Raw genomic sequence first — 72,089 nt, 5'->3', positions numbered from 1 at the left:
AACTGTTTGCTGACAGGGGCGTGCCTGCAAACATTGATGGCAGTTAATGGTGCCAGTGATGCCTGATTGACTGCCTGGTCACCAGGTTAAATTGGAGTGCAAGGATCAGGTGCACTAGAGAGCCGGGACCTGGCTGCACAAAGCACCTGATCCTGGGTGCTGAAATGTAGTATTGATGCCAGGGAGATCTATAGCAACTGAAAAAAAATTAGAAGTCAACCCTGGGTCCCCACCCCTTTCCCCTCCTGCACGCCCTTTGAGCTACTGTATCCCCAAATCCTCTATAATGGTACCTACCACAGCAAATGTAACATGCTCAAGCATCAGTATTAGTGCCAGGCATCTTAATGCCCCATCACCACCAGGGTGAACACTCACTTTTTGGATCTATATCAACTGTCAATGTGACTCTCGTATCACTATGTGTCTATATATAGCACAAATGTATTATTTCCATTGTATTAGTCTAATCTACTGCACTTTGTATTGTATTTTAAAAAAATAAAAACTTTTGTAAAAAAAATAAAGAAATGGGTAACACCTGTCAGTACCGATCGAGGTGTTACAGGAAACATCCCATGAGGAATTCCCAGTAGCCTCTGCAGTCAATTGACATATTACTATAATAAAGTTTTTTTTACAAATTAAGTCAGGTTCCATGATTGTTGAAATTACAGATTAGGGTATAGGGAAGCAGAAGGAATTTACTATTAGATCTACTGTACTTCTGATGATAGATTCCTTATGGTAGGTTTCCTTTAAAGAGCGGACCTATCTTGAAGGACATCTACAATCAGAATGAAGGATTGTAAACCAAGCACACTGTCAGGATCTGCTTTTCTTTAAGCTTTTCTTTATGGAAACATCTGCAATGTGTTCTTCACACATATTGGGGCAAATTTACTTACCCGGTCCATTCGCGTTCCAGCGGCGGCTTCTCTGAAGAGCGTTCGGGTCTTCCGGCGATTCATCAAGGCCCTGCGCCCGATGTCCACCAGGTGGCGCTGCTTCGCCGATGTCCGCCGAGATGCCCGGGAGTTCATCGTCTTCATCGTGGTGCATGTGAGTATGGGCCGTGCGACCATTTTTTTTTTTTAAATGCGCCGGTTTTTCCGAATCCGTCGGGTTACCGTTCGGCCACGCCCCCGATTTCCGTCGCGTGCATGCCAGCACCGATGCGCCACAATCCGATCTCGTGTGGGCAATTCAGGGAAAATCGGCGCAAATCGGAAATATTCGGGTAACACGTCGGGAAAACGTGAATCGGGCCCTTAGTAAATGACCCCCATTGTTCTTCACATACTATTGAAGTGTCTTCGGATAAGTTAGCAGATGTAAGGAACATCTGCAATGTGTTCTTCACTGTATTCTTTCAATGTGTTCTTTCAGTGAAAACATCTGCAAACATCTGCAATGTGTTATTCACTGTGTTCTTTCAATGTGTTCTTTCAGTGAAAACATCTGCAAACATCTGCAATGTGTTCTTCACTGTGTTCTTTCAATGTGTTCTTTCAATGAAAACATCTGCAATGTGTTCTTCACTGTGTTCTTTCAATGTGTTCTTTCAGTGAAAACATCTGCAAACATCTGCAATGTGTTCTTCACTGTGTTCTTTCAATGTGTTCTTTCAGTGAAAACATCTGCAAACATCTGCAATGTGTTCTTCACTGTGTTCTTTCAATGTGTTCCTTCAATGAAAACATCTGCAATGTGTTCTTCACTGTTCTTTCAATGTGTTCTTTCAATGAAAAATGCTCGAGTCTCCCATTGACTTCAATGGGGTTCGTTATTCGATACGAGCACTCGAGCATCGGGAAAAGTTCGACTCGAGTAATGAGCACTCGAGCATTTTAGTGCTTGCTCATCTCTAGTTTTGAGACTTTTCACTGCTAAAAAGAATCACAAGACTATATACACCCATTTTTTCAGGGATTCCTAGTGAGCCCCTCCTGCATATTGGTAAAGCTGTATGAGTTACCCTCTAGATAGAACATCCACAATGATCCTAGCTCCTATGATGCTCTTATACTGCATCCATTTTTGTTTCACACTACGTCGGTAAAAATACAGGCAGGAAATGTCTTTTTTGTTTGTCGTACATTACTTTATTTTAATTGGTATTCAATAAAATGTTATGCTCAAATACGGCTTTGCTTGTTTTGAGTTTTGTTGATGATTTCTCTAGCTGTAGAATTTTTTAAAAAGATTGAGATACATTTACTTTAATATCCCTTTTTGTATTACGATCAGGCCTTAGAAGTATGATATAGCATTTGGGGGAGAATATAAAAAACAGTAATGCTGCATTAGATGCCAAAATAGCAAATATCTCCACAGCCACCATATATTTTCCCTTGGTTGAGAGATATGTTGGAATAAAAGATATCCAGACACTGCAGAACACCAGCATACTGAATGTAATGTATTGAGCCTCATTGAATGTGTCTGGAAGCTTCCTAGATATAAAAGCAATAATAAAGCTAAAAATTGCTAAAATCCCAATGTATGAGACTGCGACATAGAAAGCCATGATGGAGCCTTCATTACATTGTACTATCAGTACCCCAGGAATTGTCTTACTATCAAGTTCTACATATGGCGGAGCAAATATCATCCATGCTACACATATTATAAACTCCCCCAAAGAACACAGAATGACAAGTCCGGTGGAAATCCTGGATCCTACAACTTTTTTGAATGTGCTTCCAGGTTTCGTGGCATTGAATGCAAAGAGAACTGTCACTGTCTTTCCAAGAATCGAAGAAATAGCAACAGCGTAAATAATCCCAAAGGTGGTTTGTCTCATGAGGCAGGTCAGTTCCTCAGGACGTCCAATAAATAAGAATGATAGAAGGAAACAAAGCATCAAAGACACCAGGAGAACATAGCTCAGGTTACAGTTGTTAGCCCTGACCAGAGGAGTGTTCCGGTTTTTAATAAAAACCCAGAGTACCAATGAAGTAACCCCAAACAAGATGGTGGCAATGGCCGCCAGTGACAGTCCTAAGTCCTCCTCATAGGATAGGAAATGTAGAGGACGTGTAATACATTTATCTCTAGTCGGATTGGACCACTGGTCTTCGCGACAACTTTCACAGGATTCCATGGCTGAAAAGAAACAAATATTTAATGAAATATATTTCAAGACCTTACTTTTATCATTCTACACTGTTATCTCCTGCCATCATTCTACACTCATTTCCTTAATTTCATGTTCAATTACGAACCATTGTAACACATTGGGGCTCCTTTACTAAGGGTCCGAATCGCACGATTCTGTCGGGTATCCCGATGATTTCCGGTTTCCGCAGGATTTTGGTGCACACGATCGGATTTTGGCGCAATCACGCTGGGTTGCATGTGACAGAAATGGGGGGCGTGGCCTATATGGTGTAAACTAAAAAAGAGATATCAGGGACTGGAGAAAAGCATCTTCTCACTTGGGGTCCTTGGCTAGACTTTAAAGGGAACCTACCACCATAATTCTACCTATAAAGGTAGAGCGGGGGGTAGGTGGATGAATGGGATGTAAGGATAGCCCTTTTTGGGCTAATCCTTATGTCCCGGCTATCCTTTTGTAAACTTTAATGTCTTTATATGCTAATTTTTTTAAGCGGCTACTGGGACGTGAAGTAGCCGGACATGAGGCTACTAGTCACGGCTACTCCACGCCCCAGTAGCCTCGTTCCTCCGCCTACCAGGTAATCTCGTCCGAGTACCCGTCATTCTGCGCATGCGAGGTAGCGGCGGCCTCGGAGCTATGGCTGCGCACCCGTAGGCATGCGTTCTGCATGAGGGCGCGCAGCTACGAGGAGCTGCGCGCCGAAGGTTACCTGTTAGACAGAGGAACGAGGCTACTGGGGCGTGGAGTAGCCACTTATAAAAATTAGCATATAAAGCCATTAAAGTTTACAAAAGGATAGCCGGGACGTAAGGATTAGCCCAAAAAGGGCTATCCTTACATCCCATTCATCCACGTACCACCCGTTCTACCTTTAGAGGTAGAATCATGGTGGTAGGTCCCCTTTAAGAATTCAGTAGAGTATTCTACTTTCCAGTGAATCTATGACTCAATCTAATAAGTGCACAATCTGCCCACGACCCTTAGGAGTATTTCCCCTTGCCTTCCTCCTAATTCTGGCTACTTTATGTTTAGTCACACCTTTTTGATGGATAGACATCTACTTAGCCCGAATCATCTGTACTTGCCTCTTGAGTCAAATGGTCAAGGCACACATACACAGGTCCATGCAACACGAATAAGCACATCACCATAGGTGAACCGAGGAGATGATTATCTGCTTAATATGTGTTCTGTATTTTACTTTAAATCTTTGTTCATTCACCGTTTCATTATTGTTTGTATACTGATATATCAAGAACATTTTCTTGCCTGTGTCCATATCTATGATGACATTTCCAACACTAACTTGCCTGCATGCAAGTCTATGATACCACGTTTCATTGTTCTTATTATGCTGTTCAATAGCCTCATAAAGGAATACAGTTAAAAAAAACTCAAATCACCCCCCTTTCTCTAAAAATGATATAAAGATAAATAAACAGTAAAAATCATAAATATGTTAGGTATTACTGTGTCCCAAAATGTATAATCTTTTAAAATATGATAGCAGTTATTCCCAGAATTTTACCCTGTAATGAAAAATAGCAGCCAAAGTGAAAAATGCCACTTCTTTGCCACGTTGCAACAGATAAAAATGTTATAAAAAGTGATAAAAAGGCCTTACTATCCTCAAAAAGCATTGAAAATGTCATCTAATCTCACAAAAAATGACACCACACACAGCTTCATACACTGAAGTATGAAAAAGTTATTAGCACCAGAAGATGGCGAAGCAAACAGTTTTTTTTTGTACAGGAGGTTTTAATGTTTGTAATTGTATGAAAACATCATAAAATCCATATAAATTTGGCATCACTGTGATTGTACCAACTCAAAGATTATGCATTTGGACTTTTTTTCCTGCTTCCCAGTACACGGGATGGAATATTAAATACAGTCATGATGAAGTGCAGACAACAAGCCCTCACACAGCTCTTTGCATACAAAAATAAAAAAGTTTTCGATTTTTGAAGGTGGGAAGTAAAAGATGAAAACGCAAAAACAAAAAAGGGACTGGCATTAAGGGGTCAATTCAGGTCCTTTTAGCATAGTTCTGTAAAGCAGTAATACATGCCTATAAAGATGGACCTAGTCACCCACCAAGCTTAGGGTCCCACCATTGGGTTCACCAACGGGCCAGTCTGAGCAAAACAACTACTACTGACCATTCCTAGAATATGTAATTAATAGCCATACGGCCAAAATTTCCTCTTAAAACAGATGATACATTGTATATTGTACATACCTGGGCCACTTGTTATCTCTCCATCACTACATGGTACGCAGTCAAAGCAGCAGGTTAGTTTGCCATTCTTGAGAGACTTTCTGTATCCCAGAGAACAAGGCTGGCTGCACAACGACTGAGGAGTCTAGAGGAAAAAAAAGTGAATGTTATTTCCTCCATATCTCAACTTCATGCCAAATTCTAACACAATATTATTTTTATCAACAGATAAAGATAACATTCCATGGCAAACCTGATTTTACATTAATCCGTTACGGACCAGACCCTATTCTGCTTTTGATTTTCCATTTTTTTACTTAAAGCACTCCAAAAGCTGCCTTTGACTTTTTTATTTTCACATTACAGAGCCATACAAGGGCTTGTTATCTGATAACAGATTGTAACACATTGGGGCACATTTACTTAGAAAGTTGGAAACTCCACTAAAAGTGCTATTTCTGTCTATAATGTTGGGTGTGGCCGATTCATTAAGATCGCGTGCCAGAAATCATGAATCTGGCGCTTCCCTGCACCCGTCTGACCGAGTGTTCACCATCTTTTTTTGTGGTGCACCTTTACCATGGTTAAACACGGTGCTTGGTCCGTATCAGTCAGACCGACTGACGGCATGCTCCCTAATTTGTGCTGCATGGAGGCCTGCGCAGCTTCTTTCATATTCATGCAAGCGGTTTAAGCCTACAAGAATGTGCAAATTCCAACAAAAGTGAGACGCAAAGTAAATCTGTTTTTGGTATTCAATTTTGGGAACTACAGAAATAGAGAAAATAATTTCACTATGACCGGAGCTCCAAATATTCTTCTTCTCCCTCATTATTCTATCTTAAAACATCGATGAACAGCACCAATCTTCAGTTTCTCCTGCTGAAAGTATGTCACCAAGACTAGCACCATCACACTCTCATTCTCCTCCTTTAATTATATTTGTAGCTGGAAGACAGGATCCGCGGATAGAAAGCTAGCATCCCGTTATGTGAATTTGTGATATGCGCATTTTTAATGGACTCTTGTGAGTATGATGAACTGAAATAAATTTTAACTTTATTGGAACGTACCACACCATCTGCCTGCATTTTTTCTTCCAGCTACAAATATAATGAAAGGAGGAGAATGAGAGTGCGATGGTGCTAGTCTGAATGGTGACATACTTTCAGCAGGAGAAACTGAGGATTGGTGCTGTTCATCGATGTTTTAAGATAGAATAACGAGGGAGAAGAAGAATATTGGGAGCTCCGGTCATTGTGAAATTATTTTCTCTATTTCTGTGGACTTTTTCAAAGACTGTGTGGACCGGTCTTATACCGTGAGTAGCTCCTTAAGGGGCAAACTGTGCACCATGAACAACTGTGCTTCTGTGCAATTTTGGGAACTGTTCAACCTTTCTATAACTTCTGTATTTTATGCGTTTAAAATTCAAAGACTCCTAAAGGGTCATTTATCTTAGTTTTTTCTCTTATATTTGCAAGTCGTATTTAGTCGTATTTCCACTATAGAGCAGGCATAGGAACATTATTTAGAAGAGATTGCCTAAGAATTGACCAGACTTAGATTTCTCACCCTCCAAGATAAATAAATCAACCCAACGCCCCCCACCCCTCATAAATAAATGACCCTCCCCTCGAGTGTGCAATCATTTTGGCTGCGGCAACTAATCATTACCCACCAATGATGTGGCCATGTTGACAGTTTATTTGCACCACGGTTGGGCTTAAGTGTGGCCCTAGAACATTTCCCACACCAATCCAAGTTGTTAACGGTAGGACAATACATACAAGTTTAAAGCTGAACTGCCCCCAGATATGTGTGTTAAAGGACAATCAATTTTTCAAAAGTAAAAACGCAGTTGTCTTTTCCTAATGTAAATGTGTGACTATGAATGTGAGCACCAGAAAAACTTTAATGGCGGCCTTAAACCTTTCTATTCCAATCTATTATTTTATTATTGTTATCAATGTCAAATAAAAGGTTTTTCTTTTGTACATGGTTAGACAGGTGCACCAAAAAAACAAACAATAGCAAGATTATAGTGATAAATAGAGATGAGCGAGCACTAAAATGCTCGGGTACTCGTTATTCGAGACAAACTTTTCCCGATGCTCGAGTGCTCGTCTCGAATAACGAGCCCCATTGAAGTCAATGGGAGACTCGAGCATTTTTCAAGGGGACCAAGGCTCTGCACAGGGAAGCTTGGCCAAACACCTGGAAACCTCAGAAAAGGATGGAAACACCACGGAAATGGACAGGAAACAGCAGGGGCAGCATGCATGGATGCCTCTGAGGCTGCTTAAACGCACCATTATGCCAAAATTATGGGCAACAGCATGGCCATGACAGAGTGACAGAATGAAGCTAGATAGCATCCAAAACATCCAATAATTGACCCTGACACTATAGGGGACGGCATGCAGAGGCAGCGGCAGCAGCGGCAGGCTAGAGAGTGGCATGGCGACATACCCTAAATGGACTCAGGCTTCAAACCAATGGGTGGCAGAGAGGAACCAAAGGAAGTGAGCAAGAAGAAGAAATTATTTCCTCTGTGAACAAAAGGTTGACGGTATATTTAGTCGATAACACAGCATGGTGGCGACATAGTGACCAAGTTCCATAACGTATCTGGTGAAACACCTGAAAAATGAGCCTGACACAGCTCGTTTGATAAGGGGACGACATTTGGAGGCAGCCATGGAGAGGACTTCCATGATTAAGAGCGACAGTATGGGGCATCCATATTGCGCTTCTATGATTGCAACTGCAGGTCTCCAGCATGGCGGCGACAGACACGCCGAGTTTCCCTATGTATCTGGTGAAACACCTGAAAATTCTGCCTGACACAGCTCGTTTGATAAGGGGACCATGTATGGAGGCAGTGAACTAGTAGTAGATTAAAGGTGCTGCAGTTAAAACTATGTTAGTTGGATCTTGGGATGGAGCTGGCGCTCCGCTGCCAGGCGAGCTTTCGCCAATCCAAGCCCCTGTCTCTAGGCTACTCCCCAAACAGCACTTCTAAGAACCTTTTGTATAAGATCAAGTGTAGTAGCGTTCTTATAAGTTTGGGATATGGCGGGTGAGGGGAATGTAAACAAATGCGCAAGAAGCGCTGAAATAATATCGGTAAATGATAAAAGTTTGCCAGTATATTTTGTGGATTACACAGCAGGGTGGCGACAAAGTTAACAAGTTTGATGTGGAATGCCCTGTAATAGCTCTTGGGCGGTGTGCCTTTTATCGCCTAGGCTCAGCAGTTTGAGCATCGCCTGCTGTCGCTTAGCGACGGCACTGCTGCTGTGCCTAGAGCTACCGACTGATGGCGCCATGCCCACGGATGGTAATTCGGAGGAGGAGGAGGTGGAGGAGGGGTGGGAGGAGGAGGAGGTATAGTAGGCCTTTGAGACCTGGACCGAGGTAGGCCCCGCAATCCTCGGCGTCGGCAGTATATGACCAGCCCCAGGGTCAGACTCGGTCCCAGCCTCCACCAAGTTAAGTGTAGTAGCGTTCTTATAAGTTTGGGATATGGCGGGTGAGGGGAATGTAAACAGATGCGCAAGAAGCGCTGAAATAATATCCGTAAATGGTAAAAGTTTGGCAGTATATTTTGTGGATTACACAGCATTGTAATCAACAGATGCGCAAGAAGCGCTGATATAATATCGGTTAATCATAAAAGTTTGCCAGTATATTTTGTGGATAACACAGCAGGGTGGCAACAAAGTTAACAACTTTGATGTGGAATCTATGAAAACAACCCAAATTTCTGCCTCACACACCTCGTTTGATAAGGGGACGATGTATGGAGGCAGCTATATGGACAACTTTTGGAGGTAACAATGGAGACAACGTGTGGAGGCTGCTATGGAGACAAATTAATTTGGATAGTGCCTGTATGTGGCAGTCCAAAAAAGTTTTCAAACCAGAGAAGCTGGTAGGTGGCCCTCCAGAAAAATGAAATAGATTGAGTGCCTGTATGTGGCAGTCCAAAAAAGTTTTCAAACCAGAGGAGCAGGTAGGTGGCCCTCCAGAAAAATTGAATAGATTGAGTGCCTGTATGTGGCAGTCCCAAAAATTGTTTAAAACAGAGGACCGGGTAGGTGGCCCTCCAGAAAAATTAAATGCATAGAGTACTATAGCTAGAGCCAGTGGGCCCTGTCAAAAAATAGCCAGTTTCCTCTGCTTTAGTGTACAAAGAGGAGGAGAAGGAGGAAAATGAGGAGGAGCAGTGCATAAATTATTCAGGTTGAGCTTCCTTCACCTGGTGGAGATTGGAAATTATGAGAAATCCAGGCTTTATTCATCTTAATAAGCGTCAGCCTGTCAGCGCTGTCAGTCGACAGGCGTGTACGTTTATCGGTGATGATGCCACCAGCTGCACTGAAAACCCGCTCGGACAACACGCTAGCGGCAGGGCAGGAAAGAACCTCCAAGGCGTACAGCGCCAGTTCGTGCCACATGTCCAGCTTTGAAACCCAGTAGTTGTAGGGAGCTGTGTGATCATTTAGGACGATGGTATAGTATGGTCAGCTACGTACTCCCTCACCATCTTTCTGTAAAGATCAGCCCTACTCTGCCGAGACTGGGGACAGGTGACAGTGTCTTTCTGGGGTGACATAAAGCTGGCAAAAGCCTTGTAAAGCGTACCCTTGCCAGTGCTGGACAAGCTGCCTGCTTGCCTACTCTCTCTCGCTACTTGTCCCGCAGAACTACGCACTCTGCCGCTAGCGCTGTCAGAAGGGAAATACTGTTTCAGCTTGTGCACCAGGGCCTGCTGGTATTCATGCATTCTCACACTCCTTTCCTCTCCAGGGATGAGAGTGGAAAGATTTTGCTTGTACCGTGGGTCCAGGAGAGTGAATACCCAGTAATTGGTGCTGGAATAAATTCTTTGAACGCGAGGGTCACGGGATAGGTAGCCTAGCATGAAATCTGCCATATGCGCCAGAGTACCAACGCGCAAGAATTCACTCCCCTCACTGGCCTGAATGTCCATTTCCGCCTCCTCCAACTCCTCCAACTCCTCTTCTTCTGCCCATACATGCTGAACAGTGAAGGACTGAACAATGGTCCCCTCTTGTGTCTCGCCAACATTCTCCTCCTCTTCCTCCTCATCCTCCTCCACCTCCTCCGATATGCGCTGAGAAACAGACCTGAGGGTGCTTTGGCTATCAACAAGGGAATCTTCTTCCCCCGTCTCTTGTGACGCGCGCAAAGCTTCCGACTTCATGCTGATCAGAGAGTTTTTCAACAGGCCAAGCAGCGGGATGGTGAGGCTGATGATGGCGGCATCGCCACTGACCATCTGTGTTGACTCCTCGAAGTTACTCAGCACCTGACAGATATCAGACATCCAGGTCCACTCCTCATTGTAGACTTGAGGAAGCTGACTGACCTGACTACCAGTTCTGGTGGAAGTTGACATCTGGCAGTCTACAATCGCTCTGCGCTGCTGGTAAACTCTGGATAACATGGTTAATGTTGAATTCCACCTCGTGGGCACGTCGCACAACAGTCGGTGAGCGGGCAGTTGGAGGTGGCGCTGCGCTGCCCTGAGAGTGGCAGCATCTGTGCTGGACTTCCTGAAATGCGCACAGATGCGGCGCACCTTCGTGAGCAAATCAGACAGATTGGGGTATGTCTTGAGGAAACGCTGAACTATGAGATTTAACACATGGGCCAGGCATGGCACATGTGTCAGTCTGCCGAGTTGCAGAGCCGCCACCAGGTTACGGCCGTTGTCACACACAACCATGCCTGGCTTCAGGTTCAGCGGTGCCAGCCACAGATCAGTCTGCGCCGTGATGCCCTGTAATAGTTCTTGGGCGGTGTGCCTTTTATCGCCTAGGCTCAGCAGTTTGAGCACCGCCTGCTGTCGCCTAGCGACGGCACTGCTGCTGTGCCTAGAGCTAGCGACTGATGGCGCCATGCCCACGGATGGTAGTTCGGAGGAGGAGGTGGAGGAGGGGTGGGAGGAGGAGGAGGCATAGTAGGCCTGAAAGACCTGGACCGAGGTAGGCCCCGCAATCCTCGGCGTCGGCAGTATATGACCAGCCGCAGGGTCAGAATCGGTCCCAGCCTCCACCAAGTTAACCCAATGTGCCGTCAGCGATATATAGTGGCCCTGCCCGGTAGCACTCGTCCACGTGTCCGTGGTCAGGTGGGCCTTGTCAGAAACGGCCTTGGTCAGGGCACGGATGATGTTGTCTGACACGTGCTGGTGCAGGGCTGGGACGGCACATCGGGAAAAGTAGTGGCGGCTGGGGGCGAGGGGCGGCCGCCGCCATGAGGTTGCGAAAGGCCTCGGTCTCTACCAGCCTGTAAGGCAGCAATCTGGAGGCTAAGCAATCTGGAGATGTGGACATTAAGGGCTTGGGCGTGCGGGTGGGTTGCATTATATTTCCTTTTCCGCTCCAGCGTCTGGGGTATGGAGAGCTGAACGCTGGTGGATGCTGTGGAGGTTCGTGGATGCGACGATGGGGTTTTTGGGCAAGGGTCCTGGGCAGGGGGCTGACTATCAGCTGACACAGGGGAAGGAGCAGTGGTGTGCACGGCCGGAGGTGAACGGGCTTGGTGCCACTAAGTGGGGTGTTTAGCATTCATATGCCTGCGCATACTGGTGGTAGTTAAGCTAGTAGTGGTGGAACCCCTGCTGATCCTGGTTTGGCAAAGGTTGCACACCACAGTCCGTCGGTCATCCGGTGTTTCCTTAAAGAACCTCCACACTTCTGAAAATCTAGCCCTCGCCGCGGGAACCCTCGCCACGGGAGCTTCACTACGTGACACATTTGGCGCTGATGCACCAGCTCTGGCCCTGCCTCTCCGTCTGGCCCCACCACTGCCTCTTCCAACCTGTTCTGGTCGAGGACTCTCCTCCGTCTCAGAAGCACTGTGTTCACCCCGCCTCTCAACCCAGCTTGGGTCTGTCACCTCATCATCCTCCGATCCCTCAGTCTGCTCCCCCCTCGGACTTCCTGCCCTGACAACAACTTTACCACTGTCTGACAACCGTGTCTCCTCATCGGACACCTCTTTACACACTTCTTCCACTACGTCAAGAAGGTCATCATCACCCACAGACTGCGACTGGTGGAAAACCTGGGCATCGGAAAATTGCTCAGCAGCAACCGGACAAGTGGTTTGTGACTGTGGGAAGGGTCCAGAAAACAGTTCCTCAGAGTATGCCGGTTCAAATGCCAAATTTTCCTTGGAGGGGGCAGACTGGGGGGGAGGAGGCTGAGGTGCAGGAGCTGGAGGAGTGCCGATTTCGGTGACAGGGGTGGACTGCGTGGAAGACTGACTGGTGGACAAATTGCTCGAAGCATTGTCGGCAATCCACGACATCACCTGTTCGCACTGTTCTGGCCTCAACAGTGCTCTACCACGAGTCCCAGTAACTTCAGACATGAACCTAGGGAGTGTAGCTCTGCGGCGTCCCCCTCATCAGTAGGTGGTGTCTCACCCCGCCCAGGACCACGACCTCTGACCCCTGCAGTAGTTGGACGCCCACGTCCCCGCCCTCGTCCTCTACCCCTAGCCCTCGGGTTAAACATTTTGAAAATGAAAGTTATAACTTAAAGGTTTTTTTTACTTTTTTTTTGTGTTTTTTTTTGTGTTTTTTTTGTGTTTTTTAGTTTTTAAAACCAAACGATGCTATCCTATTGCTATGGCTATTTTCTAGCCAAGTATGAAAGCACACTGCTATGCCAGATGAGATGACGCTGAGTTATGAAAAAATAAACGTAAAATAAAAAGTAAATGGCAGACTGTGCCTAATTGAAATCCAACCCCTAATAAATTGTCCCACTTCGGTCTTTGCGATGGATATGTGCGTCACTAAGCGCTAAACACAACGGTCGCAAGTCTCACTGCAAATTCCTCACAATATGGTAGTAGATGCACTACAGCAAGGCCAGCCACCAGCAGATCAACCAGAAATAAAATATATAACGCTATTGTAGGCCTAAGTAAGCCGTTTGGATTCTCCTATGGCTATTTTCTAGCCAAGTATGAAAGCACACTGCAATGCCAGATGAGATGACGCTGAGTTATCAAAAAATAAACGTAAAATAAAAAGAAACTGGCAGACTGTGCCTAATTGAAATCAAACCCCTAATAAATTGTCCCACTTTGGTGTTTGAGGTGGATATGTGTGTCACTAAGAGCTAAACACAACGGTAGCAAGTCCCCCTGCAAATTCCTCACAATATGGTACTAGCTGCAAATAAAAAAAAAAAAATGTATAACGTTATTGTAGCCCTAAGAAGGGCTGTTGGGTTCTTGTTGAATCACTCCTGCCTAACACTATTCTAATAGAACAGCCTAACGCTTTCCCTGACCAGCAGCAGCTCGCTCCCTAGCGGCATCCAGACACAGAATGATCCGAGCAGCGCAGGCAGGGCCTAGTCTATTCCAGGATCACCTGATCTGGCCAGCCAACCACTGCTATCGACGTGTAAGGGTACCACATCATGCTGGGTGGAGTGCAGAGTCTCCTGGCTTGTGATTGGCTCTGTTTCTGGCCGCCAAAAAGCAAAACGGCGGGAGATGCCATTTTCTCGAGCGGGCGAAGTATTCGTCCGAGCAACGAGCAGTTTCGAGTACGCTAATGCTCGAACGAGCATCAAGCTCGGACGAGTATGTTCGCTCATCTCTAGTGATAAACTGTTTTCCCAAGTGTTCCCAAGCGTTTCTCTCAGAAGCCTGCAGCCAAGAGGAACTTTAAATGCCTTATATGTAGAGAAAAACAATAAAAAATTACATTGAATAATTACTACCTTATTGAAACTTGGATTCCAGATTATTGCACTATTGTTCATCCTGATTTGATTAGAAGATGATACTGACCAGCTGCCAACAATGGGTTTCCTTATTGTTTTATTGGAGTCTGCCACAAAGTTCCGAATATTGAAATTTCCCTCAACTAATTCTCCATTGTTTAGGAAAAATTCTCCACCAGATGCGGTTATATGTTTTAGGTAATAATTCAGCTGAAGAGGAAGAAAATAATAAAAAATAAGAGGTAAAACACATCACAACGGTTATCACTCAATGGGGCAGATTTACTTACCCGGTCCGTTCGCGATCCAGCGGCGCGTTCTCTGCGCTGGATTCGGGTCCGGCCGGGATTCACTAAGGTAGTTCCTTTGCCGTCCACCAGGTGGCGCTGCTGCGCTGAGGTTCCCCGGAGGCGCGCTGGAATGCCCTGAAATTCACCGGCCTATACCTGGTGAAGGTAAGTGTAATTTTCGCTACACATTTTTTGTCTGAAATGCGGCGGTTTTTCCGAATCCGTCGGGTTTTCGTTCGGCCACGCCCCCCGATTTCCGTCACGGGCATGCCAGCGCCCGTCACGTGCATGCACCACAATCCGATTGCGTGCGCCAAAATCCCGGGGCAATTCAGGTAAAATCGGCACAAATCGGAAATATTCGGGTAATACGTCGAGAAAACGCGAATCGGGCCCTTAGTAAATGACCCCCATTATTCTGTTAAAAAGGCAAAAATTAGAGGACACATCATTTACATAGTTTTTGTTGTGGTCTTTTGTTTATGGAATGAACCAATAATAAAATATGATATTATGGCTCTGTTTTTATCTATTTCTTCTATATCAAGTTGATGACTTCCTTGTAATACAATGAAATATCAGACACAGAATGAGACTGGTTATAAATTCCCCAGACAGCATAAACTGTTGAAAAAAACTTTCTTATGGCTCGTCCACATCCGCCTCTCCTACAGAAAGATCTAGGAGACATCCCGCACTCCATTAGGTTATCGGTTATGTACGATTCTGGCATTAAGAGGCTGCCTAGACATAAGTGACAAAACAGATCCTTAAACTAACAGATTTTTCAATATTTAATAAATAGATCCTGCCTGGAAAACTATGTTGCATTGAAGAATTTTTGTGTCTGAAGCGAAAGGCGGGAGATTTCAGGTCTGGAGGTCCTTCTGTTACCTGTAAGGCACAGTTTCAATCTTGGTACTTGGTTTAGGTGACCATGAGCTCCCAGTCGCTTTGGGCCCCAGACTGCTGCCCAAACCACCTATATTATAATCCTCTATTGATGGAATAATCATTGATCATTTATATAATAATCCAAATCAAGGAAGCCCTTCAAATAATTGTGAAAAAGGGTGATCTTTATTGATACTTGTCAGAGTTCTGGGTCTGTGGACCCTCTGGACCACCACGGGAGATGGTGCTAGCCGACACCTGGGATCAATGTCTAAGTGGCACCTGGTCTTCACCAGAGCCCGCCTCAAAACATGACTTTAAACCTTTGAGTACCGCCGCATGTGCACCCTAGGGAGCGGGATGCAGGCAGGGCCTAGGCTGAATGGGAGCGGGAGCTGGGGTAGCGCCACAGAGAGGGGCACGGGTGTGCCCGGGATCCGTGACATGGATTGCGGGGGCACCCGTGACAATACTGAGGTTAAATAAAGATCACTCTTTTTCACAGTTTTTGGAGTGCTGCCATCTTTTGGATTATTGTTTTGGATTATTATTGAATTATTATAGTATTGGATTAACTGGACTATTGGGTAACAGTATTTAGGACAACACCCTTTCCTTACTCATCTGAACGGTGCTGCCTATTTATGTTTTATATTGAGTGATGAACAGACCCACTGAAAATCGGGTTCAGATGAACCAGGTACAGCTGGCATTTATACTGCTGTGAAACCGCACACGACAGCAGTAGCCTGTGCTCTGCACTGTACCATTTTGGAAACCGTGTAGCTCCTGCTGATATAATTGGCGAACGACAATCCTCCAAAATGGTGGCTATCAGTTTAGTGCCAGTGTGCGACCACAACCATTTGAACTGCAACTTTGCCAGCACAATTTAAAGAGTTAACACCTGTCATATACCACAAGGGTAAATTTAGCCAAACCGAGCCCCAGTCCAAAACCTTCTAATAAAAATAAAAATAAGATGAATGACCCCCATCTTACTTTGAGCTTTAATAATTGAATTTGATTTTCGGTTAGTTGTCCATCAAGGTGTTTCTGTAATTTCATGTGATTTAATGCCTTTGAGATTAAATTAATGATGTTGTAAATTGCGTAAGGAAAACTATATATATCTTCATCATCACGTGACACAAGATTTTTCCACAATGTATTATTAGCACAGCTCTCTTGAATGCTTAGAATACCATGAAAATCTATACATCCAATACCGAAACTCCAAAAATTAATTATAAATTTATTATCTGGCATGTTTTGAATTGTAGCCTGATGCAAGAAGTCATGAAATCCTGTTATTTTTCCTTTCTGAATTGTTATTAGTAAGGAACCATTAAATTTGTTAGCAAAATGAGAATGTTTTTGATCAACATAGCTATCCATTTCTGCTGATGCTATCCAGACTTTCCCAGTAATTCCAACTGACCCAGTTCCAAGAAAGCCAAAAAGGTAAACCTCCATACAGAGTAAAATAATGACATTGGCAGAAGAGGTTTTGATTATTTTTGTGACCTCTTGGTCTCTTTTTGGAAAAGCTTGTGGATCTATAGAAATTGCTGTTAAGAAGTCAACACAAATTCCATGTTTTTCCATTTCCTTTTTAAGTCTTACACTTGCCAATTGATTGCTGTCATCATCCGTTGCAATTATCCCGACCCATGTCCAACCAAAGTGGACCAGGAGTTGAATAATGGCCTGAAATTGAGATAATTCACTCGGTAGAGAACGATGAAGCAATGGAAACTTCTCCCGGTTATTAATATATGGATGATATGCCCCATAACTTATCTGTATGATACAAATATTATGAAGTTGGACAAATAGATTGTAAAATTAATCCACTGTTGAAAACTTCCTTAGCCCGAACAAAGCCCCCCACAAATATCAGATACAAATCAGCAAACTATATCTATTTTAGTGAGTTAGACGAATGATCTTATGTGTATGCGGCCTTCTGACTTAATGATGGATATAATCAGTTGGAAAGTTGGGCTTGAACTTCAGCACCCTTCTGTTCGGTTTCATAGATAATCCACAAAGGTGAAAGTAACTGACAGTTGTGTCCTGTGTATGGACTGTTGAGTAACATATTTAATGCAGCCAGCATTGTATATATGTATAACACACAATCATGAATTACCGTATATACTCGAGTATAAGCCGACCCGAGTATAAGCCGAGGCCCCTAATTTTACCACAAAATACTGGGAAAACCTATTGACTCGAGTATAAGCCGAGGGTGGGAAATGCATTGGTCACAGCCTCCCCAGTATATAGCCTGCCAGACCCTACCCCAGTGTATATAGCCTGCCAGCCCCTGCCCCAGTGTATATAGCTTGCCAGCCCCTGCCCCAGTGTATATAGCCTGCCAGATCCTGCCCCAGTGTATATAGCCTGCCAGCCCCTGCCCCAGTGTATATAGCCTGCTGCTGCTGCTGGACAGATCGCACAGAAGATATACAGGGGTCGCCGGAAAGGTGAGTTTAGATATATTTATTTTTTTGACTCGAGAATAAGCCGAGTTTGGGGTTTTCAGCACATTTTTTGTGCTGAAAAACTAGGCTTATACTCGAGTATATAAGGTATTGAATAATCTACTATATGCTACATATGCAACATTAACCCATTACTGTGCCGAGGAATGCCTTCTCTGGACAGAAGATTCCTAATTTTGCATCAGATTCAAGGCACAGTGGAGGATCCTTTAGATCTCTGGAAGGCTAGTCTAACTTTACAGTAATTTATTTTGTTTTGTTTTAAAACTCTTTTTTAAATTTATGTTGCATAAAACATAAAGGAGATATCACATGATAGACAGGGTATAATCATAAACAATTTTTCAGTGCGGGGACACAGCCCAAAATACAGTCCTAAACATTATTATCTTGGGTGGTGTAATTGTAGCTATCTCCAGTAGTTACATGGCTGCTGTTTATCCAGGCTTGTCCAGTGTTTCACAACACCAGTCTTTCTAACTTTGCACTGATTCGCTACCCACATCAGTAGATGTTTGATGTAGACCAGTGGTGCCCAACCTTTTGTATATGGGGACTGCCAGCACCCAAAAAACTTTGCTGGTGTGCCAGCAAACACCCCATATATAACCCCAATCCATATAATGTGTCATTTGTTGCAGTCCCAATTTTAAATTCCCCCTTTACTGTAGCCCCCCCTTTATAATTCTCTCTTTTATAAAACCCCCTCTCGTTACTTTAGCCCCCATTATCATGCCCCTTTTTTTGTGGCCCCATCCCTTTTCAAAAATACACAGCCCCCAATAGTAATGTCCTCAGTGCAGAGCCCATAATATTGTCTCCTTCCCAGCAACCATAGTAATGTCCCCTGAAATGCCCCCATGGTAATGTCCCCTATTCAGCTACTATAGTATTGTCCCACTACCAGCCCCCATTGTAATGTCTGCTGCAATGCACCCTTAAAAAAAAAAACCTCTATTCTCACCTCTGACGTTCCTCTTCTCCCCGTGGCTCCTGGCAGACTGAGAATAGAGTTTTTCACTTTAATGTCTTTTGGCCGTGGCCTAGGACCGGGTGTTCCACAGCCCAGTTTTGTGCCGCTGCCCAGTGGTTGAAGGCCACTGATGTAAATTATACCAGGTTGTTATTCCCACGGCATCCTTCAGGTATTCCACATAGCTTAGAATAAATCAATAGCTAAACATACATTAAGGGGGTATTCCCACAAAGACAAGTTTCTTATATGTACTCAGGATAACAAAATAATTAACTCTAATTAACTGTTAATAACAAAAATACTGCATTTCACAGATATAAGTCCAACCTGTCTCTATCAGTCTTGGTGTGCATAATTTTAGTTGCCCCAAGACATGACCCTGTAACTTCTGACTTTAGGATCGGGCGCCATCTTGGATTTTGCCATGCTGGCTGAGTTTCTGTGTCTTTCTGCTCTGAGCCTGTAGTCACGCCGGGTGCATAGAGCTCAGAGACACTCACTAATTCACTCTTGCTAGCATATTGTGAGCAGAGATGCTGCAGGCTACCAACTATAAAGAAGTAAGGGATCTGGGGGGCGAGAGATTTTAGCTCTCGGTTAAACCTGCATGTTATAATATACATTTAGAGAATTGCATGTTATGGGAGGATTAGAGACCACCCCAGGGGGAAGGGGGAAATAGGGAAAAGAGGGTGGGCTTGGGCTGCCATACTGAGAGGCGGTACCCAGCGCTATGTCACTGCCACATTTTGCAGTTTAGTTTCTGTTTCATATGCACTATCCATTTATCCCATATCTTGAGAAATCTACATCTGGATCATTGACTCCAATGAAATAGTTCCTCAGATTTGGTTTGTTTGGTCTAAAAGTACTTGATGGGCGCCATAGTAGTAGCATCCAGGGATCTTTTCAGAGACAGACTGCACATATCTTATCAAATTTGGAGACAATTTTATTCCAAAATGGTTCAATAAGTGGGGAAATCTACCAAATGTGGAGCAGTGAGCTGTCCGCCTCTCCACACTTCCAGCATGTTGACGGGATGTTAGAGTTAATAGAATTCATGAAGAAAGGCATTTTATATCGGCATGTAAGAAGTTTGAAGAAAATCTCCTGGGTTATAGTACATCAAAGAGCCCATTAAATTTTGAAAAAATATACTTGCCTCCCTCTCCGACAGCTCCTCTCCAAAATTCTTCTCCCAACTGAGCAGGTATTTAGGTTTATAGTCATCAGGAACCGTGTTAAGCGAAAATATGAGAAATTCCTCGTTTCGGGATTGAGCCGTCTGTGTACACCTGTATTCTGTGTAGAGCTGGAAAGGCTGATACCTGTATAGCACTTTAGCATAAGTAGTTTGAGGGCATGTTGTTGCAGGAAGTCTGAAATGTTGCACTTGTTACAAAGTTAAGCTACTATATCCTCAATTGGATTGTCTACATAGAAAACATCTATAATCTTGTTGTCCCCTAGTTTGTCCCAAAACAAACTGGTGGGGATTCTATGTGTGTCCACTATGTATGGGAGAAAGCTGGCTGGCCTACGGGGGATGGGTGGTACTTAAATTTCTAGTTTTCTGCACCGTGTCTTTAACTGAGATAATTGCTTGGAGGAAAACTGACTGTGGACCTCTACCAGCATATTTACCCTTCACCCTCCATAGAAGTAGTTTGTTCTGTGTGCTGAGTAGGGATCTCTCCATCTCTAGGTATAAATTGCTACACGTATTGGTGAGTAGCTCGGCCCTCCTATTTAGCTGGAGAGTCTGGTAGTAAAGCATGGGATTGGGGAGATTTATGTCTCCTTGTAATTTCCTCAACAAAAGTGTTTGATATTTGATTTGGGGTGTCCCACATAAATCTAGTAAAAAGCCTCTGAAATAGTATCATAGTTTATACGGTTGAAAAAAGACACTTGTCCATCAAGTTCAACCAAGGACGGGAAGGGATTGCATGAAGAAGGAATTTAGGGGAAACAATTCTATATAACATAACCATCAATGTTATTTAAGTTTAAAAAGGCATCTAGGCCCTTTTTGATGTTCTCTGCTGTCCCTGCTGTGACCAGCGCCTGAGGCAGACTATTCCACACATTGATAGTTCTCATAGTAAAAAAGCCCTGTCACATCTGGTGATTAAACCTTGATTTCTCCAAACGGAGACAGTGCCCCCTCTTCTTTTGATTTGATTTAATCTGAAACTTACCACCATATTTTTGTATGGACCATTCATATATTTAAATAAATTAATCATGTCCCCTCGTAGTCGTCTCTTTTCCAGACTAAATAAATCTAGTTGTTTTAATCTTTCCTCATAACTAAGACCCTCCATACTGTATGCTATAAAATATGACAGGGGCAACTTAATAGGGACAAGTTGCAGTAAGTCTGCAATTTGTGGCATAATATATGTTTGGATTAGGTTTTTTCTTCCGCTACATAACAAAAATGGTACTTTAATTTGTCCTAGCTGCCTTTCAATGTGGCAGAGAAGCGGCTTGTAGTTTAGCTTATGGAAGTGTGCCGAGTTTGGGGGCAGTTGCATACGCAAGAATTAATGGACTTTTTGGCCACTGCCATCTAGATTGTTGTTTTAAGGCTTCCAGTTGGGAGGGAGGTATGGTAATATTGAGTATCTCTGATTTCTTCAGGTTCACATTAAAATATGACAGTTTCCCAAACTCAAAGAGCTTGGTCAAAACCAATAGAGAGGTTTGAAGCCTGGCCCCCTACTTAGCCAGAGTTCCTCTGCAGCCTTTGTAGTGTTAGATAACACTTTATCTAGCTCCATTATGCTAATTGGGATGAGGCTAGAGGGAAGTCTGGGTCTGGTATGCTGAAAACTGGGATGGGGTTTGGTCCCCGGGGTCCATGTGATGGACTGCCAGTGGGTTCCTCCTGGATTAGTTGCTGAGCAATTCCCGGAAGGGGTGAAGGGTTGCCCACAGCTGGGACATTTGGTCCGTCTGAACCTGCTAGCAAGCCTTTACATCCCCCATGGATTCCTCTGCCCAAACCGGACAGGGTACCATTACTTGTGGGTCACTGGGCCACACCTCTAGTGTAACCTGCTGAATCTTCCCCACGGGAGACTCTACCACCTGTTTCTCCTGGACTTTCCGACAAGCCTCATCATTTAATGCTGCCGGAAACCCCTGGCTGGACGTTTCAAGAATTGGTTTGACTTCCAAATCTTCTACTGGCTTTCCAAGATCTCCTGGCCTCTGTCTGATTTTGCAGCCAATTATTCGAAAGGGAGGAAGTCAGTAGACTCTGGAGGGTCCTCAACGCTACGACTGAATGTCACCTTGGCAATGGTTGCTTTGACCAAAGATAGCATCTGCTTCCTCTCAACGCCCGAATCGCCCACCAGCTAAATAAATCGTGCCTGTCTCTTTAAGACACAGGCGCGAATTATATGCGGAGCAGCCGGAAAGGCACTGCGTTGCTCCGTTCTAAGCAGTGACACAGGCGTCATGACGTCACGGCGCCTGTGTCATTGTGCGGAGCCGCAGCCGAGGGAGCAGCTGCCTGCAGGTGAGTATATATATTTTATTATTTTTCATGTACTTTAATTAAATGTGGGGAGGTTTCATGTTATACTGGGAGGGGGGGTACTATATGGGGCTAGAATACTTTTAATACTGGGGGGGGGATGCTATAGATATCATATGGGGGCCATAATTATTTTATACTAGGGGGGGTGCTATATATATTATTTGGGGCCATAATTATTTTATACTAGGGGGGGGGGGAATGCTATATATATTATTTGGGGCCATAATTATTTTATACCAGGGGGGGGGGGACGCTATATATATCATATGGGGGCCATAATTATTTTATTCTGGGGGGGATGCTATATATATCATATGGGGCCATAATTATTTTATACTGGGGGGGGGTGCTATATATATCATATGGGGCCATAATTATTTTATACTGGGGGGGGGGGGATGATGGAATGCTATGTATTTTATTTGGGGCTATAATTATTTTATACTGGGGGGATGCTATATATATATATATTATTTGGGGCTATACCGTAATTATTTTATACAAGGGGGGGTGCTGTATATATTATATGGGGCCATAATTATTTTATACTAGGGGGGGTTCTGTATATTTTATTTGGGGATTTGGGGCTATAATTATTTTATACTGGAGGGATGCTATATATATTATTTGGGGCTATAATTATTTTATACTGGGGGGGGGGATTCAGTATATATTATATGGGGCCATAATTATTTTATACTGGGGAAGGATTCAGTATATATTATATGGGGCCATAATTATTTTATACTGGGGGGGTGCTATATATTATATATCACTATATCACTAAGCTGGGGGGATGTATATGGGATACAGTATATTACTAAGCTGGGGGGTATGTATATGGAATACAGTATATCACTAAGCTGAGGGGATGTATATGGGATACAGTATATTACTAAGCTGGGGGGATGTATATGGGATACAGTATATTACTAAGCTGGGGGATGTATATGGGATACAGTATATTACTAAGCTGGGGGATGTATATGGGATACAGTATATTACTAAGCTGGGGGATGTATATGGGATACAGTATATTACTAAGCTGGGGGAATGTATATGGGATACAGTATATTACTAAGCTGGGAGGGGGCTGTATATGGGATACAATATATTACTAAGCTGGGGGGATGTATATGGGATACAGTATATTACTAAGCTGGGGGGCTGTATATCGGGTACAGTATATTACTAGGCTTGGGAGGCTGTATATCAGGTACAGTATATTACTTAGCTGCAGGGGCTGTATATGGGATACAGTATATTACTAAGCTGGGGGGATGTATATGGGATACAGTATATTACTAAGCTGGGGGGATGTATATGGGATACAGTATATTACTAAGCTGGGGGGATGTATATGGAATACAGTATATTACTAAGCTGGGGGGCTGTATATGGGATACAGTATATTACTAAGCTGGGAGGCTGTATACGGGATACAGTATATTACTAAGCTGGGGGGCTGTATATGGGGTACAGTATATTACTAAGCTGGGGGGATGTATATGGGATACAGTATATTACTAAGCTGGGGGGATGTATATGGGATACAGTATATTACTAAGCTGGGGGGCTGTATATGGGATACAGTATATTACTAAGCTGGGGAGCTGTATATAGGATACAGTATATTACTAAGCTAGGGGGATGTATATGGGATACAGTATATTACTAAGCTGGGGGGGCTGTATATGGGATACAGTATATTACTAAGCGGGGGGGCTGTATATGGGGTACAGTATATTACTAAGCTGGGGGGATGTATATGGGATACAGTATATTACTAAGCGGGGGGGCTGTATATGGGGTACAGTATATTACTAAGCTGGGGGGATGTATATGGAATACAGTATATTACTAAGCTGGGAGGATGTATATGGGATACAGTATATTACTAAGCTGGAGGGCTGTATATGGGATACAGTATATTACTAAGCTGGGGGGATGTATATGGGATACAGTATATTACTAAGCTGGGAGGGCTGTACATGGGGTACAGTATATTACTAAGCTGGGGGGATGTATATAAGATACAGTATATTACTAAGCTGGGGGGCTGTATATGGGGTACAGTATATTACTAAGCTGGGGGGATGTATACGGGATACAGTATATTACTAAGCTGGGAGGGCTGTATATGGGGTACAGTATATTACTAAGCTGGGGGGGCTGTATATCGGGTACAGTATATTACTAAGCTGGGAGGGCTGTATATGGGGTACAGTATATTACTAAGCTGGGGGGGCTGTATATCGGGTACAGTATATTACTTAGCTGCAGGGGCTGTATATGGGATACAGTATATTACTAAGCTGGGAGGGGACTGTATATGTGGGGCAAGATTTTATTTAAGCTGTAGGGGATCCGTATATGGGAGCTGTATATAATTTAATTGGGGGGTGAATAACAAGACCTTTAAATATATGAGAGCAGGGATATATAAAAATAAATTTATATATATATATATATATTCATTAGGGGGTGCTATATATTTATTAGTTATAGGATACAGATTACTTTGCATCATGTAAACCAAATGTTGGGCGGGGGGTCTGTATTAATAAATTGGGGGTGTTGTATATTGATTGGTGCTTAGCATGCTATAATTCCAGTATTCCTAATATATATATATATATATATATATATATATATATATATATATATATATATATAATGAAGGGATGTTTTGTATGCGGGGAGAGTGCGGTCAGTTGTGTTGTGAGGGGTATATATTATTTAGGAGCACAGTGTTGTTATCCAGGAGACTTCAAACTGTAAGTGACTGTGGTATTTTTAGGGACGCCGGGTGGAGGTGCTGCACGGAGCTGAAGATATCCGGACGTGAATTCAGCAGTGATACATCATGGATTGGAGAACCCAGAATAAAGTTCTACTGATGGAAGAGATTGTCATCTATAAGGTACTAGATGCCACTAATGCCTCTCAGATACTGTAGTCAGTCACACAGTGTCAGGGAGCTGTCTATAGGGTTGTAAATTGTTAGTAAAGTTTAAGGATTTACTTAACAAGTGGGGGGGGGGCAGCATTTTAATATTCGCCTCAGGCAGCAAATATGCTAGAATCGGCCCTGATCTCGATCCCACGCTTGCCATCAATGTGAAGAAAACTGCAAGGTCACATGAATATCTTTTATAAACTTTCCCAGTATGCATGGGTTCTGAGAGGTGCAGGAAGTGATTTAAAGTTGTCCACACAACTTCTGGATATGGCACAAATATAAATCCCTACTCTGAATGGCTATAAGACCCCTTTCACAAGCCTTGTCAACCCAATTAAGCTGCCATCAGTTCTCTTTAACATAAGCCCACTCTGAAACGGGATTATATAGTGTGAGGAACCTACCTGGTAGCATATATATATAACCAAGAAATGTGCATTATGGGTTCGTAGATTGAGAAAATTGAGCTATACAGGTTAAATTTTATATTTTATTGCCTTAAGGGCAGACTAGACAAACAGTACACACAATACATATATACGTATAAGTATTATTTAGAGAGATTGGCCAGTGGCTCCCACACAGAGTTGGGCTCTTTCCCTCTTTGTGAATAATCTATATGCGTGCCTCCAAGGCGTGTGGTGGCAGATGCCCCCTTGCATAATTTAGTTACATACAAACATAAAGTGGGGGAGCGTCATCCCGCTCATCTGTTTATAATATATAATAGGTAATCCATCTGGGCCCAGGCATTTGCCTGTAGGAATAGAGAGAGAAGAGTTTTCTCCAATTCCTGGGGGCTAAAGGGTTTTTACAGAGCAGGTCTGTCCTCTTTGAAGAGGCCGGGCAAGTTGAGGTCCATCAGGAATTTGTTTATTTCCTCTACCTGGGGAACCAATAGTTTGGAGGATAAGTTATATGAATCCTGATAAAACTTTTGGAAAATGTTAGCCATCTTTTTAGTTGTCTTTTTAGTGTCTCAATTTCTGCAATGTATGTCTTTTCATTTTGTTTTTCCTTATGCAAAACACTTAGGGTCTTGAGAAATAGTCTGTTCAAAAGAACATCTTCAGTCTCCAGCAGGGATTAATGGATATGACAATGCTACAAGTCACTGGGGCATGGTCCAACAAAATGATGCTACCCAAGTAATTTCTTTTGTCACACATTTTAGAAATTAACAATTTGCCATTTTTTACACAATCACTTTATAATTTTTGTAATCACTTTGCTTTCCAATGGCCCTTCCCACTTGTCTTAGCATATTCTAGGCAATACGGGAAAACCCAGAAGACAACCCCTTTCTGCACCAAAGTGTGAAAGTGAAATATGACAAACAAACAAAGAACACAAGGGAAGTCAGCAATCCAAATCAAAACAGAGATTTCAAACAGGCACAAAATCGCAGATATAATGAATAGTCAAAAATGAGAGCCAAATATCGGAAACCAGAAGTACAGAAGTAGCAAAACAGTAGCGTGGATGATAGATCTAGCAAAGAAGCTTTAACTAGCAATAAAGATAGTATACACCACAGTATAATTGAATAGGAAATTTGATCCAGGTGAGAGTAGAAGATCATTTTAACCCCTTACTTTATGATTTTACTCAATGTTATTGCTGTTTTATCTCCTATCTCTCTTTAGGCTGCTCATTGTAAGATTCTATCGTTCTCTATGCAAACATTTTCTGACCCATCTAGTTCTGTGGGGTGACAATATGGTTATATTATCATGGTACAGGTGTAGACACACTAACATGTGGCTTCTGTACTAACACACTGACACATAGAGAGAGAGATGAGACAGTTCAGAGATGCCTGAGGTTCATGATGCCTATTACACAGAGGCTGACAGACTGTTACACTGTGAGCTCTGCTACATCTCATAGACATGTGCCTGCCTCCCCTTTCCCCCGAAATCTTATCTCCTTTTAGCCTTTAGTTTGCAGACTCCCTCTCTGCTCTCAGCTCTGTCCTGGCAGGAAGTAATCAGTGAGTGTCTCTGAGATCTATGCAGGGGGCGTGGCTACAGACACATAGCATAGACAGGCAGAAATCTCATCTCATCACCCCCCTTTCCCTAAAACTGATATAAATAAAAAAAAAATGTAAAATAAATATATATATTAATTATAAATATTAAAAAACAGTAAAAATCCTAAACACATTACATATTGCCACGTCCAAAAATACCCGATCAATCAAAATATAATAATGTTTTTTCACTGTGCTTAACCCCGTAATGGAAAATATGCCCAAATTCGAAAATGGCACTTTTTTGCCATTTTGAAAAATATAAAAAATCAATAAAAAGTGATCAAAAGGTTGCACAGTCCTAAAAAATGATAGCAATGAAAACACCATCAGAAGTCCCAAAACATTACACCACCCACAGCTCCGTACACCATAGTATGAAAAAGTTATTGGCACCAGGAGATTAAAAAAAAAATATTTTGTACAGGAGGTTTTAATTTTTTTAAATGTATGAAAACATAAAACCTATACAAATTTTGTATCCCCCGTAATTGTACCGACCCAAAGAATAAAGTAGACATGTCATTTGTGGTGCAAAGTGAAAGCTGTAAAATCCAAGCCCACAACAAAATGGTGCAAATGCGTTTTTTCACCAACACTCACTGCATTTGGAATTTTTTTCCCGCTTCCCACTAAACGGCATGGTAAATATTAAATACCGTCACTATGAACTACAGTTTGTTACGCAGAAAATAAGCCATCACACAGCTCTTTTCATGTAAAAGGAGTTAAGGGCAAAGCTTACAGAAAGTCGAGTGTGGTAATTTCAATCAGCAGTCCAGCCTCTAGAGAAAAGTTTTGACTGCTGATTGAATTGAACCAAATTGAACTCAGTTTCTTCTCAGCCTATCAGTATGAACTGAAGTAGACTCCACAACATGTATAACATATTTATAATATTATTATTTATATATTATTATATTTAAATGAATGAAAAAATCTTACCTGAGGATATCCAAAGATCTGAGTGAGGCGAGCTATAGTACAGGTAGTAGATGAGAAGAAATGTCCTACTACAGCAACCGTCTTATGACTCTTTTGACATATGTAGTTGAGTGCTGGATGTTGAGTCTCTGAAATTATATTTAGGGTACTTCTTACAGCTAGATTCTCACTGGTACAAGAATCATAGATCTGGTATCCTAATGTAATATTGGGAAGAACATCAGTGCTATTATTCATCACGTTGATGGCAAACAAAAACGCCAAGTAATGTTTCAGATAGTCATATGATGCCCTGTAAGTACAAACTATCACAGTAATCATTTATTGTTATTCCTACATACGAAAAACACCATTCATAACAATTAGAAACAAAACTTATTAATTGAATTAAGGAAAAGAGTTGAAGAAGGCCATAGAAAATCAAGACACTAGTGGAAATCTATCAATAATAATGAGCAAATTTAAAAAAATTTAAAAATATTATCAACTGGTGCAGCCTACAAAAGGGAGTTTTATTGCCAAGGTGCTACAAAGGAAGTATCTTGTGATGGGTTATGAACCCTTATTGTCGCAAAACATAGTGATGGTAAGGGTAACAAGGATTTCTAAACTACTGAAAGATCCAGTAGTTAAGGGACCACAATCCAAAAAAGGCCCTAAACCAATTGCTTCCTGAACAATTTCAGAAAGAAGTCAAAAGACTCATCAGAAAAGTGAAAAGTCATCAGCAGAGAGCTACTGAAAGACTACCGAAAACTTGGAGAATATACTCTGGTAAAATGAGACCAAAACTTATCTCTTTGGATGCATTAATATACACCATGCTTGGGGGCTCGAATGGCCGGGTCGATGAAAGAGCAATTGTCCATGGCCACCCGAATCACCCACCAGGAGTAAGGACATGCCACTGGCAAGTCTGTACTTTCCAACAAATATATATACAGCACTTTTGTCAGACACAGATGCCATTGATATGCAGAGTGGTGAAGACAAAACCTATTTGACATCAACACACGCTACCATAGAGCCTCGACCCTGTAGAAGATCTGGGAGAAGAGGAGACAGCATGGGAATTATTAGTATAAGTAAGTATTAGTTTTATTATTTTATTATTTAACACAAACTGACTGTGAAAGGGGTCTGTATATACACTTGTATGGACTGTGTATAAATACACTGTGGGGCTCATTTACTTTCTCGGTCCAATTGCGACCCGGGGCAATTCAGGGCAAAACGGAAATCGTCGAGAAACCCGACGAGAGTGCGCGGTTCAGACATGATTAAATGAGCCCCTGTAAGTTGGCTGTATATAGGCTGTGTTGGCTGTATACAGGCTGAAAGGGGGCTGCATACAGACTGTTGGGGGGGTGTATATACACTGGGAGGGACTTTTATAAATAGAGAGGAGGCTGCATGTAGAGAAGGGGATATATATACACTATGGGTGCATTTACAGATTTTAGGGGGCTATATATAGACTATTATGGCTTACATGATGCATTTCTATTGCATTGTAAAATGCATTGAAAGAAATGGATCATTAAACTAAGAACAGTGCGGTCTGCACAATATGAAGTTTGCCTGTGCATAGTGCAGGGTGCGCCAGATTCTGAATTTCTGCTGCCCATTCTTCATGAATCCGGCGCCTCCTGACAGAGTGCAACACTTTTTTTTGGCTCACCTTTAACATGGGCCGTATTACACAGTTCTGTCGGACTTTGCGCACGATCACACTGAGCCTTAAAACTCCCATTTCAGTGCAGAAATTTTTGTTGTGTGAAGAATAGTACAGCCTCACGTGTGACACAAATGTGGCAGAGGCACTTCATAAATACCTGTGCAAGCAGGACCTTAGTAAATATGAACCAAAGCATATATATCAATAATAATAATTGGCGATGTTGTATGTAAGTGCTGTGTTATCCAGGTGACATTATACTGTAATTGACTGTGGTATTTTTACAGGCGCAGTGTGGAGAACAAAACAGAAGACATTATAGACAATATTTAGACTATTAAGACATCCAGCACTGATAAGTCATGGCCAGGAGAAGTGGTTATAAAGGCCTCTTCCTACAACATGTGTAGTGTCAGTCATTAGTAAAGTTGCCAGCATTTTCTGATCAGGGTGTGATCAGCCTGTGAATTCAGTGGACAAATATAGCAGAGGATCAGCAGTAGGGTGGTGGGGGTTTTGGGCTGCTGACTGTCTGTCCTTCTGGTTATCTATATATCTCCTATCTTCCTATATATCTCACAATAATCTACAATGTATTTCATATATATTCATCTATCTAAAAAAATCTTATTCTAGTTAGTGGCAAATTAAGACAACCATGGACCCTAACTCTTATCTTATATACACTTCACTTAAATCACATATAGCCCACTAATTTATCACCTGTAATTTATAGCACCACCCAAATTAATGAAAATTCACAGCACCACAATTTTATTTATTTTTATATTTCCCCCCTCTCTATATTATATAGTCCTCAAAGTTCCTTATACATAGCCACATACATACAGTTCCTGCAGATATCTATCTATCTATCTATCTATCTAGAAAAATTAAAACAATTCAGCTGTACCAGTTAAGAAAAAATCGGGTGCTCATCCTTCAGGTTTATTAAATCCTTTCACATATAAAAATCAAAAAATGGCGGCACTCCAAGTTCTTGTGAAAAAGCAATTCTTTTATTCCAAAAGTGCTACGTTTCAGCTCTGGAGCCTTTCTCAAGCCCACATTCCAGATGTTTGCGCACATCTAACTTATCGGAAGACATACGCGAACACCTGCAATGTGAAGAATAATGTTCTTTCAATGTGTTCTTACAAGGAATACATCTGTAAACATCTGTAATTTGTTGTTCTTCACTGTTCTTTCGTTAACTAAATGCTCGTTATCGAGCAGGGGAAATACTCGTCCAAGCAACGAGCCGTTCCGAGTATGCTAATACTCGACCGAGCATCAAGCTCGGACGAGTATACTCGCTCATCTCTACTAATAATTCATGGATACCCATGGTCTGATTTCCTTTACTTTGTGGATTGGATGGGTTGTTACCGGCATCTGGTGAGAATTTCATGACAATATCACCTTTAAAAGTAAATTTAATTAGAAAATTGGAGATATGGTAAATACACCTGTCACCCAATGTATGATGTATGCAGCAGTAATGCAGTTGTCCAGGTTTTAGGCTATGTCATCCCATAATACATGATTCTACTGTACATATAATAAGCATATAGTAAGCAACATGTGAGATGTCAGCTGCCTGCCCATAGATATATATGTGTATATATTTATGCATACAAACTGTATATAGTGGGTGATGAGGGAAGGGGCACCATATGACTTATTGCCTTGGGCAGTAGAATAGCTTGGTGCGGCTCTGTACCTACCCCACGCAGCTTAAACCTGTGGGAATCTGTGAAAAAACTTCTGTTTCTTGGTTATGTGTAAGAAGAATTCGTAAAATGCCTCCTATGATGATGTCTCCATCTTTAGAAGAGCCCAGAAGTGATTCATTGTCAGGAATATGAAGCTCACAACCCAAGTGATACAAAGAAACCGGTCGAAAATACATGAATATTACAAAGAGCAATGATATAGACTTGAGAAGAACACGAAGAGGGAATATTTCAGAACAGGTTCTCTTCATCTCAGATTTCTGGCTGTGATCTCTGTAGTCCTCTATTGTAGGGATGACATGACACGTGATGTGTGAGACGTGTAGCCTGGCTGGGATATAACCTGCACATAGCTCTCTATCTCACTCTTATAAAGCCGTGATATTCCCTTGGTGTTTTTCTTACACATTATATTTAGTTTTATAACTTTTTACTCTTACTATTTTATAGTTTTCTCTGATTATTGTCATCAGTCAGCGAGGCTAATTGTGTAAATGTAAAGGGATAAGAGTGAAATATGGCTACAGCTCTGTGTATTACTACAACTAGCAGTGGTGGATATAGACATCAAGGGGCCCATAGTTAAAGTAAGGAATTTAGATACAAGGTTCCCTTGTATTTATAAACTCTACATTGGGCCAGATGTATCACTTGTTTTTTTCTGTTGTTTTTGCGCCTTTTCATATTGTTGCTGTATTTTTGCACCAGTTTTGCGACCAAACACCAAACTAGCCACGCTTCAAAAATAACCATGTTTTCCTCATTTATCCCACCAATCCAGATGTTTTGCTGCACCTAATAATCATTCATCATTAGCAACTTGTACATTTAGGTGCAATTTAGGCGCAAAAACACTCCAGCTGAAGGTTGAGTAAACTGAGAAGCAAAACTGAGCTCTCGTGGAGAGCAGCTTATCCCTATCAGCAGAGCTCAGCAGTCACTACAGTCACTACGTGCAGCTTCTGTTTACAGTTCATTACTTTTTTTTTACAAACAAACTGCAAAATCAGCAGCTCAGGGCAGGAGAGAAGAGATGTTTGCAGATAGGACAGAGAATTGTCCCCGTCTAGCAGGATGACCACACTGGTGTCTGAGGAGGATACTGTCCAGAATTACATGGGGGAAGATCAACACGGGAGGATCCCCTCCAGGAGAAGCCACTGCTGAGGAGATCACTGGGTGCAGGGTGTCACAGGGTGTCACTGTGAGGGTTATTCTCATGCTGGGGCGTGAGAGAAGCAAAGAGGAGCTTGTAGGAGAATCACATGTTATAGATTGAATCTAAAATTGCACATATATGGCGCCTAAATTGTGCCTAAAGTAAAGTAATTAATAAGAGGCAGGAATCCAACTTATCACCGATGGTTGTAGAATGTGATAATTCTGGCACAACAATGCGCCAGGATTAAGGCACAACAACTACACTTCAGGGCAGAACAGTGATACATCTGGCCTGGCCCATTGTTTTTTACCATTAGCTTTTGGACAAAACCTATGAGACTTATAGGCCCATTGGCATGTGTGTAGTGTTTCTTCATTAGAGACATGTTATTGACTACTACCATCCATGGGCTATACAGAAATTATAATAATGAGAACTGGTGAGCAGCTGTTAATACTTTCCGGTGTGTCTCCTTACTCAGTGTGCCTAAAAAATGGCCTTTTCAATGCATCCATCACAAAATATCCTATAGAACCTGATCACCTCAGTGTGCCATCTGCTGTCTATATCTGGTATTGCACCTGCCTGGGAAGGAATGTTTACATGTTGACCAATGATATGTAATGTTTGATTACTATGAATTTATTAGTAACAAGGTCCCTGGTTGGATTATAGAACCGTATATCAAAATCCTCATGGCTAGAAAGTTCCAGACCTGAGATTGAGTCCAGATGGAGTGAGAAGCAGATGTGTACATGAGTGCTGAGGAATAGCACAGATCCAGACACACGGTTTGCAGAAACCAGGCCTACTGCAGCATCTCTGATCCCAAACAGAGCATGCTTCATATGATTGCTAAAGCAGATCCTGACCTCTCCTGCCTAAAGCTACAGAAATGAGCATCCTTTTCCAGACACAATCCAACCAGCTACTTTGGACCTGGACCAGTTGACTTGTTATCTTGGCTTGTTGCCTTTGCTGTCTTCGTATTCTGGAATAAAGGAACCATGAGTTGATGTTTTACATCCCTTGCATAAGTGTGATCCCTGGCTGCCACATAACATCAAGGGCCTCCTTTCTACCATCTAGTCGCTGATCCTCACACAGGCATGCATCGGAAGTGCCTTAGGAAGAACTATTTCCAACCATCCCAGGCATTTTCCTTTCTTGCAATCCACCTCTCAGACACCTGCCCTGAGTGGACGAGGCCTGTTCCTACTGGATTAAGCAACCGTGACAGTCAAGCGCTAAGCTGTGCTAAAGCCCGTCACACAGGTACCAAGAGAATCCAGCTGCCCCTAAGCCAGAAGGTCCTCGATGGGGGTTGTGGCACATGGTCATTGACATAATTTCTCCTCCTCTCCATGCCTCCACTTTACAGTATATGAAGTTACATCCCTAGTTCATACCTGCTGGCATATCACCTCAGTGAAATGACTGCAAAACTTCAAAAAGTGCTGCAGTTTCTTCAACCAGTTGATCATTGGGGATCTAGGGCAGGGATGTGCAACCGCAAACAGAGCCTCGGATTGTGCTAGAGCATACTGCTCAACAGACCAATGAGAGCAGCTCTACTGGCTTCTCCTGATCTGTCCTGGCATCTGATGCAGGCTTCTCATGCCAGTGTTAGAATACAGTAGTGCAGTGCTCAGAGCGTGAGGTCAGCAATGTCTTTTCTGGTCTCCACCATTATTATCTGTTCTGGAGGTCTCCAGTATTATTTGTCTGCTCTAGGGTCTCCACTACTATATGAAAAAATTCCGATATCCACCCTTGTCAGGAATCTTTATTTAGGCAAATATTAAAATTCCACAGCAAGTAGTCTTTGCCAACGCGTTTCAAACGGACTGGCCGTTCTTAGTCATGACTAGGAACGGCCAGTCCATTTGAAATGCGTTGACCAAGACTACTTGCTGTGGAATTTTAATATTTGCCTAAATAAAGATTACAAGTGATTCCTGACAAGGCTGGATATCGGAATTTTTTCAATGGTCTATGCAGCCCGAGCAGAGGGGCGATCCGTGCCATACTAGGATACTCACATGGCTGGAAGGTGAGCTGAATTTCTACTATTACTCCACTACTATATGCCTGCTCTGGGTGTTACCAATATTAGTGTCTGCTCCAGGGGTCTTAAGTATTATAGGACTACAATAAGGTTCTCCAGTATTATAGATCTGCTCTAGGGCTCTAGATGTCTTCAGAATTAAAGATCTGCTCTGGGGGTCACCAGCAATAGGGGTTTCCTTTGGGGTTTCCTCTATTATACCTCTGCTCTGAGAAACCCCACTATTACATGTCTGCTATGGGGGTCCCCACTGCAATATGTCTGCTCTGGTTGGTCTCCAGTATTATACATGTACTCTGGCGGTTTTCACTATTATACATCTGCTCCGGGGTCTCCACTATTACATGTCTGCTCTGGGGGGTCTCCAGTATTATAGGTCTGCTCTGGGGGTCTACACAATTATATGTGTGTTCTGGGGGTTCTCCAGCATAATATGTTTGCTTTGCGATTTTCCAGGATTATATGTCTGATCTAGGGGGTCTCCAGTTTTACTATTGTTTGGTCTGAGCACCATTTGCAGTCTGCTTCGGGGGATGTGCATTATTATAGGTCTGTTCTTGGGGTCTCCCGTAGTCTACTTTGGGGTGTGTATGTTGGTTTCTAGAGTGTTATTTGTGCTGTACTGTGGGTTTTGGTGCAGCCATTGGAGGTTTAAGAATATGACAAAGTAACACTCAGACCAATAAAGATTGAACACCCCTGTTTTAGGGTGTTGGACCTCTATAGACCTCTTATATATAATGCTCTTGGATTAACAGTATAATTTGAAAATTTACCATATAATTTTACCACAAAAAAATGGGAAAATGTATCAACTGGAGTGTAAGCCTAGGGTGGGAAGTATAGCCACTACACTGTAATAAAATGTCCAGTATTCTCCCCTCATAATGTCCAGAGCATTTATTGATGAACAAAAAATCCACTTCTGTAACATCCTTATAACTTTCCAAACTCTGAACTATTGGAATATTTGGCCCTAATCTCTCATGTTTAGCAATACCACTTTCCTTAAATGACAACTTCATGTCCATGTAGATTCTTGTAGCGCATTTGTCCTGCAACAGTCAGTGATTTTATTCCACAAATTCTTCACCCATGTCACAACCTATAAAAGATCTACTATTACTAATGTACGGCTTGGGGGGAGATGTAGTAATGACGGCCCCTAGGTCTTATTTTCAGGGGAGGCCTTATATTTCTAAGATTGAACAAAATTGTACTAGCTCTTATTTTCGGGGGATGTCCTATTTTAGGGGTAACAGGGTAATATCCAGCAGAATGCCCCTTAAAAAATAAAGCTAATACTAATCCTCTTGAGCTTACCCCAGCTTCCTCCTCACCCTGCAGCACCACTTCAGGTTCCCAGCCAGGTCGGCAGATGCACATTTAAGGGATTTGATGGCACACAAACTATGACTTCAGCTGGCGGTGACACTGCCGTGTCATGGTTTCTGTGCAGGTATGGATGTGCATCTGCCGGCCTGGCTGGGAACCTGAAAAGGTACTGCAGGGAAAAGAAGATGCCAGGGGTCATGCCAGAGAGTTAGTACTAACTTAATTTTTTTTATATACTTGGGTATAAGCCAAGTAAGGCTTTTTCAGCACAAAAATTGTGCTGAAAAACTCGGCTTATATTTGAGTATATACGGTAGTAATAAGTGTGATCACTGATAGTTTTGGTTTTTTTGCTGTTTGCTTTGTCTTTGCTCTAGAACTAAACCTGTTCACTATATAGTAATGAAATTGAAACAACACAGTCTACAGGTTATCCTTTTGGAGATCATTCACTAATTTTGCAAGTCATGTCATGTCAGACATAGATAGGGAGCCATTTTTAAGGTCGCCGCAAGGCATAGCTTTCTTTTTCCCAATCTGGAAAATATACTTGTATATTCCCTTCTCAGGATCTCCAGAAGAACAGGCATGGCATTTAAATCTTCCTGCATGCCTGTAAAGGTGTCCTACACAGACAGATCTTCATAAGAGTTTAGTTTCCTCTCTGGCCCAAACCAAAGGCCACTCGTCTAGCCAAACCAGTTCCCTAACTCTATACCAGTGTTCCCCAAACTACGGCCCGTGGGTTTTATGTGGCCCCCGCCGCACCCAGCACTTGGACCACCAGCGGCTCCTGCTGAGGCCCCCGGCAGGTCCCCACAGTCGGGCAGGGGCCTCCATCCGGACAGGAAACTCCTGCCTGTCACTGAATAGTGCCTGATACAGCCGGAAGCGGCCGCTCGAGCACTATTATTACAGGTGGAGCAATGTGACTGGAAGACAACACCGGCGCACATCGCTCCTTGAACCTGGATGCGCGGCTGTACACCCCTTCCTGGCCGACAGCAGCCCAAAGAAAGAAGACTTGGGAGCCGCTGCCAGGGGTGAGTATGTTTTTTAAATTTTAAATTTTTTTAACCAGCAGCAAATAGATTTTGGCGGTCGGGGGGCCCTAATATAAAAAAATAATGAATTAGGGGGCACTATATAAAATTATTAATGGTGGAGGGGCCTCAGAAAATACTTAATGATGGAAGGGCAGCATAGGGAATAATCAATGATGGAGGGGCAGTATAGAATATGTGCAGTGTACAGAGGAATTTCTTATTTTTTTTTATTTTTAAACTTTAGTCCGGCCCTCCAACGGTCTGAGAGGGACTATGAACGGCCCCCTATGTAAAAAGTTTGGGGACCCCTGCTCTATACTGTTGGAAGTCTATTCCTTTTGGAAAAGACTTAGGGATTTGGCTATTATCCCACATCATATCCCAAAGCTTTTTGAAAGTCAGTCATAAATGTAGACAGATCTTTTTTAAAGTAGCACCTTACCCAGCATTCCATTGAGCATAGTGTAAAGTTTTTTGTAATGATATGCAATATCTTTTGAGCAACCAATATAGCCTAGAAGAAAGATAGCTTATAAAAAATTAGAATGCCAATACTGCGGGAATATGGCTATATAGTCAATATGCGGAACTGTACACACAATAGAAATGGCTATTTTTTTTAATACATTCAATAATAAATAATATAAATAGCTGAAAACCTACACATGCTTTTTATATTCCATACACTTTTACTTGAATTCCTCCTATTTTATTGAGCTCAGGCTTTAATATTATAATGTAACATTTGGGAAAGAATATGAAGCCCAGCAATGCTCCATTAGAAGCCAAAATAGCAAATATCTCCACAGCCACCATATATTTTCCCTTCGTTGAGAGATATGTTGGAATAAAAGATATCCAGACACTGCAGAACACCAGCATACTGAATGTAATGTATTGAGCCTCATTAAACGTGTTTGGAAGATTTCTAGATATAAAGGCTATAATAAAGCTAAAAACTGCTAAAACCCCAATGTATGAGACTGCAACATAGAAAGCGATGATGGAGCCTTCATTACATTGTACTATCATTAAGCCAGATACAGTCTTGCTATCAATTTCTACAAATGGTGGGGAACATATCACCCAAGTCAAACATATTATAAATTCCCCCAAGGAACACAGAATGACAAGTCCAGTGGATATCCTAGATCCTACACATTTTCTTAGTTTGCTTCCAGGTTTCGTAGCATTAAATGCAATAAGTACTGTGATTGTTTTGCCCAAAATTGAAGAAATGGCCACTGCAAAGATTATACCAAAGGTGGTTTGTCTCATAAGGCAGGTCAGCTCCTCAGGACGTCCAATAAATAAGAATGAGAGAAGGAAACAAATGATCAAAGACACCAGGAGAACATAGCTCAGGTTACGGTTGTTGGCTCTCACCAGAGGAGTGTTGCGGTATTTTACAAAGACCCAAAGTACAGATGAGGTAATCCCAAACATGATGGTGGCAATGGCCGCCAATGACAGTCCTAAATTCTCCTCATAGGACAAGAAATGTCGAGGACGTGTAATACATTTATCTCTGGTTGGGTTGGACCACTGGTCATCTGGACAACTTTCACAGGATTCCATGGCTGAAAAAATTATGATATAATAAGAGTAAGCACTACATAGATTTCATGTTTGTCGTCATTTGACTGGCTGGCAATAATGTCCAACAAGTTTTGGAGGTTTAGTCTCAATCCTCTCGGCTCAGATCCTGATGCATAATCCATATCATCTAGAAATTTAGACTTTAGACGTCAGCGGGTTCAAGTTCTGAGTCTGCAGTGACATTTATAGACGTTTTTGCAGTTCTACTGCTCCCCCACTTGCCGCAGGAACCAGACTCTGACACCCGGAGACCCTAGGAAGAAAGGAGATGTGGTTCATTACCACTTCTCCCTTCTCCGCTCCTCACAGCATCAAGTGGCCACCAGGTCTAAAGGGGTTAATCAGAGCTGCTGGGTCTAATTAGACCATGTACAGCCCTGATCAGAATCCCTAGTCACAGGTGTTTGTTCCCCCTGTAGATGAGGCCCTTAGGGCCCTTCTACACTTGAAAGTGTGATATGCTGAACTCGCATTACACTCGCATCGAGTGCTGCCTGGATCGCCAGGCCAAACGCTACAAACCAGAACAGAAATAAGCATGTCCGTTTAGTACCAGTTTGGTGCGTTTGGGTCGGGCAATCCAGGCTGCGAGTGTGATGCGACTTCAGTGCGTTACACTCGCAAGTGTGGAAAGGGCCTTATAGATGCCTCCATTACAGGAAAATACTTAAAAGTTAAAAAAATGAAAAGACAAAAAAACTGTGAAAATGTCCCCCAGGGGTCTTTTGTGACATCATGGAATACATCTAAAGTGAAAACACACAACAAAACACACACAAAATATGAATAAAAAATCATAAAAATACATTCACATTTCCTAATGTAAAAGAAAAAAAAACACACTACAAAAAACGCCCTGTTTGCCCGAGACTATACATCTTATATATCAAAACGACTGAAACTAATTTGGAAATTCATTAATAATGCTGATTTTGAGTTAATTAGAATTTTAAAAAAAAAAGTAATATAGATTACAAAAAAAGTCTCCAAATAAAACTAAAAATAAAAAAAAATCTTTAAACTTTTATTATGTTTTAACTAGCTCTATGTGTCTCGAAAAAAAACACTGCAAAAAATTGTACGGTAGCATGCAAAAAAAGCTGTGGCCCCTAAACTGCCGAAAATTTGCTAAAATGCCTGGTCACTAGAAACTTTTCAGGCCGCGTCACTGAGGGGTTAATGACATTGAGTTGATTAATTTTGCAGGTACCAAATGTACTCTGTAATCCAAGCTGTAGACTTCTTTACATGGTATTAAAATGTCATATCTTCAGTGTTGTCCTATGAAAAGTTATAATACAATATTTCCAAACACATGGGGGGGTGTACTCATTTTCGTGGAATACTGTAGTGTTCTGTGTGTGTTTGAGAATAGTGATATGTAAACTTTACCTGATAAATTTGTTATTTCTCCTTCTTTGCACAGTATACAGTCAAAGCAACATGCCAGCCTACCCATCTTTAAGGATTTCCTATATCCTGGAGAACATGGATTACTGCACATAGAGTGTGGGGTCTGGGAAGAAAATTTCATACATGAGAATATAAAGGAATTATCCCATGAATCAGTTTAATGTCATCTGCCCTAAAAGTCTAAAATTATTTTCGGTGTATATGGTAAAATATAAATTCCATATTTTTTCCTTTCATTTTATCCTCTTAGTATAGCTACTTATCTGTTCTGCTGGGGACATTTAAAAGAAAGATACATGTATATATTATTTTTCTTTGAAATATTTTAAATGTATAAATACAAAGAAAATACTTGAAGGATTTAAAAGAATTGTTAATCGCAAGATAAAAAAAAGATTCTAACATTTTAAACTTAAACCTAAAAACCTATAAACATAAAAGGTTGTTGGTTTGTAAGCCAAGTTCACATTATATGTTGCTGCACTCCATGGCGGATACTAATGAGCGAACTACAAATTTGTGCCCATAACAGGTTTGTGACAAATTTTGAAGTCTTGGTTCCATGGATAAAAACACATTCTTTGGTGGTTTAGGCATCCCAAACTACGGGCAATTTATGTGTTGGTGGCGAAACTCCACTGACAAAGCATGGGTGGTATGTATGGTAGAAGTAATTTGGCATCTTTCCCCACCTCCAACATCTTACTCAACCATCAATACCTCAGACTGGACATAAAGACAGCTATTGTTACAAGCTAAACAAGATCTAGTCCCCAAACCATACTCCAAGATCCCTATCTCTTTTCTAGAAACCCAAATACCAGAACTTAAACTCACAGTTTGAAGGGGGGAATTGGGAGTGAAGTATGTTCAAGATATTGGGGCAGATTTATCAAGCAGTCTGAAAGTCAGAATATTTCCAGTTGCCCATGGCAACCAATCACAGCTCCCCTTTAAAATATTCATGAGCACTGGTGAAATGAAAGCTGAGCTGTGATTGGTTGCCATGGGCAACTGGAAATATTCTGACTTTCAGACTGCTTGATAAATCTGCCCCATTCTCTCAGAATTGCATTACCGGCAAAGGAAATTTTCTCCTACCTAAAATTTAGAAACTTCCTTTCACAGAACGCAGATAGGCAACCCATGATAACTCAAACCCTAGTGAAATTTTTGGATGATCCTGCAAAAAGTAGAAAAGGTATTTCTTGTGTATATAAAATATTGAGTACAAAAAATATTTTAGAAAAAAATCTCACTAAATAGGAGGGGGAACTGGGGAAATCCTTCAACCTTGGCCAGTACCTTTCTGTGTACCAGTTACCAAGAGGCAATTATTAAAACCCACCGTCACCGTCTAGACTGGCCTTAATATAACCTTCCTCCTCACCCCTTTGTCGGAGAGAGTGTGGGGCTGTCCAATTATTGTACCACATCCACCATGTGGAAAACCACATTTAGCTTAATAAACTCCATAACAAATGGTTCTCTGCACCCTATCAAAATGCCCCCCAAATAGCTCTACTTTTGCTAGATTTCGTCAAAATCAAACCTTCTTACAGAATGGTGTTAGCACACCTACTAATGGCCTACCTAACTAGGCATTGGAAGGAAGTCTCATCTCCAAAATTAAAAAAAAAAATTATTGCTATCATAAATTCTACCTACACCTATGAGAAAATTCTATCTCTTCGATCCTATACTCATAACAAATGCTTGTGTGTATGGAATACATGGTTGGCCGGCACTCTACGTTCAACAAGAGGGTCATAGCTCTTTTGCCTAGAGAGGGAATGGGTTTCTAGAACATTACAGGGTTGCCATAATCTAATCAACTAATTAAATGTTTGGCAGGTGGAGTCACTGCACCCGTTTCTTACTGTGTTCTGATGTTTAAAATACCCTCTTTGCAGTAATGATGGACATATATAACGAGTGTGGTCACATCAAGAGATGGAGCAATTTGAAGACCATAACTTATAGAGAACATTATTAACCACAATGCTACACTCACTTTTTGGATCTACATCAATTGTCAATGTGATTCTCATATCACTATATGCCTATATATAGCACAAATGTATTCGTTCCATTGTATTAGTCTAATCTACTGTACTTCGTATTGTAAAAAAAATAAACTTTTCTAAAAAAATAAAGAAATGGATAACACCTGTCAGCAATGTCCACAATGTTAAAGGAAACCTACCATGAGGAATTCCCAGTAGCCTCTGCGGTTAATTTACATATTACTAAAATAACATTTTAGGTTAGGTTCCATGATTATTAAATTATAGATTAGGGCATAGGCAAGCAGAAGGAATCTACCATTAGGTCTACTTCTGATGGTAGATTCCTCGGGGTAGATTCCCTTTCAAGATTGGACCTATCTTAAAGGACATCTACCATGAGGATGAAGCTTCCTATTCCCTTGTTTTTAGGAAAAAAGGCTTCAAAAATTATGCAAATGATCCTGAGGGGATTTAGGCTATATTAACACCTTTGCAGCCTGGATTCCCTCAGGTGCACATGCATAATTTTAAAAGCCTTAAAAAAAAAAACTGGGCATAAGAAGCTAAAAGAAGAGAAGATCCTGCCAGAAGGGGTGCTTGGTTTACAATCCTTTATCCTGTTGGTAGATGTCCTTTAAAAGCTCCTGCCAGTCTCAGGTCTGCCGGCATCATTTAAAGAGTTATCACCAAAGATCCGGACGTTCATTGTGTCATTCAATTAAATCATCACTGGCGGCTGGCAATAACTCTTTCTCCAAAAATGGTATCAATTATAATTTTTTCCACCTTTCACTTTTTTATCAGACTTTTTGACTTAAAGAAGCAGCTAATACCACACATGAAGTTTATCTGTAAAATAATAAAATCATTTATAATTAGAGATGAGCGAGCACTAAAATGCTCGGGTACTCGTTTTTCGAGACGAACTTTTCCCGATGCTCGAGTGCTCGTTTCGAGTAACGAGCCCCATTGAAGTCAATGGGAGACTCGAGCATTTTTCAAGGGGACCAAGGCTCTGCACAGGGAAGCTTGGCCAAACACCTGGGAACCTCAGAAAAGGATGGAAACACCACGGAAATGGACAGGAAACAGCAGGGGCAGCATGCATGGATGCCTCTGAGGCTGCTTAATCGCACCATTATGCCAAAATTATGGGCAACAGCATGGCCATGACAGAGTGACAGAATGAAGCTAGATAGCATCTAAAACATCCAATAATTGACCCTGACACTATAGGGGACGGCATGCAGAGGCAGCGGCAGCAGCGGAAGGCTAGAGAGTGGCATGGCGACAAACCCTAAATGGACTCAGGCTTCAAACCAATGGGTAGCAGAGAGGAACCAAAGAAGGTGAGCAAGAAGCGCTCAAATAATATTGGTACATGATAAAAGTTTGCCAGTATATTTTGTGGATTACACAGCAGGGTGGCGACAAAGTTAACATGGAAGCCATGAAAACAATCCAAAATTCTGCCTGACACAGCTCGTTTGATAAGGGGACGATGTATGGAGGCAGTGAACTAGTAGTAGATTAAAGGTACTGCAGTTAAAACTATGTTAGTTGGTTCTTGGCATGGAGCTGGCGCTCCGCTGCCAGGCGAGCTTTCGCCAATCCAAGCCCCTGTCTCTAGGCTACTCCCCAAACAGCACTTCTAAGAACCTTTCGGATAAGATCAAGTGTAGTAGCGTTCTTATAAGTTTGGGATATGGCGGGTGAGGGGAATGTAAACATCTGCGCAAGAAGCGCTGAAATAATATCCGTAAATGAAAAAAGTTTTCCAGTATATTTTGTGGCTTACACAGCAGGGTGGCGACAAAGTTAACAAGTTTGATGTGGAATGCCCTGCAATAGCTCTTGGGCGGTGTGCCTTTTATCACCTAGGCTCAGCAGTTTGAGCACCGCCTGCTGTCGCTTAGCAACGGCACTGCTGCTGTGCCTAGAGCTACCGACTGATGGCGCCATGCCCACGGATGGTAATTCGGAGGAGGAGGAGGTGGAGGAGGGGTGGGAGGATTTGGAGGTATAGTAGGCCTTTGAGACCTGGACCGAGGTAGGCCCCGCAATCCTCTGCGTCGGCAGTATATGACCAGCCCCAGGGTCAGACTCGGTCCCAGCCTGCACCAAGTTAAGTGTAGTAGCGTTCTTATAAGTTTGGAATATGGCGGGTGAGGGGAATGTAAACAGATGCGCAAGAAGCGCATGATGCGCATGGAGCTGGCGCTCCGCTGCTAGGCGAGCTTTCGCCAATCCAAGCCCCTGTCTCTAGGCTACTCCCCAAACAGCACTTCTAAGAACCTTTTGTATAAGATCAAGTGTAGTAGCGTTCTTATAAGTTTAGGATATGGCGGGTGAGGGGAATGTAAACAGATGCGCAAGAAGCGCATGATGCGCATGGAGCTGGCGCTCCGCTGCTAGGCGAGCTTTCGCCAATCCAAGCCCCTGTCTCTAGGCTACTCCCCAAACAGCACTTCTAAGAACCTTTTGTATAAGATCAAGTGTAGTAGCGTTCTTATAAGTTTAGGATATGGCGGGTGAGGGGAATGTAAACAGATGCGCAAGAAGCGAATGATGCGCATGGAGCTGGCGCTCCGCTGCTAGGCGAGCTTTCGCCAATCCAAGCCCCTGTCTCTAGGCTACTCCCCAAACAGCACTTCTAAGAACCTTTTGTATAAGATCAAGTGTAGTAGCGTTCTTATAAGTTTAGGATATGGCGGGTGAGGGGAATGTAAACAGATGCGCAAGAAGCGCTGAAATAATATCCGTAAATGGTAAAAGTTTGCCAGTGTATTTTGTGGATAACACAGCAGGGTGGCGACAAAGTTAACAACTTTGATGTGGAATCCATGAAAACAACCCAAATTTCGGCCTGACAAACCTCGTTTGATAAAGGGACGATGTATGGAGGCAGGTATATGGACGACTTTTGGAGGTAGCAATGGAGACAACGTGTGGAGGCTGCTATGGAGACAATTCAATTTGGATAGTGCCTGTATGTGGCAGTCCAAAAAATTTTTCAAACCAGAGGAGCAGGTAGGTGGCCCTCCAGAAAAATGGAATAGATTGAGTGCCTGTATGTGGCAGTCCAAAAAATGTTTCAAACCAGAGGAGCAGGTAGGTGGCCCTCCAGAAAAATGGAATAGATTGAGTGCCTGTATGTGGCAGTCCAAAAAAGTTTTCAAACCAGAGGAGCAGGTAGGTGGCCCTCCAGAAAAATGGAATAGATTGAGTGCCTGTATGTGGCAGTCCAAAAAATGTTTCAAACCAGAGGAGCAGGTAGGTGGCCCTCCAGAAAAATGGAATAGATTGATTGCCTGTATGTGGCAGTCCAAAAAAGTTTTCAAACCAGAGGAGCAGGTAGGTGGCCCTCCAGAAAAATGGAATAGATTGAGTGCCTGTATGTGGCAGTCCAAAAAAGTTTTTAAACCAGAGGAGCAGGTAGGTGGCCCTCCAGAAAAATGGAATAGATTGAGTGCCTGTATGTGGCAGTCCAAAAAAGTTTTTAAACCAGAGGAGCAGGTAGGTGGCCCTCCAGAAAAATGGAATAGATTGAGTGCCTGTATGTGGCAGTCCCAAAAAATTGTTTAAAACAGAGGACCGGAAAGGTGGCCCTCCAGAAAAATTGAATAGATTGAGTGCCTGTATGTGGCACTCCCAAAAATTGTTTAAAACAGAGGACCGTGTCGGTGGCCCTCCAGAAAAATTAAATGCATAAAGTACTATACCTAGAGCCAGTGGGCCCTGTCAAAAAACAGCCAGTTTCCTCTGCTTTACTGTAGAAAGAGGAGGAGAAGGAGGAAAATGAGGAGGAGGAGGAGTGGATAAATTATTCAGGTTGAGCTTCCTTCACCTGCTGGAGATTTGAAATTAGGAGAAATCCATGCTTTATTCATCTTGATAAGCGTCAGCCTGTCAGCGCTGTCAGTCGACAGGCGTGTACGCTTATCGGTGATGATGCCACCAGCTGCACTGAAAACCCGCTCTGACAAGACGCTAGCGGCAGGGCAGGCAAGAACCTCCAAGGCGTAGAGCGCCAGTTCGTGCCACATGTCCAGCTTTGAAACCCAGTAGTTGTAGGGAGCTGTGTGATCATTTAGGACGATGGTATGGTCAGCTACGTACTCCCTCACCATCTTTCTGTAAAGATCAGCCCTACTCTGCCGAGACTGGGGACAGGTGACAGTGTCTTGCTGGGGTGACATAAAGCTGGCAAAAGCCTTGTAAAGCGTACCCTTGCCAGTGCTGGACAAGCTGCCTGCTCGCCTACTCTCCCTCGCTACTTGTCCCGCAGAACTACGCACTCTGCCGCTAGCGCTGTCAGAAGGGAAATACTGTTTCAGCTTGTGCACCAGGGCCTGCTGGTATTCATGCATTCTCACACTCCTTTCCTCTCCAGGGATGAGAGTGGAAAGATTTTGCTTGTACCGTGGGTCCAGGAGAGTGAACACCCAGTAATCGGTGCTGGAATAAATTCTTTGAACGCGAGGGTCACGGGATAGGCAGCCTAGCATGAAATCTGCCATATGCGCCAGAGTACCAACGCGTAAGAATTCACTCCCCTCACTGGCCTGACTGTCCATTTCCTCCTCCTCCAACTCCTCCAACTCCTCTTCTTCTGCCCATACACGCTCAACAGTGTAGGACTCAACAATGGTCCCCTCTTGTGTCTCGCCAACATTCTCCTCCTCTTCCTCCTCATCCTCCTCCACCTCCACCTCCTCTGATATGCGCTGAGAAACAGACCTAAGGGTGCTTTGGCTATCAACAAGGGAATCTTCTTCCCCTGTCTCTTGTGAGGAGCGCAAAGCTTCCGACTTCATGCTGACCAGAGAGTTTTTCAACAGGCCAAGCAGCGGGATGGTGAGGCTGATGATGGCGGCATCGCCACTGACCATCTGTGTTGACTCCTCAAAGTTACTCAGCACCTGACAGATATCAGACATCCACGTCCACTCCTCATTGTAGACTTGAGGAAGCTGACTGACCTGACTACCAGTTCTGGTGGAAGTTGACATCTGGCAGTCTACAATCGCTCGGCGCTGCTGGTAAACTCTGGATAACATGGTCAGTGTTGAATTCCACCTCGTGGGCACGTCGCACAACAGTCGGTGAGCGGGCAGTTGGAGGCGGCGCTGCGCTGCCCTGAGAGTGGCAGCATCTGTGCTGGACTTCCTGAAATGCGCACAGATGCGGCGCACCTTCGTGAGCAAATCAGACAGATTGGGGTATGTCTTGAGGAAACGCTGAACTATCAGATTTAACACATGGGCCAGGCATGGCACATGTGTCAGTCTGCCGAGTTGCAGAGCCGCCACCAGGTTACGGCCGTTGTCACACACAACCATGCCTGGCTTCAGGTTCAGCGGTGCCAGCCACAGATCAGTCTGCGCCGTGATGCCCTGTAATAGTTCTTGGGCGGTGTGCCTTTTATCGCCTAGGCTCAGCAGTTTGAGCACCGCCTGCTGTCGCTTAGCGACGGCACTGCTGCTGTGCCTAGAGCTACCGACTGATGGCGCCATGCCCACGGATGGTCGTTCGGAGGAGGAGGTGGAGGAGGGGTGGGAGGAGGAGGAGGCATAGTAGGCCTCAAACACCTGGACCGAGGTAGGCCCCGCAATCCTCGGCGTCGGCAGTATATGACCAGCCGCAGGGTCACACTCGGTCCCAGCCTCCACCAAGTTAACCCAATGTGCTGTCAGAGATATATAGTGGCCCTGCCCGGCAGCACTCGTCCACGTGTCCGTGGTCAGGTGGACCTTGTCAGAAACGGCGTTGGTCAGGGCACGGATTATGTTGTCTGACACGTGCTGGTGCAGGGCTGGGACGGCACATCGGGAAAAGTAGTGGCGGCTGGGGACCGAATACCGAGGGGCGGCCGCCGCCATGAGGCTGCGAAAGGCCTCGGTCTCTACTAGCCTATAGGGCAGCATCTCCAGGCTTAGCAATCTGGAAATGTGCACATTAAGGGCTTGGGCGTGCGGGTGGGTTGCACTATATTTGCGTTTCCGCTCCAGCGTCTGGGGTATGGAGAGCTGAACGCTGGTGGATGCTGTGGAGGATCGTGGAGGTGACGATGGGGTTTTTGTGGCAGGGTCCTGGGCAGGGGGCTGACTATCAGCTGACACAGGGGAAGGAGCAGTGGTGTGCACGGCCGGAGGTGAACGCGCTTGTTGCCACTGAGTGGGGTGTTTAGCATTCATATGCCTGCGCATACTGGTGGTAGTTAAGCTAGTAGTGGTGGAACCCCTGCTGATCCTGGTTTGGCAAATGTGGCACACCACAGTCCGTCGGTCATCCGGTGTTTCCTTAAAGAACCTCCAGACTTCTGAAAATCTAGCCCTCGCCGCAGGAGCCCTCGCCACGGGAGCTTCACTAGTTGACACATTTGGCGCTGATGCACCAGCTCTGGCCCTGCCTCTCCGTCTGGCCCCACCACTGCCTCTTCCAACCTGTTCTGGTCGAGGACTCTCCTCCGTCTCAGAAGCACTGTGTTCACCCGGCCTCTCAACCCAGCTTGGGTCTGTCACCTCATCATCCTCCGATCCCTCAGTCTGCTCCCCCCTCGGACTTCCTGCCCTGACAACAACTTCCCCACTGTCTGACAACCGTGTCTCCTCATCGTCGGACACCTCTTTACACACTTCTTCCACTACGTCAACAAGGTCATCATCACCCACAGACTGCGACTGGTGGAAAACCTGGGCATCAGAAAATTGCTCATCAGCAACCGGACAAGTGGTTTGTGACTGTGGGAAGGGTCCAGAAAACAGTTCCTCAGAGTATGCCGGTTCAAATGGCAAATTTTGCTGGGAGGGGGCAGACTGGGGGGGAGGAGGCTGAGGTGCAGGAGCTGGAGGAGTGCCGATTTCGGTGACATGGGTGGACTGCGTGGAAGACTGACTGGTGGACAAATTGCTCGAAGCATTGTCGGCAATCCACGACATCACCTGTTCGCACTGTTCTGGCCTCAACAGTGCTCTACCACGAGTCCCAGTAACTTCAGACATGAACCTAGGGAGTGTAGCTCTGCGGCGTTCCCCTGCTCCCTCATAAGCAGGTGGTGTCTCACCCCGCCCAGGACCACGGCCTCTGACCCCTGCAGTAGTTGGACGCCCACGTCCCCGCCCTCGTCCTCTACCCCTAGCCCTCGGGTTAAACATTTTGAAAATGAAAGTTATAACTTTAATTTTTTTTTAACTTTTTTTTGTTGTTTTGTGGGTTTTTTTTTTTTTTGTGTTTTTTAGTTTTTAAAACCAAACGATGCTATCCTATTGCTATGGCTATTTTCTAGCCAAGTATTACAGCACACTACTATGCCAGATGAGATGACGCTGAGTTATGAAAAAAATAAACGTAAAATAAAAAAGGAAATGGCAGACTGTGCCTAGTTGAAATACAACCCCGGGCCCTAATAAATTTTCCCACTTCGGTCTTTGCGATGGATATGTGCGTCACTAAAACACAGTGGTCGCAAGTCTGACTCCAAATTGCTCCCAATTTGATAGTAGATGCACTGCAGCAAGTACAGCCACCAGCAGATCAACCAGAAATCAAATATATATAACGCTACTGTAGGCGTAATTAAGACGTTTGTATTCTCCTATGGCTATTTTCTAGCCAAGTATTACAGCACACTACTATGCCAGATGAGATGACGCTGAGTTATGAAAAAAATAAACGTAAAATAAAAAAGGAAATGGCAGACTGTGCCTAGTTGAAATACAACCCCGGGCCCTAATAAATTTTCCCACTTCGGTCTTTGCGATGGATATGTGCGTCACTAAAACACAGTGGTCGCAAGTCTGACTCCAAATTGCTCCCAATTTGATAGTAGATGCACTGCAGCAAGTACAGCCACCAGCAGATCAACCAGAAATCAAATATATATAACGCTACTGTAGGCGTAATTAAGACGTTTGTATTCTCCTATGGCTATTTTCTAGCCAAGTATTACAGCACACTACTATGCCAGATGAGATGACGCTGAGTTATGAAAAAAATAAACGTAAAATAAAAAGAAACTGGCAGACTGTGCCTAATTCTACTCAAACCCCTAATAAATTTTCCCACTTTGGTGTTTGAGGTGGATATGTGTGTCACTAAGAGCTAAACACAACGGTAGCAAGTCCCCCTGCTAATTCCTCACAATATGGTACTAGCTGCAAATAAAAAAAAATTATAACGTTATTGTAGCCCTAAGAAGGGCTGTTGGGTTCTTTAAGAATCACTCCTGCCTAACAGTAAGCTAATAGAACACCCTAACGCTTTCCCTGAGCAGCAGCAGCTCTCTCCCTAGCGGCATCCAGACAGAGAATGATCCGAGCAGCGCGGGCAGCGGCTAGTCTATCCCAGGGTCACCTGATCTGGCCAGCCAACCACTGCTATCTACGTGTAAGGGTACCACGTCATGCTGGGTGGAGTGCAGAGTCTCCTGGCTTGTGATTGGCTCTGTTTCTGGCCGCCAAAAAGCAAAACGGCGGGAGCTGCCATTTTCTCGAGCGGGCGAAATACTCGTCCGAGCAACGAGCAGTTACGAGTACGCTAATGCTCGATCGAGCATCAAGCTCGGACGAGTATGTTCGCTCATCTCTATTTATAATAATAATCAATTAATAAATATGAGTCCAACAGAGGTAGCTATGTAAAGTGTATCTCATACAACCATTTTGCAAAAAAATAAAAATCATAATTCTCTACCTTATTAAAATACGGATTCCAAAAAATTGCACTGCTGTTGATTTCTAGCTGGTGCGATGTATATGGCCGCCAGACTCCAACAATCCTTTTTTTTACTTTCATATCTGTATCTACAACAAAATTCAAAATATCAAATCCTCCTTCGACGTATCCTTTATTGTTGAAAAAAATGTCAACTCCTGACGATGCCTTTAGACTTACACGTTTTAGATAATAGTTCAGCTTTAACAAAACAGTACAGAAAAAAAATCACATTGTTAATATCAATAATTCACCAAAATCATCTAAAATCTAGATTATGTTCAGCATACCAGTAATTTTTAATAGCATAGTTATTAATATTTACAAAATATACGCATTATTATTTGGCATATAAATCTGGGTAGGGAACTTATTTCAGGAGTTTTCAGGAAGGTTTAGTTCTGAAGTCATAAAATAGGTCAGTTTTTAAAGGACCAACACAATGAAGGCCATGGGGGTTATTTATCATTGGTTTTCCTGCGTTTTTTGGCAGAAAAAAAGTCCCAAAGTTGACGCATTGAGGGTTTTTGAGACTTTTCACTGCTAAAAAGAATCACGGGACTATATAAAATAATCAGGTATAAATTTAAAACTACTGCTGGTGCAAAGCCATGAAAAGCCAGACTTAAAATCTTTGCAAAAAGTCTCATAAAAACTATCATAGTTCCTCCAGTCCCCTGCTGGTCTATGTGCTGGGACTTTTTATGCATTTGAGACTTTTTAGGGACTTTTTGAACGAAAAATCCCAGACAGAAAATAGACCATAAGAACATTTAGTAAAGGGTCAAAGAAACATTTAATGAATCTGATGGGCAGCGGAGCTCCAAAAATAGACATAGAACTGTCTCAACAAGTCTGTCTAATGATAAATAACCCACATAAGTCTATATCTGTAGGACAGCAGGAATCTCTGGCCTCACTTTGTTAAGTTAAAGGGCATCTACCACCAGGATGAAAGACTGTATGCAAATGAGCCTGAGGAGCGACAGGCTCCATTAACACCTAAGGAGCCTGTAGCTCCTCAGACTCATTTGCATACAGTCTTTCATCCTGGTAGTAGATGTCCTTTAAAGTCAATGTAAACAATTACACGTTAAATGGTTTCTCCAAAGATTCTGGAGAACCCGAACATAGACAATCAACGGCCTTCTCAAACGGCCTTCTCCTCTTATAGTAAAAGTGAAATTCCTTGGCTCAAGAGGGCCACTCATTGTTCAAAGTGGGTCCAATGAACATTTTACACTTCCTTTCCGGCAGAGACATCAAAAACGAGAAGAACTGGAGTGACATAAGTAAAGAAAAAAGGAGTAGGGTGAGTAACTGTCCTTCTTATTTTTTGGCAGCCCTGCCATAACCTGTACAGAGTTATCCTGGAAACCCCTTTAAGAAAGTACAGACTGCTCTTAATGACAATTTTCCAAAAATACCAGAATGTGGTCTACAAACCTACTTTTTATATATTTTGTGGTTCAAGACTTTTTGAAGACATGAGTGCAGTAACATTTGATATAAAGTTTGTTACACCATGACAATACCATAACAGAATTCCAGCAATGTGGCATTTTAAGTGTCTTAGATTACTCAGCTTCTAGAATATCTGCATGACTTACAATAACGGACAATACAGCCAAAAACTAGGCAGCAAAAAATTCACATAAAGTTATGGATTTGATACATTCTAGTACTTGCTTAGCACAGTAACTTTTGAGTCATTCCCTTCGATGCCCACATTAGATGAGCATGAAGCATCTCACTTTTCTTGGAGTTTTCTTACCTAATTCTAAACTTCCCATTTGAAACTAGTTTAGGATCTTCTGCCTGTTCTCGCTCTATATCAAACATATATTTAGACCTACTACAGCACTTATGGGAGGGGCAAATCGGTAGACACTAGAGATGAGCAGACCCGCACTGCACGACCTGAACATAATGCCAGATTGGCTGCTGAACAATTAATCTGGCATATTAACGCCCCTAGCAACTAGTCATGGCTTTGATTGGCGAGGGGTGTTCCCTTGGCCAATCACAGTAATAGTTATGAGCTGGGAGCATTAATTCCTGAGATGAGGAGCAGGCTATTTCATGGTTTCTCTATGTGTATAAAAACATCCTTTAGGCCAGCGATGGCACCCAAGTGCTATCAAGTGAAATCAATTGGTTTGAGGTTTCATTTTATCGTCAACTTTAATATTCTATTGAATTACTTAAGAAAATATCACTAACTTTAAATTTCAATTTGTCCATTGGCATCTTTGGTGAGGATTTACTTAGTTGTTTTCTTAAATCTATTTGATACAAAGCTTCTGAAATAAAACGGACTGCGTTATAAATTGTGTATGAATACCGATAACTCGTTGCCTCCTTTTCAGACACAAGATTTTTCCACAAAACCAGATCTGTACAAATTTCCTTGGAGTCCAGTTTGTCACAATCATCAAAGCACCCAAGACTAAAATACCAAAACATTTTTATGAAATTATTATCAGGCATATTAATATAAGTGGAGTGATATAAAAAATCCTTGAATCCTGGAATGTTTCCCTTTTGAATTGCGATTCCTAATGAACCATTAATTTTATGTATATAATAAGGAAATTTTTGATTTAAAAAATGATCCATTCCCACTGCCTTGATCCATACCTTCCCAGTTATCCCATGGGATCTATTTTCCAAAATTCCAACAAAAAGCAATTCCATGCAATACAAAATAATGACCTTTACGGAAGAATTTTTTATGACTTGAACAACTTTTAATGTACTTTTTTTGTGATGTTCCGGATCCAGAGAAAAGAATGTCAAAAAGTCAACACAAATTCCATGTTTCTGCATTAGTTTTTTCAGCTCTGTAGTTGCCTGTTGCTTGCTGCTGTCATCTGTTGTAATAATCCCAACCCATGTCCACTCAAAGTGGGTCAAAATTTGAATGATGGCATAAAATTGGGATAATTCACTAGGAACAGTCCGGTAAAGGGATGGTATGTTTTCACTGTTACCAAAGGCAGAATTGAGGGCACCATAACTTATCTATAAGTACAAAAACTATTTATTTATTTTGTAATTTCAAGCAGTACAAGTACAGTTTGGTGCAGTGACCCCCAGCCTGAATTTCAAGTACCGGAAAATATGCAAATAGAAAAAGCATGAATAAAACAGTAAAGTAAAAGCAATAGCAAGCAAATATGAGACAACAATGTTAGGAGACTAGTAAAATCGGCAGTGTAATCTAGTGTGCCATCATCTATTGTCAGTGGTGATGTAATGATGGGTCAGTGTTATCTATATAGATGACATTGTACAGGGAGGGGGAGGAGATAAGCTGTGACATCATCTATTTTCAGTAGTGATGTAATGATGGGTCAGTGTTATCTATATAGAGGTCATTGTACAGGGAGGGGGAGGAGATAAGCTGTGACATCATCTATTGTCAGTAGTGATGTAATGATGGGTCAGTGTTATCTATATAGAGGTCTTTGTACAGGGAGGGGGAGGAGATAAGCTGTGCCATCATCTATTTTCAGTAGTGATGTAATGATGGGTCAGTGTTATCTATATAGAGGTCATTGTACAGGGAGGAGGAGGAGATAAGCTGTGACATCATCTATTGTCAGTAGTGATGTAATGATGGGTCAGTGTTATCTATATAGAGGTCATTGTACAGGGAGGGGGAGGAGATAAGCTGTGCCATCATCTATTGTCAGTAGTGATGTAATGATGGGTCAGTGTTATCTATATAGAGGTCATTGTACAGGGAGGAGGAGGAGATAAGCTGTGACATCATCTATTGTCAATAGTGATGTAATGATGGGTCAGTGTTATCGGTATAGAGGCCATTGTACAGGGAGGGGGAGGAGGTAAGCTCTGACATCATCTATTGTTAGTAGTGTTGTAATGATGGGTCAGTGTTATCTATATAGAGGTCATTGTACAGGGAGGGGGAGGAGATAAGCTGTGAGATCATCTATTGTCAATAGTGATGTAATGATGGGTCAGTGTTATCGGTATAGAGGTCATTGTACAGGGAGGGGGAGGAGATAAGCTGTGACATCATCTATTGTCAGTAGTGATGTAATGATGGGTCAGTGTTATCTATATAGAGGTCATTGTACATGGAGGGGGAGGAGATAAGCTGTGACATCAATTGCCAGTAGTGATGTAATGATGGGTCAGTGTTATTTATATAGAGGTCATTGTACAGGGAGGGGGAGGGGATAAGTTGTGACATCAATTGTCAGTAATGATGTAATGACGGTATGAGGTGTGGCTGACATAACTTTTGCACATAATTTCCCATCAGAATAATCAAGGCTCGGTTATAGTGCGTAGTACAGAGGGGCCAGGCATGGACAAGCTGAGGTTAAAGGGGTTTTCCCACGAAGCATTTCCCCCTATGGCTACCACTCCAGCCAAAATACCCATTGGTGTATATGGAGCCTTACATAGTGTACAATGAAATCATTGGCTCATTTATTGGTCATTAGTTTGGGGTCTATTCTAATATTTCACAAAAATATAATATGATTGAAAAAGTAATAGTTTATATAATTTGTTGCTCACAATCCCACCTGAGGATATCCATAGAGCTGAGTTAATCTTGCTATGGTGAAGGTAGAAGATGATAACAAGTGTCCAACGACAGCAACTGTTTTCTGAGGCTTCTCACAGATGTAGTTTGGAACTGGTTCCCAAGACTCTGATATAATATTCAGGGCACTTTTTATAGCTAAATTTTCACTTGTGCAAGAATCATAGACCTGGAATCCTAATGTAATATTGGGAAGAATATCAGTGCTGTTGTTAATCTCCTCAATGGCAAAGATAAAGGCCAAGAAATGCTTCAAATAATCATATGAGGTCCTGTAGGGGATCACAGTACACATGGTTATGTATAAGCATTGTCATCTCTATTGCAATAGACTATGTTATTCTATGTAAATGTGTACACCACATTCCAATATATTATGCAAATGATGTTAATCTCTGATTTTCCTAAATGGTCAATGCAAATGACAGTCAGTATTATAAAAGTCCTCCCCCATTAGAGAATAAATCAAATTTTAGTGAACAAACCCAACGATAACAGTATATTGTTCAAAATTAAAAGAAAACTCAAAATGCAGAGTTATTCTACACAGCAAAGTTTCAAAACATTGGTTGTAAGGAACTGAAAATGGTCATTTGTTGAATTAGCAGGATTAGGAGGTCACATTCACTAAAATCAAAAACTATTTCAATCCAAAACATCCTAACAGACCAAGTTACATGATAACATAGTAACCTTCTTTGATATCCCCTTCACCTTCACATCCATTAAACTTGTGAGTTTTTGGAGATTTTCTGCTTGAATTTCTTTGCATGATGTCAGAATGGCCTCACAGAGCTGCTGCTTTATGTGAACTGCCTCCCACCCTGATAGATTGTTTGCTTGTTGATACTCCAAAGGTTCTCTATAGGGTTGAGGTCAAGAGAAGATGATGGCCACACCATGAGATTCTCTCCTTTTACGCCCATAGCAGCCAATGACACAGAGGTATCTGTCTAGCATGAGATGGTGCATTGTCCTGCATGAGATGGTGCATTGTCCTGCATGAGATGGTGCATTGTCCTGCATGAGATGGTGCATTGTTAGACATGAAGATCATTTTGCTCCGGAAGGCACAATTCTTCTTTTTGTACCATGGAAGAAAGTGGTAATTTAGAAACTCTATATACTTTGCCAAGATCATTTTTGCACCTCCAGGAACCCTACAGGGCTACCACCTCTTATCCCATGATTCCGGCCTGAAACAGGACTCAGCCATTTCCTTACAGACGTGGCAGCCTTGTTGGGACTTGGTGGCCATCTACTACCTCATCTATCTGGGCCATAAAGGCTTGCAGGACACTCATCGGTACACAAGACTGTTTGAAAATTAGTCTTCGTGTATGTCTGTGCCCACAGCAACCTTTTCTATTTGTGAGCAGTGGTTAGGGGTGGCTAAATAGAAGAGTAGGTTTATGCACCACAGCGAGTCTTTGAAGAAGCCTACACCTTGAGCTTTGTAGGACTTCAGTGGAACCAGCAGCTTCAAATATCTGTTTTGCTGGTTTGTAATGGCATTTCAGCAGCTGCTCTCTGAATACAATTAACGTTCCTGGCAGAAAACCTTCCTCATTCTACCTCTACCTGCACGAACCCGTCTGTGCTCTGAATCAGCAACAAATCTCTTGACAGTACGATGATCACACTTAAGTTTGGGTGAAATGTCTAATATATTCATACCTGGTCCAAGGCATTGCACTATTTGACGCTTTTCGGTAGCAGAGAGATGCATTTTGTTTCCCATGTTACCTGAAACCTGTGGCCTGCTTAATAATGTGGAACATCCTTCTTAAGTAGTTTTCCTTTAATTGGGATTACCTGGAAAACTAATTATGTCAGGTATCTGAGATTGAGTTCAGTGACCCAAAGCGACATAATACCATCCATGAGTTTCATTGAAAAACAAAAAATATAATCGTTATGGAACTTAAATTGAATTTGCATAATTAATTGTAACGTGGTGTAATGTAACAGGTGTGGATCCACTCTGACATTAAAGGAAATCTAACTTCAAAATCTAAGATTTACATTTTTTTTTAAATCTATTAAACCTATTTAAATTTGGTGTCCCCGTGACCGTAGTGACACAAACAATAAAGAGAAAGTGTCATTTAGAGCACAGAATAAAACCCGTAAAGACAGAGCCCACAAGAAAATGCCACAAATGTGTTTTTTTTTTGTCAATTTCACTGCACTTGGATTTTTTTTTCTAGCTTTCCAGTACATTGCATGGAATATTAAATGGTGTAACTAAAAAGTACAATTTGTTCCACAGATAACAAGCCCTAAAACAAATAAAATAAAAAAGTTCTTGCTTTTGGAATGAAGTAAAAAACAGAATTGGAAAAAACTAAAACACAGAAAAGCAGACAGAACTCACAGATTATAATGAAAATCTAGGCGAAAATTTGTTTCAAAGTATCAATGTTTTGGCAGAGCACCCATTCCTCTGGCTTGTGTACCACTCCCTACTTACTTAATTTAGGGTTTTTCTTATCACAGTCATGATTGTAGTTAAAGCATGAAATAGGTAATGTCAAAATCAAAACAATTCAAGAATTATCAGTCTATATTGTGTTCTTCACTCACCCCATACAGGAGTCCACATAGGGTCTGTCTAAAAAGTCCACCATGTTCTGATCATATGTAAGAGAGATCTGTAATATAGCGGCAATGGTGACATCACCATCCCTCGTATAATTCATAGGTGACTCTCTGTTACTGTCGAGGAGCTCACATCCAGAGTCCAGAGTCTTAGAACACTCTGACGGTGACACAAAAAATATCAAAATTACAAAGAACTTGGGAAACTTAAAGAAAGCAACAGTTCCAGGACTAGTAATTTCCATCTCACATTTCTTTCTCTGTTCTCTGTAGTCATCTATTAGTTGCTGGACATGGAATATGATCTGTCAGACAAGTAACCTGCCGGAGACAGAGCTGAGCGAGTTCTGTCTTTAATTTATATATCCTTCATACTCCCCAGCTGTCTTATATTGTTAGACTTAGTGTATAAAAATGAAACAGACATAATAAAACCAGTTGAAAAAAAAATGTAAAGCAATAAAAAAATCTTTAACAATAGAAATTTATAAAAAGGATGGATTCTATGTTACCTGCTCAGGAAATAATTGTATCCAGCTTAAAGGGAACCTTTCATAGAGTAAATGCTGTCTGATCTGCTGACAGTGTGTTAACAAGTAGGAGGAGCTAAGAAAGTTGGAATTTCGGATAGTGTCCTATCTTCAGGCCCCATGTTATATAGCAGTGATGGCGAACCTTTTAGAGACAGAGTGCCCAACCTACAGCCAAAACCTACTTTTATGTTGCAAAGTGACAACATGACAATTTAAATAGTAACCTATTGATCCCAGCTGTATCACAAGTTTCAATCGTATTGGCGTCCTGAGGACACCAATACAATAGAAGGATGATGGAGAAATTATAGCTTCCTTCCAGGTTTCCCTGAAGAGAAACAATTAGGGGACCCAGAGCATGAGCTCCAATGATAATCCATCTCTGTCCACACCTTCTCGCTTCTTGTGTAGTCCTGGAAGCCAAGGAGGTGTCGCTTTAGCACGGCATGTCCATTGCTGTCTTGGACCGGAGGAGAAAGCCATTAGTCACATCTAGCAAATTCTGTGCTGGGGTGAAGGCCTGGGTGCCCACAGAAAGGGCTCTGAGTGCCACTTTTTGCACCTGTACCATAGGTTCGCCATCACTGTTATAGAGCATGAGGAGCTGAGCAGATTCTAAATAGGGTCCTATCTACAGGCAGCATGTTCAAGAGCAGGAGGAGCTGAGCAGATTGTACATAGTGTCCTATCTGCAGGCAGCATGTTATAGAGCAGGAGGAGCTGAGCAGATTCTACATAGTGTCCTATCTGCAGGCAGTATGTTATAGAGCAGGAGAAGCTGACCAGATTGTACATAGTGTCCTATCTGCAGACAGTGGGGCAGATTTACTTACCCGGTCCATTTGCAATCCAGCGACCGGGATTTATTAAGGTAGTTCCTCCGCCGTCCACCAGGTGGCGCTGCTGCGCTGAAAAGCTTCGGAACGCGCTGGAGTTCACCGAGGCGGGCTGAGTGAAGGTAAGTGCAAGCTCCGCGACAGATTTTTTTTTAAAATGCGGCGGTTTTTCCGAATCCGTCGGGTTTTCGTTTGGCCACGGCCTCAGATTTCCGTCGCGTGCGTGCCGGCGCCGATGCGCCACAATCCGATCGCGTGCGCCAAAATCCGGGGGAAATCGCCGCAAATTGGAAAAATATGGGTAACACGTCGGGAAAACGCAAATCGGGCCCTTAGTAAATGACCCCCAGTATGTTATAGAGCAGGAGAAGCTGAGCAGATTGAAAAAAATATAATAAATGTTCAATTAAATATTACGTTAGAATATTTATTTTACATGAAGCGGATGGATGGGAGGTTAAAATGGTCTTTGCTGTTTATTACGTTATTTTTGTTTTTTAAAAGAAATACCTCATATGTGGTCATGCACTGATGACTAGTAATGACTCAAACTATGGCCCCTATGCATATCAGCAAGTGGACACACCTGACCAATCATAGCCATGCCTAGTTGCTAGGGGCGTAAGTGGCCTGATAAAGCAACATGACAGGGTTAGGCGGAGCTGCTGAACCAAAAACGACAAACCTAAAATTCCGGTGCACTCATCTCTACTGCTGAGGCAGAAGGCAGGGCTGAGAAGGTACAGAAAGCTACTTGGTATCTGTAAAAGTTCTATACCACATTTCCAGAGCCTAGTTTTCATTTAATTATCATGCGGTATTCCCTGATTCTAGCAACACCGTAAATTAGGCCCAAACCTTACTCTATGGCCTTGCAGGGCCTGCGTGTTAACAAGGTTGGCTCCAGGTTTCAGTAGGCCCCTGGGCAACAGAGCCTCACTGGACCCCTTTGTAGTGAACTCGCGTGGTGGCAATAAAAATTCAGAAACTAAAAAACTCTCCTGTTCCCTAAAATATACCCTAGTTTATCATCCCAAAAAGTCCCCTCATGGTTATTTTATATACAACCACCCTCTTACCCCCATGGATTCATTATATAAAGCTTTATATGCACCCCCAGCAGCTCTGGACTCTATGGGGCAGATTTATCAGAATATTTCTAGTTGCCCATGGCAACCAATCACAGCTCAGCTTTCATTTTACCAGTGCTCATGAATATTTTAAATGGGAGCTGTGATTGGTTACCATGGGCAACTAGAAATATTCTGACTTTCAGACACTTGATAAATCTGCCCCTAAATGTTTATATGTTTATTCTATCATTTCTGTGGTAACTCACACTGTCATTACAAATCACCTCAGAGATGTATCTAAAGAACAAGGTGATACATGAAGCTGGTCTGCAGCTCTGTTAGAGAGTGTGCATGCAGACTTCTACAAGGACACATCTGTAAAGCACACAGGTTGCTAAGCTGCTTATGCAGCAGAGCCAAACGGGCTCCAAAAGGAACAATCCCACCTAGTTGATACATAGATCCAGAAGCCAGCCAACAGACAGACCTGCTAGACACAGGAGAAACAGTTACTGGTCAACTTCAGTGTCTCTGGTGTGCATCCCTGGCCTGCCATTAACATTAAGGACCTTCCTTCCGCCATCTGCAAGGGATTGACAACCTATATGCACTTTTATGCTATTTATCAAACTGTTGCTTCCCCCTCTGTTTGTTGCTTCTACCTTGCTGGGCCAGACATGGCTGGAAGAGGCCTAGTTTAGGACCATGCTACCATGACATTGGATGCAAGGCCACTACTAAGCCAAAACCTCTGGTCCTTACCACCAAATTTCCCCCATACACTGTCAGTTCCCAGTGGGCTAACATTGTTCTTCAATACAGGGAATCAAAATTAAGAATGATAAACCTTGCTCATAGATCAAGGCTCTGGTGCTGTGGTAACTAATGGAAACTAATTTTTTTTCATTTAGTAGCAAAATAGCCACGAGCACTACGTGTTATCTTATTTCATCTGGGAAGACGAAAGGAACACATTTGATCACATGTGCAGACATGTAAGCCAATCAGCGACCGGCAGGCTTATATGATGACATAGCCATATAAATACAGACGGTAATTTGCAATCCCGTCATTTCACACTGCATGTGCTGTCTCTAGCGTCTAGCTGCTTGTACTAAGTAGCTGATGGAGTGATTTTTGCTCAAAGTCCAGGGTGTCAGTTTTTGCGGTTCTGTATTCCCCAAATTTCAATTCTTTTTCGTTGCTGAAGTTCATATTAAGAAATTCATGTGAAATCAACATTGGTGCTGGAGTGATTTCTCCTCAAACTCCAGAGTGTCAGTTTATGGGGTTCTGTATTCCCCAAAGCACACCTACACACTCTATCATTGTGCCACACTGTGGCCTACCATGTTGCTGCCACCACCAGAAGTTGTCATTGGGTCACTCTCTGGCCTCATGCTGCTACTACTGCTGCCGCCCACCTACACACACTGTGATTGTGCCACTCTCTGACTTCCTGGTGCTGCTGTGCTGCCGCCACTTTCACACTTTGTCATTGTGCCACTCTGTGGCCTACCATGTTGCTGCCAGCTCCAGAATTCGTCATTGTGCCACTCTGCAGCCTACTCATGCTGCTGCCAACTGACCGATGTCTCCCTGGAACACCCTGTGACTGCCATAATGCTGTTTTCACCCTCTACCACTCTATGACATTGCCACTATGTTTGGTTTTCCCCTTCATTTCATCTGCCAGATGGAATGAAAAGCCTCAGGATTGATAGCCAAAAGCAAGAGTGGACAAAGAACACAGAGGACATGCAAATATCACACTTACTGGTCATTTCTGAACGATTGAAATCGGACACTGATTGATAAAAAGAAGGGCAAAATGATCAGTGACGTCAATGCAGAATTACTGCTGACATCCTCTGCACTCTTTTGGGGGGTTTCTACATGTATCAGCGTTTATCAGAACAGGTTCTGTCGTAATCTATGGAATCATCTGATGTCAGTGTAAAAAGAGTCCACTCTTTGATGTTACAGTGTGATCTTGGCCCTCAGCTCAGTCCTTTCGAATTGGCAGAGACGATACCTTGTCAGGCTACATTCCCGCTTCACTTATTTGGACAGGTTGGCCCCTGTAAGTGCACATGGAAGTGAAGAGTTAAGCTATTCTAACAGCAGTGGCTGTCATGTGTGTGCCATACTAAAACACTGCATTGTTTGAAACCCAAACCACGCTCCCTACGCATATTTAAGCATGGCACAATGTTCTACAACACAATGTGATTCGACATGATTCAGAAAATTCTGCAAACTCGGCGAATAGAATTTTTTAAAAATTCGCCCATCTCTTGAAAGGGGGTTGATTTGAATATTTAGTTTTTTTTTTTTTTTTACATAATTTTAACTTTTTAAAACTTGTTTTTATTTTTACTGTATGACAGTATATGGAGATCTTACAAATTGCACAGTGTAATGAATAGGATAAAACGAGACAGCCTTGTGTCAGTAGGTGGGGGGAAAGACAACCAGACAGTGAGCCCTGAGGCTGAACCCCCTCCCACTGTCCCTACCTACTTGCCTCAAGACAGCTCTAGCAACTGCGGACAACCTCGGTGGCGGTCCCTATACTATGTAAGTGACACACGTAACTGGACAAGACAGACAACACAATAAGGGGTAGTCGACAAGCCAGAATCAAAACCAGAAGAATCGCAGTACAAATTCAGTAGGCAAAAACGGTAGTCAAAGTCAGGCAAAGGTTCGGCAACGATAACAGAAGGTACAAAGAGGTCACAGGGAAATATGGGGAGCTGGGATATCCAGGTAAGAACTTAGACAATAGCCAGCACGCAATTGAGCCACTGGCAGCCTTATAAGTAAAGCTGGAGAGACAGACAAGAAGCTGATAGGACTAGTGCTGATTAGAGCTGAAATCAGCTGCATCAGTCCAGCAAAGACCAGGTAACTCATTAACTGCTGGACCATAGTCATCGGGTGTGTCCAGACTCCAGAGGCACAATTCACACTGAACGGTTCTGACAGTACCCCCCCTCTTATGAGGGGCCTCAGGACCCTTAATCATTGGACCAGGCTTAGAAGGATTATGTAAATGGTACCGCCGGACCAGACGGGGCGCATGCATGTCTTTAGCAGAGATCCACGTGCGCTCCTCCGGTCCGAAACCCTTCCAGTGGACCAGATACTGTAAGGAGTCCTGTACCCAGCGGGAATTCAGAATTTTCTCCACCTCATACTCCAATTCCCCCCGGACGATGAGTGGAGCCGGAGGAGGTGAAGGCAACACCGATGGCACATATCTTTTAAGAAGAGACTTATGAAACACAGGATGGATACGAAGAGCATTGGGTAGTTTCAACCTAAAGGTTACCGGATTAATGATTTCCACAATGGTATAAGGTCCAATATATTTGGGTGCCAGTTTCCCTGACTGCACCCTAAGTTTCAGATTTTTAGCTGAAAGCCAGACCTTCTCACCTAGTACATATTGCTGACCAGATATACGTCTTTTATTAGCATGTCTTTGATAAGCCTCTTGGGCTTTTACCAAGTTCTGATGAGCTTGGGCCCAAACTGTGCACAGTTTAGAGAAAATGGCCTCGGCTGAGGGATTAATAGATTCTGCAGAATGAACAGACGAGTACCTGGGGTTAAAACCATAATTACAGAAGAAAGGTGACATCTTAATAGAACGTTGTTCATGATTGTTTATAGCAAACTCTGCTAGAGAAATGAAGTCTTTCCACTTATTCTGAGTATCAGCCACAAAACATCTTAGAAATTGCTCTAACGATTGATTGGTCCTCTCTGTCTGTCCATTGGTCTGAGGATGGAATGCAGACGAGAAGGACAGAGAGATACCTAATTTGCCACAGAACTCCCTCCAAAACCTAGCCACAAACTGGACACCCCTGTCGGAAACAACATTCTCGGGCACCCCATGAAGACGTAGAATATGATTAATAAAAAGTGTGGCGAGTGTGCGAGCGTTAGGCAGTTTGCGTAGTGGGATGAGATGACACATCTTAGAAAATCTATCCACCACTACCCAAATGACTGTCTTACCCTTAGATAGTGGCAAGTCGGTAATAAAATCCATAGAAAGATGCGTCCAAGGTCTCGTAGGAACCGGTAGAGGATGTAACAGACCCTCGGGTGGTCTACGAGGGACCTTGGACCTAGCACAAACCTCACAAGCTTCGACAAAAGCCTTGACATCTCGAGCCCAAGATGGCCACCAGTAATGGCGAGAGAGCAGATACTTAGTACCTGCCACACCTGGATGACCAGACAAAACTGAACTATGAATCTCTTCAAGAACTCGGAGTCGAAGGTTAGGCGGTACATACAACAAAGAGTCTGGAGTGTTATGAGGTGCTTGACCCTGAGATTCTGCAATCAGGGTCAACAAGTCAGGTTGCAAAATAGACACTACTACCCCGGGTCTTAAAACAGTATCAGATTGAGTCCTGGGGGAACTTTCTATATCAAAGCTACGAGACAAGGCGTCAGCCTTGATATTACGGGAACCAGGTCGGTAAGTGACTTCAAAATCGAATCTGGTAAAAAACAAAGCCCATCGGGCTTGACGTGGCGAGAGACGTTTAGCATTGTCTAGGTAAACCAGATTCTTATGATCAGTGAGTACCACCACCTTATGTTTGGCACCTTCAAGGAAATGCCTCCATTCATCAAATGCCAACTTGATGGCCAATAGTTCTCTATTACCGATATCATAGTTACATTCAGCTTGAGAGAACTTCTTTGAGAAGAACGCAATAGGTCGCAGGTTAGTAAGAGTGTCCGATCCTTGGGACAACACCGCTCCTACCCCTACCTCTGATGCGTCCACCTCCACAATAAATGGACGTTCAAAATTAGGTTGAGTCAATACTGGGGCCTCTGAAAAACACTTACGGAGCTTGTCAAAAGCTCGGATAGCCTCATGAGACCAGTTGACAAGATCTGCCCCCTTCCTGGTGAGATCAGTAAGTGGTTTGGCTATAACAGAAAACCCCTTAATAAATTTCCTATAATAATTAGCGAACCCCAGAAATCTTTGTAAGGCCTTCAAATTATTGGGACGTTCCCACTTTTCGATGGCCACCACCTTAAGGGGATCCATACGGAAGGAATTAGGGGTGATGTAGTAACCTAAAAAAGAGACCTCCTGGATACCAAACTGACATTTAGACAACTTAGCAAACAGACTGTTTTGTCTAAGCAGTTCCATCACTACACGAACATGTTTTATGTGTGAAGCCCAGTCGGGAGAAAAAATCAAAATGTCATCTAAGTAGACCACAAGAAAACGACCTAGATGCTGACGAAATATATCATTCACAAAATGTTGAAAGACCGCCGGGGCATTACATAGACCGAAAGGCATCACTAGATATTCAAAATGACCCTCTGGTGTATTGAAAGCGGTCTTCCATTCATCACCCTCTCTGATTCTAATCAAATTGTAAGCCCCTCGCAAGTCTATCTTGGAAAACCATTTGGCCCCCACAATTTGGTTAAATAAGTCAGGAATCAGGGGTAGAGGGTGTTGATTCTTAACAGTGATTCTGTTAAGTTGTCGATAATCTATACAGGGTCGTAATCCCCCATCCTTCTTTCCCACAAAAAAGAACCCTGCTCCCAATGGGGATGAAGATGGGCGAATGTGACCCTTCTGGAGACTTTCCTTAATATACTCCCGCATAGCCTCCCTTTCCGGACAAGACAAGTTAAAAATACGACCTCGAGGAAACTTGGCGCCGGGAATTAATTCAATGGCACAGTCGTATGATCTGTGTGGCGGCAATCCGTCCACAGTTTTTTCATCAAATACATCCGCATAATCGGACAAAAAACTCGGAATATCCTCTTCCATGGAAGAGCACTCAGCAAAAGAAACCACCTCACAATGGGAGTCACATTCAGTCCCCCATTTCACCAGTTCCCGGTTTGCCCAATTAAAAACAGGATTGTGCTTCTCCAACCAAGGCAAACCTAAGATCACATCAGACGACAGGTTATGCAGACACAAAAACTTCATACGTTCCACATGAACTGCCCCCACCTTAACCTCAAGGCAGGGAGTGATGTAACGTATATCCCCCTGAGCAAAGGGGGCTGAGTCTGCTCCTGTGACATTAACAGGAGATTGGAGCAGAAGGGGACACACCTCTAGACCGGAAAAGAACATAGGGTTAACAAAATTAGCAGAAGACCCCGAGTCAATCTGAGCATAACCAGAGATGTTTCTCCCTCCCAAAGACAATGAAATAGGCAATAATAACTTATTCTTATTGGTGAAGGTTACCTGTTCGCCTGAGTGACCCCCTCGATAGTCACTCAGGCGTAGAAGTTTTCCGGCGGTGGTCCAGGAAGGGATGGACATTGCCGGACTCGATGTCCTGCTTTCCCACAGTAGAAACATAAGTTGTTCAACACACGATATGCACGTCTGGTCTTGGCATCAGTAGAATCCACTTGCATAGGTTCCTCTGATGGGGGTATAGCAGGAGGGGAAGGACTAGGGTTGGTAACACGAATAGGTGAAGGTCTAAAAGCGTCTGATGTACCTCTCTCCTTTAGCCTGTCTCTCAAGCGTCTGTCAACTCGGATAGCTAATGTCATGCTATCCTCAAGTGAACTAGGAGTGGGATAAGCTACCAACAGATCCTTCAACCGATCATTCAGTCCGACACGAAACTGAAATCGGAGTGCCGAGTCATTCCAAGTGGAGGGGCCACTCCACTGCCTAAACTCCGAGCAATATTCCTCCACAGGACGCCTACCCTGCCTCAGACCTGTCAAGTGACGTTCAGCATTAGCTGCACTATCCGGGTCATCATACAGTAGCCCTAGGGCCTGAAAAAACCCATCCACCGTCTGCAACTCAGGAGAACTAGGAGGTAACGAAAAAGCCCATTCCTGTGGTGACCCCTGGAGTAGAGACATAACTATGCCCACCTTCTGGACCTCATCCCCAGAAGAGCGGGGGCGCAATCTAAAAAACAATTTACACCCTTCCCGAAAGGCACAGAATCTCTTTCTATCCCCACTGAACTTATCTGGGAGTTGTACAGGTGGCTCAGGTGGTGCTGGGGAAGCCATGGTAAACTGACGTGGGGCCGTCTCCTGCTCATGAAGCCGAACAGCTAGTTCCTGCACCATGGTGTTGATTTGCTGCATCTGTTCCACAATATTTGTCAACGTAGTTCTGCTGTCCATGACAGCGACAGTATATTTTGGGCTGGCTATTCTGTCAGTAGGTGGGGGGAAAGACAACCAGACAGTGAGCCCTGAGGCTGAACCCCCTCCCACTGTCCCTACCTACTTGCCTCAAGACAGCTCTAGCAACTGCGGACAACCTCGGTGGCGGTCCCTATACTATGTAAGTGACACACGTAACTGGACAAGACAGACAACACAATAAGGGGTAGTCGACAAGCCAGAATCAAAACCAGAAGAATCGCAGTACAAATTCAGTAGGCAAAAACGGTAGTCAAAGTCAGGCAAAGGTTCGGCAACGATAACAGAAGGTACAAAGAGGTCACAGGGAAATATGGGGAGCTGGGATATCCAGGTAAGAACTTAGACAATAGCCAGCACGCAATTGAGCCACTGGCAGCCTTATAAGTAAAGCTGGAGAGACAGACAAGAAGCTGATAGGACTAGTGCTGATTAGAGCTGAAATCAGCTGCATCAGTCCAGCAAAGACCAGGTAACTCATTAACTGCTGGACCATAGTCATCGGGTGTGTCCAGACTCCAGAGGCACAATTCACACTGAACGGTTCTGACACCTTGGGTCTTAGTAAGACTCGAGGGTGTCATGGCAACTAATCCCCTAATGACATCACAGGAGGCAGTGATCAAGCGGTGCCCATGAGCCAGGAATTAAATGCCTCTGCCAGCTTTGTGTATTAGTTCCTAATTTTCAGACAGTTTTCATATTAAAAAGGGTTATTGTCTTGCTCCATAATCTAATACATGATTTCTGAAACGTCCCCTTATGTGCAGCTTAAGAGTAAAATATAATGTAGTATTTTAAACTCCCATTCTTATTTAAACAAGCAATGAATGAACAGATGATTTTAGATTTTAAAAGTAATTATTATGTAAGGTTAGGAGTTTAATTCGAAATGGAATTGTTTTTATAATCTGAGTGTTAAATGATGAGATTCACGCCCAGTCCTAAGACATTGTAGGAAATACAATTGAAAGCAGTGATGTGCTTTCTTAAAGGGGTTTGGCCAGAAAAGAAAATGTTTTTTTGGTGTTTTTGCTCCTATCACTCAGAGATGGTCAGTGTAAAATACCAGAGTGTGGGCGGGGACTCTCTAACCAGACACTTTATGATCCATCTAGTGCTGTGAGCTGACAGTATATTACCTCGAAGCCCCATTTTAAATAAGTGTACCTGAGTGTAGTAGAGTCTAAAAATAATATTGTACTGTATAATTCTATGTTTCCGATTAAAGAAACAATTTTTAATACTTGAATGTATCCATGACCACTTATATTCCGAGATTACTCCCACCTCCTTTTCCCACTTCATATATTTGTATGTATTTATCGAGAAGTTGTTCCTCTTTTTACTTGTTTTAATTGCATGCAAGAGTTGCAGATATCTCTTTCATCGCAGCAAAACTTAATATTTGGCCCTCCTCCAGAACTTGTGACACATGCCCGACACGCCGATGTAGGCAGAAGGAGGTGTCAGGGATGGACAGAAGCTCTGCAAGATAGATCTTATCCTTGAACCTAAAGACCAATTGAGGACATATAAAATCTTTTGAGAGGAATGAGCATTGGAGGGTCTTGATATTTTTGGAGAAGTTTGTGAAAAGTTGGAGGGTCATTATTTAGAAGGATAGAGTCATATTTTTATGATTGTGTTCTTATTTTGAAGAGTCTTATGGATTAGAATTATGTTGAGGAAAACATATGTTTTTGGGTCTTCTGGACATAGTTGTCTCAGTCTTACTACACACTTATGTTTTTAGAAGCCATTTACTCTGGTTCCAATTGACTGGCTAACAACAATCAGAAACATATGGACATCTGAAGTGAAGCCTCTTGTCTTTTACCTCATCAGCCAGACATTCCTGTCCACAAAATGGCCACAGGGTCATGTGATCTCTATCTGTCCATGAGTACTGCATATTATAAATTTTTTAATTATTGAAATTGAATGGTCTGGGAAGGCACCCTGTATTGGCCGGCCAGACCGCAACAACACAAAAGATTTTTGACCTATGAATTAAAACAATTTCCTCCTGTGAAATCTTATCTACTCCCAGTACCTGGACAGTGATTATATTCAGATGACCCAACATTACATCAATACTGGCAACAGACGACTTAACAGCTTGTACAATGACCTCTATATAGATAACACTGACCCATCATTACATCACTACTGACAATAGATGATGTCACCGCTTATCTCCTCCTCCCCCTTGTACAATGTCCTCTATATAGATAACACTGACCCATCATTACATCACTACTGACAATAGATAATGTCACAGTTTATTTCTTCCCACTCTATGACAAAACTATGTATACCTGGAAAAGTGCCAGTGCCCAGAGCCCCTGGGGGCCCACATAAGGCTGTACATAAGGAATCCAGGGTATGCGGGGGGCTGTACCTAATGAATCCATATGTGGGAGGGCTTTATATAAAATAAACTTGAGGGGGCTACATATAAAAATAACCATGAGGGGGCTGTCTGTGAGGATGAATTAGGGAACATTTAAGGGAAGAGGTGAGTGTTTTAGTTTATGGATTTTTAATGATGCCACAAGACTTCACTGCAAAGGAGCCCACTGAGGCTCTGTCGCCCAGGGGCCTTCTGAAACCTGGAGCCAACCCTGACTGACCCATCATTACATTACTATTAACAATAGATGATGCCACAGCTTATCTCTTTCCCCTCCCTGTACAATGACCTTTATATAGGTAACACTGCCCCCTGGGCCGGCACAAGTACTGGGCATACCTGGGCAAGTGACAGGGCCGAGAGCTGTTGGGGGGCCCCACAAAAGGCTGTACATAAGGAATCAAGGGGGTGAGGGGGGCTGTATCTATTGAATCCACAAGGGGATTTATATAAAATAAATGTGAGGGGGCTGTATGTAAAATAAATAAGAGGGCGCTGTTTAGGAAGACAAACTAGGGAATATTTACGGGAACAGGAGCCTTCTGAAACCTGGTGTCGACCCTGACTAAACCATCATTACATGACTACTGACAATAGATGATGTCACAGTTTATCTCCCTCTTTGCACATTAATCTGTGCAGTGGCCAGTTCTGAGAACTGCAGCTCAGCTTCTATACCAGTGAATGGTTGAGTCCGAAAGAGTTTAACCCATGCAGGTCTAATAGTCGGTGCCAGCACTGGGCAAAACATGGCAAGTTCTGTACACAAAGCCGGATTAAAGGAGGGGCTTCCGGGGCTGGAGTCCCGGGGCCCCACCTTTTTCACTTTTTCAGGGGTCTCCACTAGAGATGAGCGAGCACTAAAATGCTCGGGTACTCGTTATTCGAAACGAACTTTTCCCGATGCTCGAGTGCTCGTCTCGAATAACGAACCCCATTGAAGTCAATGGGAGACTCGAGCATTTTTCAAGGGGACCAAGGCTCTGCACAGGGAAGCTTGGCCAAACACCTGGGAACCTCAGAAAAGGATGGAAACACCACGGAAATGGACAGGAAACAGCAGGGGCAGCATGCATGGATGCCTCTGAGGCTGCATAATCGCACCATTATGCCAAAATTATGGGCAACAGCATGGCCATGACAGAGTGACAGAATGAAGCTAGATAGCATCTAAAACATGCAATAATTGACCCTGACACTATAGGGGACGGCATGCAGAGGCAGCGGCAGCAGGCTAGAGAGTGGCATGGCGACATACCCTAAATGGACTCAGGCTTCAAACCAATGGGTGGCAGAGAGGAACCAAAGGAGGTGAGCAAGAAGCGCTCAAATAATATCGGTACATGATAAAAGTTTGCCAGTATATTTTGTGGATTACACAGCAGGGTGGCGACAAAGTTAACATGGAAGCCATGAAAACAACCCAAAATTCTGCCTGACACAGCTCGTTTGATAAGGGGACCATGTATGGAGGCAGTGAACTAGTAGTAGATTAAAGGTGCTGCAGTTAAAACTATGTTAGTTGGATCTTGGCATGGAGCTGGCGCTCCGCTGCCAGGCGAGCTTTCGCCAATCCAAGCCCCTGTCTCTAGGCTACTCCCCAAACAGCACTTCTAAGAACCTTTTGTATAAGATCAAGTGTAGTAGCGTTCTTATAAGTTTAGGATATGCCGGGTGAGGGGAATGTAAACAGATGCGCAAGAAGCGCTGAAATAATATCGGTAAATGATAAAAGTTTGCAAGTATATTTTGTGGATTACACAGCAGGGTGGCGAC

At 42.9% G+C, this 72,089-nt stretch overlaps 1 protein-coding gene across 1 annotated transcript; it reads right to left on the bottom strand.

The window, feature by feature from the left end:
- Positions 1-14,046: 14,046 nt before the first annotated feature.
- Positions 14,047-62,469, bottom strand: LOC140070116 (G-protein coupled receptor family C group 6 member A-like). Its single transcript, XM_072116449.1, has 12 exons — positions 62,463-62,469; positions 58,229-58,403; positions 55,615-55,914; positions 53,419-53,509; positions 40,316-40,439; positions 38,010-38,904; positions 33,801-33,866; positions 28,456-28,591; positions 16,942-17,118; positions 16,318-16,395; positions 14,199-14,341; positions 14,047-14,080 (listed from the first exon to the last, which is right to left on the bottom strand). Exons 1-12 carry the CDS (start codon positions 62,467-62,469, stop codon positions 14,047-14,049), a joined length of 2,226 nt encoding a protein of 741 aa, XP_071972550.1.
- Positions 62,470-72,089: the final 9,620 nt, after the last annotated feature.

The sequence above is a fragment of the Engystomops pustulosus genome, chromosome 7, assembly GCF_040894005.1.
Source record: "Engystomops pustulosus chromosome 7, aEngPut4.maternal, whole genome shotgun sequence".
In the NCBI taxonomy this organism is placed as follows: Eukaryota; Metazoa; Chordata; class Amphibia; order Anura; family Leptodactylidae; genus Engystomops; species Engystomops pustulosus.
Note: the sequence above shows the minus strand (reverse complement) of the source record. Positions and strands in the feature narration are given on the sequence as shown.

Coding starts and splice junctions, on each gene's coding strand:
- LOC140070116 (XM_072116449.1), bottom strand. Junction 28,592..33,800: donor GTCCAGGTCCAAAGTAGCTG/GTTGGATTGTGT, acceptor TTGTACTTACAG/GGCATCATATGACTATCTGA. Junction 17,119..28,455: donor GTACCAGTGAGAATCTAGCT/GTAAGAAGTACC, acceptor TGTATCATACAG/ATAAGTTATGGGGCATATCA.